Genomic DNA, 72,089 nt, shown 5'->3' on the forward strand with positions numbered 1-72,089 from the left:
ATCTATATGCAATATAGTTGTGAATGCATATTCCTGTCTGACATTGTGGTTCCAAACTAGAATTTAGACTCATTATCATCTCAAAACAGACCCTACACAATGCCAATCTAATAAGACAAGTTCAAAATACGGAAAGGAAGAAGCACCACATCATCTTTTTATTTCTGTGCTCCCTGTTGAGAGCACACTGTTTGTGTGCCTGTTCAGAGTGACCTGTTCCTTTCCGAGCATGAATGTATTGCACAATGGCTTTGCTTTGTCTCTGGTCCGGAGTTTGTGGGTTAAAAGCAAACTATGGGAAAGAAATTGGTGAATATCTGGCGACAGGCCTCAAAACCAGCCATGAAGTGGCCTTCGTCTTCTGCCTGTTGTCCCACACTATTTGCCTCCTCTTCCCCCTCTTCCTCCTCCTCCTCCTCAGCTACCTCTGGACCACCCAGCCCAGCCCCTGCTCATACTGCAACACTGTGTAACGTGGCTGTTGCAAACAACAATACTGGACTCTGCTGCTGTAAACTACAGGGTCGCCCCGTGATGTGTTCTGCTGCACCTCTACAGTACATCACTAAATGATGCGCTGACGGTCACCTCTCACCCCTGGACACAGTGGAGAGGGGCAGCTTATTGCACCTTTACATCACAGCAAGTGTGACCGTCGCCATCCCAACGCTCTAATCAGCCACTTTCTATTTTTCAGGGTGATTTTGATACGTCATAATAGAAAACAGCTGTCTGGTCAGTGTATCTCCACTGAATTGATGGGTGATCGTGTTGCCAGTAGTGTGTAATAAAGCGATTAACAGGATTCCACCGCCTCATTCGACTGTCGCATCGCCAGTCGTGTGTGCCAGTATATTTTACTGTAGCAGACAGAAAAAATGCTGAAAATATTTGCATTTCACCCTTACTTGTAGTGCTACTCAATGTGCAGGTTTTTTTTTAACAAAGCTATAGCTGCTTCCAGTTTTGGAAGCATCAGAAGTGGCCTGTTCTCTTACTGTGTGTGTGTGTGTATGTGTATATGTGTGTGTATTTGAGTCGTCTCATAAACATTAAATTAAGAGGAAGGAAATGTGTGATTGAGACATGTTCAGGGCAGATACAGAACATGTCCATACTCATCATGCAACTGTAAAGAATGCGTCACATCGAAACATGATACCAACGTCATGCTGTCAAACAGGTTCTGGTCTTCTGTACTGGAACACACACAGAGTGCACTGCAGACAGAAGCAGGCTACTATGGTGTATGTGAGACACTTCTTTGGATTTCGGAACTCTGCGGAATGAAGGATACAGTGAAGGTAAGATATTTTCTATATAGACATGGTGTGAAGGCTACACTATATCACTGACATGCACATTATTTTAGAATGAGAGTCAATGGAAGAGATAAAAGAAACAAAAACAGTAAAAAAAACATCAATGTGCTAATACACATAAGTATAAGTAAGTATACTCTTTTGATCCCGTGAGGGAAATTTATATACTCTTTTGATTTGGTCTCTGCATTTATCCCAATCCGTGAATTAGTGAAACACACACAGCACACAGCGTACACACAGTGAGGTGAAGCACACACTCATCCCGGCGCAGTGAGCTGCCCGCATCAACAGCGGCGCTCAGGGAGCAGTGAAGGGTTAGGTGCCTTGCTCAAGAGCACTTCAGCCGTGCCTACTGGTCGGGGTTCGAACCGGCAACCCTCCAGTTACAGGTCCAAAGTGCTAACCAGTAGGCCACGGCTGCCCGCACATCACAGTGCTAATACAAATCTGAACCACTAGCAATCAACAGCCATTCATTCAAACAGGAAGACACACAAAAGATAATGCCTTCAATCAGGAAACACACAGATACTCTTTTGGATATGGTCAAAAAACATTCCATGGTTCTAAACTAGATGTACCGTAGAGCGGTACAAAATATGACCGCCGCCCAGTCCAGCACATTTTTTCCACAAAAAAAGTCACGCTGAAAGGCATATATGATTAACCCTATAAGAGGAACCCTCATATATGATTAACCCTATAAGAGGAACCCTCAGCAACCCCACCCCCATCTTGCCTGTTCATAATTCTGATAAATTCTTGAATTGTGTGCATGTGTGCGTGTACATGTTTATGTTTATGTGGGTGTGTGTGTGTGTGTGTTTTGTGTGTGCATGCATGTGCTTGTGTGTGTGCCTGTGTATGTGCCTGTGTGTGTGCATGTGCATGCATGCGTACATATGTCTACTGTGTGAGTATGTGTCATACGTATAATTACTGTGAATGTATGTGTGTGCGTGTTATGTGTGCATATGGAATGGATTAACATGACCCCTGGAGGCAAACATATGCAAAAAATTGGTCATCCTAGGCCCTACGGCCCTATTCACAGAAAACTCTGTTGGTGTACAGTCACTAAATGTACTCATAAATTAATTTATTGTATGGCCCGCCATGAACGAAAGTCCACGAAACGTAGCATGCATTCGGAGGTTGTCATAATGATCCTACACTTTCAATTTCGTGCAGTTTTGACCATGTCAGCCAGAGATATTGTGATTACAACACCTCATTTTTTGCTTTTTAATTTTTAACTAGGTGGTGCTATACATGAAATAAGTGGCAATGGGATGGATCTGGTCATGGTCCCTTAAGACCAACATACAAAAAAAAGGTGGTCCTCCTAGGCCCTACGGTTCTCGAGATATTCACAGAAAACTGTGTCCGGCCACCTACAGGCCAGTTGGTGTACAGTAACATAAATTAATTTATTGTGTGGCCCCCCATGAACGGAATTCCACGAAACTTGGCGTGCATTCAGAGGGTGTCATAATGATCCTACACTTCCAACATAGTAATATAGTATTTTGTATTACAGTTTTTGTCAGCAGTCTACACATATTTTCAAAACTCTGTCTACACAAAACTACGGAAGCGTATTGCTGCCACACTAAAATAAATAATAAGGCTCAGTATTATGTAATTACATGAAGTTTCTTGTTATAACAATATATTTTTCACGTTTTAACAAGATGTGTATCACGATATTACATGAAATGATCACATTATTTCATGATAACAAAACTAAACGAAACAAGGCCACGAGAGCTCATGGCTGGCCTAAATTATAACTAGTCGTGTATGAACTTGCACCCTGACTGCTATTAGGCCTACACAGTGCTGCTTGATGAGTGTTTGTTTTTGTGCATGTGTGTATGTGTGTGTAGGCTACGTGTGTGTGGTCAATTCCCAGCTGACTGAGGAGCAGCGAAGAGGGATGTGTGTGTATCGGCAGTGAGCCGCTGAAAAGGAGGCCGATAGAGAGGTTCTGTGCAGGATAGCCTGATAGTTCTGCTTTATCTTCTTATCAACACAATAAATAAAACTTTCGCTAACTTGACGCAAGAGGGAGAAAGGGCTTTGATAAATATGCAAATCTTCACGCAATGTGGGTGAATGTATAGAGCGCTCTGGCTCGGTAGCTCGCAGTCATTTCTAAGGCTGTGGGGAAGGGACGCGGGGAGTGAGAAGTGAAGCGCAGCAAATTAAATATTCAAACAGCAATAGCATGCGCTTTTTGATCACACTGTAATCAGCCCTCTCTCCCGATTGCCACTCCGCTAGCCTACTGCACAGAGGTGCAGAATATTCTGGACAATGCTTGGGTGTTCGCATAGGCTATAGGCCTATAACAATAATACATACAATATAATATAAATATACTATATAAATGAAATGTAAAAAATCTTGAGGGTGATCAAGCATGAGACACTTGTAGTGACAGGGCCTGTAGTTCTGTGTGCATGGTGAGGTGCTCAAGAGAGTGAGTGTCATGGTGAAGGTGCAAAAGTAGTCCAACAGTAGTCCTGTAGTTCTGTGTGTATGGTAAGGTGCTCAAGAGAGTGAGTGTCATGGTGAAGGTGCAAAAAGTAGTCCAACAGTAGTCCTTTAGTTATGTGTGCATGGTAAGGTGCTCAAGAGAGTGAGTGTCATGGTGAAGGTGCAAAAAGTAGTCCAACATTAGTCCAACAGTGCAACAGTGCAATAATAAGGTCTAGAGACCAGCATAAATAATATGGACAAATAGGAGAGTAAAGTATAATGTAGACAAGGTAATATAAAAAACTATAAGAAACTATGTCAGTGCAAGAACAGGTTGAGGTAATAGGGTTACAGCCATTCAGTATTGTAGCAGAAGCTATTGATCATGTGTGCTAATATAGCATGAAAAATAGTGTAGCAGGAAAACAGTAGTAAAAACATTAGGCTGTGGACATTAGTAAAACAGTAGTAAAGCAGTAGTGGGCAGTCAGTACTCAAACATGTCAGTGCAAGAGCAGGTTGAGGTAATAGGGTTACAGCCATTCAGTATTGTAGCAGAAGCTATTGATCATGTGTGCTAATATAGCATGAAAAATAGTGTAGCAGGAAAACAGTAGTAAAAACATTAGGCTGTGGACATTAGTAAAACAGTAGTAAAGCAGTAGTGGGCAGTCAGTACTCAAACATGGAGAGGGTGGAGAGGCAGACAGACTAAGCAGAGAAGTCAATCTCTCCTCTTCCCTTTAGTGAAGCATTGAACAGTTCAATGGCCCTGGGGACAAATGACTTCCTCAGCCTTTCAGTTGTGCATGGCAGTGAGCGAAGTCTCCAGCTGATCAAGCTCTTTTGCTTTTTAATAGTGCTGTAGAATTGATGGCATTCATTGTCCAAGATGTTGATCAGTTTGTTCAGGGTCCTTTTGTCAGATATTGAAGTGATGCACTCCACTTCAGCTCCCACTACAGAGCCAGCCTTCCTTACCAGCCTGTCAAGTCGCCCAGCATCCTTCTTCTTTGTGCTTCCTCCCCAGCATACCACTGCATAGAAGAGGACGCTGGCCACAACAGACTGGTAGAACATCCTGAGGAGCTTGCTGCACACATTGAAGGACCGCAGCCTCCTCAGGAAGTACAGCCTGCTCTGCCCTTTCTTGTAGAGTGCGTCAGTGTTGGCTGACCAGTCCAGTTTATTGTCCAGGTAGAGACCCAGATACTTGTATATACACTATTGTATATACACAGATACACTATTCAATATGAAGAAAATCAGACCGCTTCTGCTGGTACAGACCATGGTTATTTCTCGCCTTGACTACTGCCTTCATCATGACTTGTGTGGTGAAACTGCTACAGTTGGTCCCCACCATCTGGTTTTCACTCAACCAAAAAGGGCACAGTTTACTCCACTGTTTTTTCAACTTGCATCAAAATCAAGTCACTAATGTTTGCTTACATAGTGATGGCTGTGAATAGTGTTTTCCCACCGACTTAAACGGTTTCTTGTGTTACACCTCATCCGCTGCTCTCCTCCAAGGAACGTTGTTTCGGATTACCACCCCTACACACACACAGCAATCCAGACTATTGTAATTTGTGGTCCCTCTATGTTGGAATAACCACCTCTACTTCCTTCTTCTTCTACCACTGTTTCCTTCTACCGCTCTTTGATAAGTAATTATAACGTGTAATTAAGTAATTATGCACTCTCATCCTCTAGTAATAGTAATCATTGCTGCCATATTAATTCCTACCTAAGGTCTCCTCTACACTGTAGCTTCATTGTTACTACTCATTTGTGTAAGTCTGCTAAATTAATAAGTGTAAAATATTTAGTGCAACCTGTCTGCAGCTATGAGGGAGGGCAGAATGGGGTGGGAGTCCATTAAACACCATCATGCTGCCATGTTGTTCATTAAACACCATCATGCTGCCATGTTGTTCATTAAACACCATTATGCTGCCATGTTGTTCATTAAACACCATTATGCTGCCATGTTGTCCATTCAACACCATCATGCTGCCATGTTGTCCTCTTTCAGTGTGAATGCGGTCAGGACATCTGAGTAATCTGAGTAAAACTGAAGAGATGGCTGCAGGGGGATCATCTACTGGTGAGTCCATCACTCTGATACGCTAATGGAACATGTCCATCACTCTGATACCCTAATGGAAAATTGTATATGTATTTATTTTCAAGTTATTTTCCCTATCATGACTAATTGATACGGCAGTGAATCTATTATTGTTTCATTACTATTTTACAAATATGTCAGGTGTTTTCTGAAAACTTGAAAGTGTGTGTTGTCTCCCTGTGTTGACCAGGTGATATCTCCAATCTCTCAGACTTGAGGATTGTGCTGCTGGGGAACAGAGAAGCTGGGAAGAGTTCAGCAGGAAACACCATCCTGGGCAGAGAGGAGTTTGACCTGAAGAGAAGAACAGCTCAGTGTGTGAAGAGACAGGGAGAAGTAGCAGGCAGACAGCTCACTGTAGTCGAGGCTCCAGGATGGATGAAATATAATGAATATTTTTATAAGGACTCTCCTAACCTCCTCAAACAGGAGATTGTTCTCAGTGTGACTCTGTGTCCTCCAGGACCTCATGTTTTTATGTTGGTCATCCATGAGAACATGACTTTCACAGAGACAGAGAGAAACGCCACATCAAACCACCTGCGTCTTCTGGGCCATGAAGCCTGGAAACACTCTCTAGTTCTGTTCATTCAGGAGACTCCTGCGGAAGAAAAACACTTTGAGGTTAAAGGGGGAATGCTCCAGCAGCTTGTAGAGAGATGTGAGAACAGATATCATGTCCTCAACATCAAGAGTAAGGATGATGCACAAATCACAGAGCTGTTGGAGAAGATAGAAGAGATGGTGGCAGGAAACAGTGGCCGTCACTATGAAATAAACAGAGAAATATTACAGAAGGTTGAAGAGAAGAGGACAGAAGAAGAGAGGAGAGCAGAGGAGAGAAGAAAGAAAGTCCAGAGACTGAGTGAGTTAAATTATGTAATCATTCATTTGTAGTAATGAGTCTGTGCTGCTAAACTCAATAGTCAAAGGAAAGATTCAGATTGTCCAAAGAATGTACATCATAACTTTTCCAAATTGTTAGATTTTTGTGTGACTAGATCATTCAAGATTATATTGTGTTGTCTGAACAGACCTATTTAGATGAAGTGTACAGTAAAAACATACTGGTTAGCGCTTCAGACTTGTAACCGGAGGGTTGGCGGTTCGAACCCAGTAGGCACGGCTGAAGTGCCCTTGAGCAAGGCACCTAACCCCTCACTGCTCCCCGAGCGCCGCTGTTGTTGCAGGCTGCTCACTGCGCTGGGATTAGTGTGTTCTTCACCTCACTGTGTGTTCACTGTGTGCTGAGTGTGTTTCACTAATTCACGGATTGGGATAAATGCAGAGACCAAATTTCCCTCACGGGATCAAAAGAGTATATACTTATACACACACACAGACACACAACACACACACACACACTGAATTTCTTCATTTACTCCTCCAGGAGGTGCACTGCTTCCAGATCTCAGAATTGTGCTGCTGGGATTTAAAGATGCTGGGAAGAGTTCATCAGGAAACACCATCCTGGGCAGAGAGGAGTTTCAGCCTGGACAGAGATCTGCTGTTTGTGTGATGAGACAGGGAGAAGTAGCAGGCAGACAGGTCACTGTGGTGGAGGCTCCAGGTTGGCACAGTCATTATCGGGTTGATAGTAGTATTGAAATGACCAAAAGAGCTATTCAGCTTAGTCCAGGTTTGTGTGACCAGGGACCCCATGTGTTCCTATTGGTCACACGAGCAGACATATCATTTACTGAAGCACAGAGAAGATCAACCCAGCAACACTTGGACCTTATTAGTGAGAAAGTCTGGAGGCACACCATTGTGCTCTTCACCCATGGAGACTGGCTGGGAGACACAACCATTGAGCAGTACATTGAGAGTGAAGGAGAGAGCCTTCATTGGCTAGTTGAGAAATGTTGCAACAGATATCATGTTCTTAAAAATGAAAACAGGACTGATGTCAGTGAAATCACAGATCTCCTCGAGAAGATTGAGGAAATGGTTGCAGGTAACAATAGCTGCCACTATGAGATGGACAGCAAGCGGCTGGAGGAAATAAAAGAGAGGATGAGGAAAGAGGATGAGAGAGCAAAAGAGAGAGTGATGACTGTGGAAAAGAAAAGACGACACCTTCAGTCACTGAAACGTGAGTTGCCTTGTGCCTGATCTGCTTTGTAATGTAGGATAAAAAGTATGTAAATATTATATTGAATAGTGCAATAATTGAGTTAAAACTTGAAAAAAAAAAAACACAATTATAAGGTATTGTAAGTGCCCATGCCAACATCCACATGGTAACTTATGTGCCTTTGCTCATCAAGTCAAGGCTAAATTCAGCCAGGATAAGCAAAAATTCCCAGCTTTATCCGTTATCAGAGGTGTAAAAGTCCGGCTTTAGAAACTAAAAGGCCTACCATGTATTGCTTCTACCTGAACACTAAAACACATGATTTCACTAATTATCTGATCTGTTTTAAGGTTTTATGAAATACACCTCTATATCACTTACAGACCTTTAATACTGCAAATAAAACAACAAATGTGTTTTCTCTTTTGTGTTGTTCTACTGGTACTTGTGACAATATAATTGAATCTAATCCAATCTGATCTATTGTACATTACAGAAGAATCAACTCCCATGTCACAGTTCAGAGTTGTGCTGCTGGGATACAGAACAACTGGGAAGAGTTCATCAGGAAACACCATCCTGGGCAGAGAGGAGTTTGAACTGAAGAGAACAGCTCAGTGTGTGAAGAGACAGGGAGAAGTAGCAGGCAGACAGGTCACTGTAGTTGAGGCTCCAGGATGGTGGAGGAATCGGAACATCAAAAACACTCTTGAGCTCACTAAACAGGAGATTGTGCTCAGTGTGTCTCTGTGTCCTCCAGGACCACATGCTGTCCTACTTGTCATAGATATTGATGAATCTTTCACAATTGAAAAAAGGATAAATATTCAGGAACACCTGGAGTTGCTTGGTGGAGCTGTCTGGAGTCACACCATGGTGCTGTTTACCAATGGAGACTGGCTGGGAGACACAACCATTGAGCAGTACATTGAGAGTGAAGAGCCCCTGCAGTCTCTAGTAGAGAAATGTGGGAACAGATATCATGTCATCAATAATAAGAATAGGGCAGATGATCAGGTCACAGAGCTGCTGGAGAAGATAGAAGAGATGGTAGCAGGAAATAAAAACTGTCACTTTGAGATGGACAGAAAGAGACTGGAGGAAGTGAAGGAGAGGAGGAGGAATGATGAACAGAGAGCAACAGAGAGACTGATGAAGGTGGAGAAGCAAAGACAACACCTGCAGTCACTGAAGCGTGAGTTGTATTGTATTTTCTGTGTTTTGTACTAAACAAACTGAGCTTATTAATAGAAAAAATAAATGTCCAACAATCTTCATAATAATCTAGTTTATGAAACATTGAATCAAATATATCATAATATTAATTCTTATGGCCATGAAAGACATTAGTAAAATAGTAAAGTTAGTGAAAACACTTGATTGGCTAGTTTTTATCTGCGTGTTATTTTCGGTTTTCTCTTCAAATTCATTTTGATATCATGTGCATCACATGTAAACACATGTGCCGTTCCCACTAACCATCCTGGATGTGCACTATAGTTCTGTGTTTCGGGGCGTAAGTCTCCGTGAAAATGAAAGAAAAGTTTACACATCAGTCCATTGTCAGCTGTATCTCCAAACATTTGGGCAGCCATGGCCTACTGGTTAGCACTTCAGACCTTTAACCGGAGGGTTGCCGGTTCGAGCTGAAGTGTCCTTGAGCAAGGCACCTAACCCCTCACTGCTCCCCGAGCGCCGCTGTTGATGCAGGCAGCTCACTGCGCCGGGATTAGTGTGTGCTTCACCTCACTGAGTGCTGTGTGTGTTTCACTAATTCATGGATTGGGATAAATGCAGAGACCAAATTTCCCTCACAGGATCAAAAGAGTATATATACTTAATACTTACTTATTTTAGCAGTGCCAGGGGGGCTGTAAGTGGTGTTTACAAGGTGTACATGCACTTTAGGTGGTCAGCTCACTAGATTTTAACCAAAACTCCTTACTGCTGCTCAAAGTCCACAAAGCTCTTAAGATAACATGGTCATATAATGCCAAATATATTCATGTATTCATTTCAGCAGGAAATGTATCACCACAGTCAGAGTTCAGAGTTGTGCTGCTGGGATACAGAACATCTGGGAAGAGTTCATCAGGAAACACCATCCTGGGCAGAGAGGAGTTTGACCTGAAGACAAGAACAGCTCAGTGTGTGAAGGGACAGGGAGAAGTAGCAGGCAGACAGCTCACTGTAGTCAAGGCTCCAGGATGGTGGATTAATTTCAACCTCATAGACACTCCTGAGCTCACTAAACAGGAGATTGTGCTCAGTGTGTCTCTGTGTCCTCCAGGACCACACATTGTCTTACTGTTTATACAAGTAGCTAATTCTATCACGCAGGATGTCATTAGAAACATCCAAGAACATCTGGAGATTCTCAGTGACAGAATTTGGAGTCACACCATGGTGCTGTTTACCTGTGGAGACTGGCTGGGAGACACAACCATTGAGCAGTACATTGAGAGTGAAGAACACCTCAGATATCTGGTAGAGAAATGTGGAAACAGATATCATGTTCTCAACAATGTGGACAAAAGTGACAGAACACAGATCACAGAGCTGATGGAGAAGATGGAGGAAATTATCTCTGGAAACCGAGGCTGTCACTTTGAGATGGACAGAAAGAGACTGGAGGAAGTGAAGGAGAGGAGGGAGAAAGAAGAAGAGAGAGCAACAGAGAGACTGATGAAGGTGGAGAGGCAAAGACAACACCTCCAGTCACTGAAACGTAAGTTCACCTGAGTCTCATGTGTTTGTAATAAAAAAGTATATTTTTTACATAACAAAGCTATTTTTCAAGTAAAATAATTAGGTTCCACAAACATTCCCCTAAGCTCACGAAACTAAATCAAATGTTTAAATACTGCTTAGAGGGTATTATACATGCATAGCCTTTATGAAAACTAATGTAAACAGTTTCTAAGAAAACAGTAGCATCTATTAAGTCTTATTTCATGTGTTCTATTTTGCAGAAAAATCACTCCCCCTCTCAGAATTCAGAGTTGTGCTGCTGGGATACAGAGGATCTGGGAAGAGTTCATCAGGAAACACCATCCTGGGCAGAGAGGAGTTTGACTTGAAGAGAAGAACAGCTCAGTGTGTGAAGAGACAGGGAGAAGTAGCAGGCAGACAGGTCACTGTAGTCGAGGCTCCAGGATGGTGGATGAATGTCAACCTCATAAACACTCCTGAGCTCACTAAACAGGAGATTGTGCTCAGTGTGTCTCTGTGTCCTCCAGGACCTCACATTATCTTACTGCTTATAGACGTAGCTAATTGTTACATGCAGGATAACATTAAAAACATCCAAGAACATATGACGTTGATTGGTGACCGAGTCTGGAGTCACACCATGGTGCTGTTCACCTGGGGAGACTGGCTGGGAGACACAACCATTGAGCAGTACATTGAGAGTGAAGAGGCCCTGCAGCCTCTAGTAGAGAAATGTGGGAACAGATATCATGTCCTCAACAATGACAATAGGGAAGATGACAAGCAGGTCACACAGCTGCTGGAAAAGATTGAGGAGATGGTAGCAGGAAATGGTGGACGTCACTTTGAGGTTAACAAAACTCTTCTACAGGAGGTGGAGAACAAGAGTAGACGTCTCACTACAAGAGCGGAGGACAGAGAGACAAGAGCTTACAAACAGGACGCTATGTTTAAATTTGCCATGGGTAAGTTGTTTTTTAGACAAATCAACAGACATAATTAGCTATTTGTTATTATTGAAATACTGTATGCATGACATTATGGGAAAGCAGGGATAAGTTCATGTGAAATTGGAGTATAGAGGAGTAAACGATAACACGAGTGAGTTCATAACACATTCATAGCAGCTGTCATAAACTGCACATAAAGCATTCATGACTGTTTCATGAGACATGACTCAACATTCATACCAAACCTTTCATGAATGTGGAAGACAGAATGACAACAACTTGTCAAAATAAAAGTCCAACATCGTATTTGTGTAACCTGGATACCATTAATTTAATCTCTCCAGCCTTTGTAAATATTTCATGAATATCTTATGAAGTCTACATCGAATGTCACTTTACTATACAAGTTGTGAAGTATTCGTAATCACTGAGTTTAACACTGGGAAGTAAACTAGCCTACATTTAGCTGACCCGTATTTGTGTAACCTGGAACGGTTGGACATTCCCAGTAGCAAAAGATGAAAAATCATCTACAAAGGTTACATCATAAAACAAATACATTTTTATGAAGCAAAAAATATTTGCTTGACCATGCTGTGTCTTTTTGGCACTGCAGCCCATTGTCTCAGATGTGACATGATCAGGTAAGAGGTTTGGCCCAAAAACGGCAATGCTGCTTTGCGACTTTGGACTATTATTTTGACAAGTTCTCGTCATTCTGTCTTCCAAATTCATGAAAGGTTTGGTATGAATGTTGAGTCATGTCTCATGAAACAGTCATGAATGCTTTATGTGCAGTTTATGACAGCTGCTATGAATGTGTTATGAACTCACCCGTCAAGTAAAGTGTTACCGAGTAAACAAATATTTGGTGATATTCGTGCCATGTCATCATCATATGTTAATACATCACACTGACAATGTCTCTATGTGTGTGTGTATCATTAACACTGTGTGTCGGCTGGTGTGTGCGTTAATAAATGAATCAATTGTTTTACAGGTGAACTACAACCTCTCTCTGCGCGGTATGTTGAGAAGTTCACTTCCAAACGAAACACAGACCGTGACAGAGGAGAGATGGCAGAAGGAGTAATGCTTCAGTGTGCGGAGGAAATCAAGGGAGGTCGAGAGATCACTATAGTTACGATGACACCAATTAAGAGAAGTCTAGAAGAGACTAAAGCAGAGTTGGTGTCCCTGTGTGATCCTGGTCCACATGCATTTATGCTGAGAGTCTACACTGAACTTCACTTCACTGAGAGAAGAAGGAGACAATTCCAGACACATCTGGGGCTTATTGGGGACAGAGTTTGGGATCACGCCATAGTGATGTTTGACTCCTCTCAACACCTGTTTGTAGATAGGAACATTGAGGAGTACATTGAGAGTGAAGGAGAGGCCCTGCAGTGGTTGGTGGAGAAATGTGGGAACAGGTATGTTCATTGGACAGGTGAGGAGAGCTGGCCAGATGTACTGAAGAAGATTGATGAGTTAGTGGTTCTCAATGGAGGAGGCCATTTCCAGTATGAGGAAGGGAGGACAAATGAGACCACAGCAGCAGACTGGAAGATGGAGGTGCAGCAGCTGGAGGACATGAATGAAGAGAATGAACTGGTGAAGAGCATCGAGCCTCCCCAAATGGGTCAGTTGTGGTTTTGGTTCATGAGGACAGTGAGTTTAACGTGACCAGTTACCAGATTGTCCTTGGCAACCACATTACAGTTTTTTCTCAGTTGCTTTGGTGCATTTTCCGAATCATTTTGCACATTTGCACAACAGCTAAGGGTAAGAAACAAACACATTGTCTCAAAACAATTAGTGCAAAATGCACTCAGAGGCGGACAGAGTACACAGCTTCATTACTTGAGTAAAAGTACAGATACCCTTTGCTAAATTTTACTCAAGTACAAGTAAAAGTTCAACAGTCAGATGTCTACTTAAGGCGAGACACGGCAGGTGAAAACATCGTTTTTTCATGCACTGGTCAATTTCGAGATTTTGAGCTAGTATGTTACCTTAGCATGTATTCTATCACACTACTACAACAAAAAAGTCCGATTTACACATTTAGGTGTTTATTTCATTATATTGTGTCTACTCGCGCCTGTATATTTCTCCTAAATTCAGCAAAAGTTAGCATTCTAACCTTGCATGCACTCCCGCGACCGTGGTCCAAAACATAACATGTGTACTACCGTTGGAAAGCTCTGTTTTTCCTGTATCACGCTATGTGATCCATATATGGACACTTCCTTTGTATCAGCAACCAATCGCGAAAGTTCAAAGGCGAGTCTAGGCTGAAAACGGAATCTCATTGGCTGTCTTTCAAGGCTGTTTTCTCAAAATGAGTTTCCGCTCACACTCTGAGCTCAAAAACTCCACTTCAGAAGCACGTACATAGACCAAACTTTCTAGACTTATGCCTAACTATATGTCGAAGATTTCTACAGAGGGGTTTGTTGATATATTATTCCTAGCCTGACTTACATGACATTTTATGCCTAAAAACATGGAAAAAAGCGATTTTTTAGGGCTAGTGACATAATTTTCTGATTTACAGGATAACAAAAGTAGATATTCATAAATCCCTCTGTAGATGTTTTCCCATCTAATATCTGAACACAATGAAAACATAATTTTGAACCTGGCTGTATCCAATGCTCAGGTTTCGTGCCTTAAAATGTATGCAAATTAGCGCATATTTAATTAGATAATGCCTAATTTGCATATGTAAACATTAAATTACAGCAAACTTGTAATACATTTTTTTCTCATATTAATGTAAGTAATCAACTGGGCAAGTTTCATAGTGATATCTGCTTGTTAAAAATTTTACCCTATTCACCTGTAGTGTCTCGCCTTAAGTAAAAGTACTGAAGTACTTGTTTTTAAAAGTACTTGAGTATCAAGAGTACAAGAGTACATTTTCTAAATATTGCATTTAGAAAATGGGACGATTCTGTACATAAATGTAAGCACTGTGGCAGTAGTAATGCACAGAGGCGGACAGAGTACACAGCTTCATTACTTGATTACTGTACATTGCTTCATTACTGCCACAGTGCTTACATTTATGTACAGAATCGTCCTACATGGAGTTATGAAAAATGTTAATGTTAATACACGGAGAATGTAAAAGGAATTGAAAGTAAAATCAAGTCATTTTCATCTTTTTACCATGTTGCCAGGGATGGGCAGTATTTCTAATACATGTATTTAAAATACGTATTTCAAATACAAAATACTATTTTGTAATTGAAACACTTGAAGTGAAAACTATCATTAACTTGTTCAGAAAATTGAAATAGTCTGGCGAGGTGGCGCCACGGGTTGGCACATTCCCGGGATGGACCTGCTGCATCTTCATCCATTGTTTCGTCCATGGTTTCGTCTCTTATCGAAATCTGACCATGGAGTTGACTTTAGCGGAAAGCTGAAGGTGATTGCTAATAGGCCAATCAGTGGCGCCTGCACAATCCATTCACGTTTGAGAGGGAAACAACAAATTGAGGGTTTCCGAGATTTTTCTTTTTTCCTTTTTTTTTTAGAAGAAGTAACGGGTACTCACGGTTATGGATAGAAATGTAGTGGAGTAAAGAGTACAATATTTGCCTCTCAAATGTACTTGAGTAAAGTCATGAGTACTCCCCAAAAATGATACTTGAGTAAAGTACAGATCCCTCAGAATTGTACTCAAGTACTGTACTCAAGTAAATGTACTCCGTTACTGTCCGGCTCTGAATGCACTGCATAGTGGATAATTTGCAAAAGTGCATATCTTGCTCAAAATGCTTAGTTTAAGTCATGATGCCATTGTATCAAGACAGTCCAACTGTTTTGTCTTGTCAATATGACATAAGGCCAATTTTGTTTTATGGGTAGGACTATTCAGCAGGGAACTAGTATAGTGCATTTTGACCAACATGGCATTAGCCATTGGAAAACAGCAGACATTTGTACAAAATCCTTTGCATGGATGTTGGAAAGCATTACTATTTGTTCAAAATGGGGTGAAACTGCTTCAATGATGTGCAGAAGTGCTAAGATGATATGAAGTTTTAACAAACAGTTTTGAGAATTACCATTCTGATCTGATAAATGTGCCAAAGCAACTGAGAATTTGGATAAAAAAAATAGAACAAGTACATACAGTAATTGGATGTTTATGTTATGTTTTGTTGAATGTGTGGTGTTAAATGGCAATGCAATGCTGAATTTATTTTTCTGAGAAAAAATGTGTTTTGTTTTCAGTGAAAGGAGATGACAAATCTGAAAAAACCTCTGGCTATGGCACAAGTGTTCTATTTTCAGTGGGTGGAGATGACCGGTCTGAAATAACCTCAGTAACATCAGCCTACCACACACACATCTCAGACACAGCATCTGAAGCCCCCTCAGATCAACACTCTCTGATGTCAGGAGCCACCAGCTCTGGGATTGGCTCTTTAACGTCTGGAAGACTGGAAAGAGGCAGAAAACGTAAAAGACCAGCGGTTGAGAAGGATCCAGTCAGCAGCTCAGAACAGGAGGAGACTCTGCAGAAGAGGCCAGTCAGCATTCTGCAGCTCAGAACAGGGGGAGATTCCAGGGAAGGAGCCAGTCTGCAGCTGGAAGAGAATGAGCTGACTATGAGCATCGTACCTCCCCTCACGGGTCAGTTGTGATTTTGGTTAATTTTATATGGACTTTCATGGCCTAATTACACCAAACTACTTTGACAAGATTTGGGAAAGATCATTGAAAGACTGGAGTTTTTAAACTAATGCCCCCAATTCAAGCTTTACTCAAAAAATTGGAATCTTTGGAAAATCTTTCCCAAATCTTGTCAAAGTTGTCTGGTGTAAAGAGGCCATTACAGAACTTAACATCAACAGTTACCAGCACATTGAGACTAGTGGCAACTCATCTGTGTAATGTGAGACAATTAAAAGAAATATCATTGATACAATGATGACCTTTTCCAGAAACATTAGTGTAACTTTAGGTTTCATAGTATGCTCTGTGCTAAATGATGTACAGTAGATATCTAAATGAGTATAGATATTGAGTTTGGAGGGCTTCCTTGATTTAGCATCTAAGTTGGATGCCACCATCTTTACAAATGTGGTCTGACATGCACTCACCTCCAGCCACATATTCACATCCAAGCCAATTAAGTGCCACATGACTGACAGACACAAACGTATGTTGTCTATGTGGTCACATACAGTACATCAGGGGTGCACATCATTACTCTATTTGTCCATCTCTCCTTCCTTCCTTCCTTATGTCCCTCCTTAATCTTGGGAAGGACACTAGTGAAGGCATGTAAGGAGAATGGAGGATGCAGCAGCATCACCTCTTAGAATAAACAGACCATTGTTATACAGCCTACAGAATGAATGACTGATCAATCATCAAAACATTATTGTGCTTAACAATCCACAATAGGTTACAACACCACTAGTCACAGCTGCTTGATGTACACATAGGCATAAGCCAGAGGTGGGCAAACTACGTGCCTCACCATTTATAAGCTCAGGTTGGTGTGAGGACTCTTTTGCATTGGCTGCACTCACTGTGATTTGTAACATGGCCAAAAATATAAAAATATAAAAATTCTACTTTCTAACTGAAGACTTGAATTGGTGAGTCTTCACTAATTAGGCTATACGCCTGTTAAAATTAATTCCACTCAGATAGCTAAGTGGCTTACCAGGCTCAAAATTCACTTTTAATTGCAAACAGAAATGTAATAATAATTTAATATTGTGATATCAATGTGGTGCAAAAAAACAAAGCTAGAGTTGGTAGAGCCTAAAAACAAGAATGGCTGCATTTGGGATAGATTAATAGATGTATAATATTTCAATGAAACAATGTTGTTTATTTTCACAGTTGATAAAGTATTTTATTCGGATGTTTGTGGGCCTAAAATCATTGGGGAAGATGCCTCAGAAAACACTTTTCTGGACCAACAGGATTTGGATTCTGTACACAATCCTGACTGGAGGAGAGACATGAGAGGACTATCTAAAGATATGGCTGAGTATGAAGATTTAGATTTACCTTCTCATACATTTATTATGACCGCCGCGCATATAGGTTTAGTCAGATTTTTTTTATTTTCTTTTTTGCATGGCCAAATTTCCGTCAAGGATTCCCGGGACACTGAAAGACCGGGGTACACGAAACTTGGTGGGCATGTAGCCCCACATGTATAGCATGGAACCATCGTTTTTCGTTTTGATCTGTAACCCCCCCGCTGGACTGGACCCCCCGAAAGGAGGGTAGGGCAGACACAGTTTTCTGTGAATATTTCGAGAACCGTAGGGTTTAGGAAGACCACCTTTTTTGTATGTTGATCTCAAGGGGCCATGTCAACCCATTCCATAACCACTCATTTCATGTATAGCGCCACCTAGTTAAACACAAAAAAGTAAAAATGAGGTGTTGTAATCACAATATCTCGGGCTGACATGGTCAAAACTGCACAAAATTGAAAGTGTACGATCATTATGACAACCTCCAAATGCATGCCAAGTTTCGTGGACTTTCGTTTATGGGGGGCCATTCAAATAACTTAATTTATGTGTACATTTATTGATCGTACACCAACAGAGTTTTCTGTGAATATCTTGAGAACCGTAGGGCTTAGGATGACCAATTTTTTGCGTATGTTTGCCTCCAGGGGCCATGTTAACCCATTCCATGTGCACACATGTGCATAAACAGATATTCACACACACACACATTCACAGTAATCATACGTATGACACATACACACACAGTGGAGATATGTACGCATGCATGCACATGCACAAACACAGGCACACCCACAAGCACATGCACGCACACACACACACACACACACACAAACATAAACACGTACACGCACACATGCACACAATTTAAGAATTTGACAAGAACAGGCAAGATGGGGGTGGGGTTGTATAAAATGTATTTTACATGTGAAATCTATGAACTAATCATGTTTTGGTACTTATTGTCTAGCAGATACCAGTGAGAATTGAGTGTGCATAATACAATTCAGTGAGACAGTTAGAATCCTATATGCCTTTCACCTTTTGTTTTAGATACAAAGTTAGATACCCTAACTTTGCTGAATTACTGAAGGCTTAGTTAGTACTTGGATAAGAAACCTCCTTGGAAGAGTAGGTTCCTGCTGGAAGCGGTGTTGGTGGCTGGCCAGTAGGTGGCACTCTTCCCTGTGGCCAAAAGCCACCAAACAAATATCACTCGAGATGTCCTATGGCAGTGACAGGGACACTGTACTGCAGGAGATGTTTTCCTTTGTATGAATATTAAATTGAGGTCCTGACTCACCATGGTTGTTAAAGATCCCATGGCACTTATCAGAGTAGGTGGTTCCCTGATTTGCTTTATTTATGTACACATACATAAAGACACACACACATGCGCGCACACACACACACACATACACACACACGAAAACACACACACACACTACACATGCACACACACATACATGCACACACACAACACGCACAAACACACACACAAACACATAAACACATACACACACACATGCACCCACACATACAAACACATTTTAATACACGAACACACGCACACAAACACACGCACACACACACACACACATTCACAGACAAAAAAACACACACAAAACACATTTACACAAAAACAACCACACACTCTGCACACACTCAATTACAAACACACAAAAAAGGAACAAAGTAGGAAATTAACACAATTTGACAAGCGTGACTTATTTTTCTGGAAAAAATGTGCTGAACTGGGCGGCGGACATATTTTGTACCGCTCTAGTTTAAAAAGGTTTTATAATCAAAATGAATACTTGTTTAAAGGCATTGAATTACTCCAATTCAACCATAGTTTGCTGGTGGTTGTGCTAATTTAATTTCTTTGAGGCCACCGTACTTTTTACTACAGTTTATTAAGTGTTTAGAGGCATTTAAGCATTTTCCTGCCCTCATGTCAGATTGGTGGCTGCTTGCTAACAGAGGATTATCTGAGGACAAAATCAAAAATTACAAAAATAAATGACAACTGAAATCTCGTGCGTATTACAGACCAACAAACTGCTGCAAATCATGTAAAGATGTTGAAGACACCTCACACTGGATCCTGATGGAACCCTCTGTTTCCATGGAGACAGGAGTCCCAGTGTATAAACACAGCTCTCCACCAGGAAGTTTTGAGTGCACAGTGTCTGGTTTGCGCTGGGTGTGTGCGGTTGAAGTCTCTCTACAGTATCACTTCAGTGACCCCCATGTATTCAGAGCAGAGCTTGCCATGTTGCAGTATGAGCCAATTGGTCCCTTGATGGACATCAAAGTGCTCTCAGGTGAACTGTTGGAGGCTCATCTGCCCCATTTTGCCTGTCTGGAAGGTTCAGACTCCTCTCTTAGAGAGGCTGTGAGAGTTCTGCATGGGGTCAACAGCAGTGTGACTGTAGAGAAATGTGAACTGACCCGCTTCCACGCAAAGCTCCTCAAGCCCTCCTTCTCACTGACAGAAGTCCTGGTGAAAATCGGAATCCCAATGAAAGCCCATCTGGATGTGTTAATCTACTGGACCAGAGTGACGCCCCTGGTTCTACTCACATACGTTGTGCCACGGGATGCTTCCATGATTCAGGCCGTTGAAAAGGATTTGGTGAGGACCCAAAATGCAAAGGAGATCATAACACATCGACCAGACATGCCCATTTGGATGCACACAAAGTTTAGCCTAAAGGCATCCCCCTGTGATACTAAAATCTCCCCATCGGAGATCACCCTAAAATACATCAGACCTCCTGACTTATTTCGGGTGGTCGTTGACAGTGCAGAGGACTCCTTTGATTTGGAGATACTCAGTGATGGCAAGTCCATATGGAAAGCAACATTGGAACGTTTTGAATATGGTGAGACTGGAGAAATGGCACACAGTCATGAAATGCCATCAGGAGCATCCAGACATTCCCGAGATGTGATACCCAGAGAAGCGGCTTATACAAGAAGATCTGCCAGGGCTGATGAGGAAGAAGGGAAAATGGCCTCCATGTCAAACAAAGGTACGTCACCCAGCACAACCTTTTTAACCACTGATTGTGTATTTATAAAAAATAAGTTTTTGTTTGTTTGTTTTACCTTATTTAATTGTGTTGAAGTTGAGTAGAGACACTGGCATCAAAAGAGGTTTTAAAACCTTGAGCCTCGATGATCTCTTCCTAGATCGACTGTCCTGTATTCGTCTTGATCTCATCGAGAGGACATCAGAAGGCGTACTGAAAGGTCTGCTGTTAAGACTTGAATCCCATCAGCCTCCTGTGTTGAACAGTATTGAAAAAGAAGTCATCCAGCAGAGGACCAGTGTGCTGCAGGACCAGGTGACCTCCCTCATCGACATGATTCTGAAAAAGGGGGACAAAGCATGTGGCATCATGCTCTCCCTCCTTAAAGAACTGGATAATTACCTTTATCAAGACCTTATCAAGAAAGCACAGAACCTCTCTAAAGACGTGTAGGAAGAGGACCCTCCCATACTGTCGGTGGAACATTTGTGTGGTGCATGTGGTGAGGACTGTGAATTTAGAAAAGAGTTGAATGGTCATGTCATCATCATTGTAAGGGAAGAGGACTGATGCACATCATGCATGTGTGAACCAATGTGATAGAGCCTTCCTTCCTTCATTCATTCTGCTGCTCTTCCAAACTTTTCCCTTCTATTGTCCCTTGTTGGTGGAATGCGCTACCAGTTCCTACCAGAGCAGGGGCTTCCCTCTCTATTATTCAAAAAACCTCCTGAAGACCCAATAGTGGGGTATGAATTGTCATGAAATAATGGTCCCGTAGGATTTTTTTGCAAAAATTGATTTTTTTGTTTTATCTGCTTTATTTGGGGTCCTACTGTTGAAAAATGATGGGGTGCAAATTTTCTGACCCCGTTTTGCCCCTCCTCTGGGGGGCGCTTTCTCACCTTATATCTCACATATCTATCTATCTATAAAGCAAGAAGCGTCTGTGTGTCTGTCTGTCTGTCTGTCTGTGGCACGCATATCTCGCTGACCGTTTGTCTGACTGATCTCAAACTTGGCAGGTGTCTTGCTATGGGCATGAGTAAGTGCAGTGCCAAATTCCAAATTTGATGTTGTTTGAATAAGAAATGCAAAAGATATCGTTAAATATATCAGTAAAAGAAGCATATTGGCTTTTGCCGCTAGCCACTCCCCCTCCCACACACCACTGTACTGTAAGCTACCAGTGAGGATAGAAGCAGGGCTTTGGCAAAGCTGGATCAATGTAGGCTTCACGGGTAAAAACTTAACAAGCCTGACCTCAACTATAAAGTGAACTTCGCGGATTTTGCAACAACACGCCAAGACACACAGGTATGCAGTGGCTCTTCAAAATGACGTAAAAAATGATGTGCAAGAAACGGACACTTCGAATAGCCCAGGCTACTTTGGACTGTCTTTAGACTTTGAATAAGCAAACGACAATTCCAACTGCAAGGTCCTAAATTGAAACGAGCGATAATGGTCCCGAATTAAAGAACGTCTCAGAATGCCACACATGCAAAGCATAACCAGCGACAAGCAACGAGTGGCAGACAGAGTGTGATGCTATATGAATAGCCCAGGCTACTTTGGACTGTCTTTAGACTTTGAATAAGCAAACGACAGTTCCAACTGCAAGGTCCTAAATTGAAACAAGCGATGATGGTCCCGAATTAAAGAACGTCTCAGAATAACCAGCGACAAGCAACGAGTGGCAGACAGAGTGTGATGTCACTTATAGGCCACCAGAGAGTTTTTGAGTCACACCGTTGCAAATTTCATATGATGCATCATTTCACAAAATGGTTTGTTTTCTCTATCATCAAGTTATTCAAAAGGCTAAGCCTATAGCCTTGACTCAAAAACAGCTGTTAGTATTATGTAGGCTAATTTTGATTTGTAAAAAATGTCACATGTAGCCATGCTTAAATTCTGCTCACTTCACATTTATTATATTATTATATTATCTGTAGGCCTATTCATTATTGAATGCTTACCTGGAATTATGTTTTTCCCTGTTCTATTTTCAAAGCTGGCCTACCTGCAGGCATGTAATTGGGCTACAGGAATAGCATGTTTGAACGGGCACTGCACTAGTATCTACTCAGTGTTGTAGTACTCGAGTCCGAGACTCGAACTTGAGTCCGAGTCATTAGCTAAATTTACAGACTCGTGACTTGACTTGGACTTGAGCACTGATGACTCGAACTTGGACTCGGACTCGTGCATTCGCACTCGCGATGACTCGTCGAGGACTCGACTTTTTTTGTAATATATCATAAGGCTATAATTGTAGTATGTCATTAGGCTATAATTTGCTATATGATTTTAATATCTAAATTATTCGTAATACTAATTTTAGTTCAAGGGAATGTTAGGCTACTGCTTCGTGTCGTAGGCTACATCGCAAGTCACATCATGTTCACATGCAGAGCAAACTAACGTTAACTTTAACACCAAAATGCCTGGAGATATGGCCGCCGCTATTTCAATGTAGTAGGCTATTTCCAGGCAATATTAGTTCTCATACATGACATAACATTACCTAAGATTACACTCAGCCTAGGCTAAACAACACACACTGCTGCTGGATAGCTGATCATCGTGACTTGGTGAACAGTGTTTTCCCTGACTGACGCGAGAAGCGAGGTTCCATTCATTCATTTTCATTCGGGGCGTGCCCTGCCGTGCTTCTGTCTGTTAATTTGCAGCAGGCTATTATCGGATGAAATAAAAATAAACTAAACGTTTTCCCGATCAAGATATAGCATACTTCTTAATTTTGGTGTCATAAAATATAGAAGCATAACATTAAATTGCCTAGTAGAGTGTCCATGTAGTGTCAATGTAGGCCTACATGTCTGCGCAAGTGAAACTGACAAACTGAACCTCTCGTGGGTAGGCCAGAAACAACTATTTAAAACCACGAATAAACTGGATTACTGTTACTGTTCAAACGAGCGATTTGATAGCCTAATCCACTGCATGAAAAAAAAAGGAAATAGCAACGTGTTCTATTTCTAACAGGTGAATATCGTAGCAAATAGTATGGCGATGGCAGCTTAAAAAAACATTTATTTCACTCATCTCGCTGAAATGAACGTGGCCTGTTGCACAAATAAATTAATTAGGCAGATGATCTACATCTTCGTTAACCTAAAGCTAGTTTTCATCTCTATTGTTGACGTGAAATATGTCTCCATAGTGTCAGTGAAGTGATAACATAATTATGCAGTTGCCGGTAGCCAGTGTTCACGTCACGGGAGTCAGAAAGAAGCTACCAAGACGGGCCCTGCTCTGTTTCTGTCCCTCCCAAACTGCGCTAAAATTGTGTAGGCTATTTAACAGCCAGAATTTAAAAAAATGCCCTTTGATGATCCACACTACCTCTAACAAAATAGGCCTACTCCAACGTTCATCTAGCTCTTGTGAACTATGAACTTCTACAACACTGCCTATACAATTGTCAGCAGTCAGTAACAGCATAATGTGACTTAATGGCCTGTGTGATTGGGATGTGGATTGCTCATTTATTATGAGTAGGCCTATAGGCTATGGTATAGCTATGGTATGGTATTCTCTCCGATATAATAAATACAACACATTGGGTTTGGCAAGAAATTTGGCAATACTACTTTCACACAAGTGATGGCACCCCTGCTTGGAGACAGAAGATTGTCCGTTTTGCTTTTAAGGATTTCATCTGCAATGGAAAAAAATGGAACGACATGTAGGCTATGCTTACTTTAGTGCTGGACTTGGACTCAACTTGATCAATAGGGACTCGACTCGGACTCGACGTGGATCAATAGTGACTCGACTCGGACTTGACTTGGAATTTTTTTTTAATGACTTGGACTTGACTCAGACTTGAACTCTGAGGACTCGAACCTGGACTCGGACTCGAGGCATAGTGACTTGACTACAACACTGGTATCTACTAATAATGATCACATTTTCACAATCTTGGTGTCAATTTAGGGGTTATTGAGGATGCTGAGTCCATTTATGACAGTTTCATTGTGATCAGAAGTTGTTATGTCTCATTTTTTGGTAGTGGTCTAGGCTTTTCTATGGTATTTTATCATATTTTTTGGTCAAATTGATTATATACACTCTAAGTTGTGTGCACTCAAGAAGTTAATACACAGTATAAACTTGAAGAGTAATTTAGATAATAATAATGATAATAATAATAATAATAATAATAATAACTTTGTTAGATATAGCACCTTTAGAAAGAGTTAGAGACTAAAGGCCTCAGTGAGCAGATATGTGTTTAGATACTTTGTTTTTTAACAATCTGGTGAACAATCTGATATTTCCCTTTACAATAGCTAATAAAGCAATCAATCATTTAACATCTTTGAAATAAAACTAATACAAAATGTACTGTAGCTCTACTGCAATGGCAGTGTACAATAACTAAGTACTGAACTAATTGATGAACTAATTGATAAATGAACTAATTATTAATGTAAAGTTGCATAAACATGAACTGGAAATAAAACACTTTAGAAATACACTTCTACATAAATTGATCATTCATCAGCAACATCCTCATTTGTAGTATGCTTGGTCGCATTTTCACAGTCACCAGCAAAGCATTTGCAAAGAGGAGTACAGGGAATTCCATGTCTGTGACAAGTGCACCTGAGTGTTTTGCACTGGGTTTTGCACACACATTTTGTCAACTCTATCACAGCTCTAGGGGCAGGGAGTGTAAGACATGTCACAGGAACATAAACTCCTTCTTGGAAAGTCCAACCATTTTCTTCAATCTGAGGAAGAACTGGACAGTTTGAAATGTAGGATTTATCACGCGTGGCAATGTAATTGGCACGAAGGATATGAGGCAAGAAGGCAGCTTGTGTCGGAGGTAACATTTCTCCCTCCAAGTTCCTGGTCCGAAATAGCTCCCACCTCAGTTTTGGTAGGGTTGTGTGACCAGTTGACCTATAGACACTGCAGACAAACTGCTCTAGACCTCTGACTTGTTGGGGAAGTTCACCATTGATGAGACTAGATGTACCACAGAGCGGTACAAAATATGACCGCTGCCCAGTCCAGCACATTTTTTCCACAAAAAGAAATCACGCTGAAAGGCCTATATGATTCTAACTGTCTCACTAAATTGCATTAGCCACACTCAATTCTCACTGGTATCTGCTAGACAACAAGTACCAAAACATGATTAGTTCATAGATTTCACATGTAAAATTCATTTTATACAACCCCACCCCCATCTTCCCTGTTCATAATTCTGAGAAATTCTTGAATTGTGTGCATGTGTGCGTGTACACGTTTATGTTTATGTGTGTGTGTGTGTGTGTGTGTGTGTGTGTGTGTGCGTGCTTGTGTGTTTGCCTGCGTATGTGTGTTTGTGCATGTGCATGCATGCGTACATATGTCTACTGTGTGAGTATGTGTCATACGTATGATTACTGTGAATGTATGTGTGTGCGTGTGTATCTGTTTATGACCCCTGGAGGCAAACATACGGAAAAAATTGGTCCTCCTAGGCCCTACGGTTCTCAAGATATTCACAGAAAACTGTGTCTGCCCTACCCTCCTTTCGGGGGGTCCAGTACAGCGGGGGGGCTACAGATCAAAACGAAAAACGATGGTTCCATGCTATCCATATGGGGTTACATGCCCACCAAGTTTCGTCTACCCCGGTCTTTCAGTGTCCCGGGACTCATTGACGGAAATTTGGACATGCGAAAAAGAAAAAAAAAAAAGAAAAAAAAAAAAAAATCTGACTAAACCTTCGCTGCGCGGCGGTCATAATTAGATGGCAATGGACCTTAACCAAGCTTCTTAAAGCAACTGATGACAGGATCATCATCATCAAGTTTAATGTAGGCATCAACCCAGGTCTTTTTGCTGACGCCCACAAATTTACCACCCCAGTCAGCACCAGAGAAATTGTGGAGACCGATAAGGCCTTGACATTTTTGATATCCTATAATCTGCACTCTTTCTACCACATCAATTTTTCTATATTTTGTGCCCTTACCAGTAAGAAACTTGAGATGAGTGTGAGGTCCAAGGTGCTTACCAGCAACAAGATCAAGCAGAAGGATTAGGACATCAGTATCTGGTGACCAAACTCTAACTTCACTCCAGCCAGTCTTAGCTGAACTGATTTTCATCGATTTTTATATACCGATTTTTAGCTGGCATCCATTACAAATGGCATCATTTGATAATTTTGTCTTCTTGTATCTTCTGTCTGTATCTTAGCAATGTGATTCTCAGCTTTGTGTCATTAGACAGAATTAAAACACATATATCTTGTGTTGAAATAGTTATCTTTGACAAAAATTGGCAAGCAGCAATGAGGGGGCCAAATAAAGTTGTGACTACTGATGATTTAGTTTCTCTTTAAGGAAAATCCAAAATGGCCAATTGTTTATAATGAGTGGGGAAAATTTGCAATGATCATCAATATGAGTATGCAGAGTATGACTAGCCATTGGAATTTTTTTGCTAACCCTACATCATCATGATATACTGTAACCCCTAAACGCAGGTTCGCTAATTGTAGCGCCCCAGTGGCCGAATTACACCAAATTTGTTGTGTACCCTTGGGAGGGGGTCAGTTGTCATGTGACCAAGTTTCGTTAACATAAAGTGTTCCCAATATATGAGCTCACTTACTGTTTGGCGACTTTGCCCCATTGGATTTGCCTTTATTACTGCAAAAAATGAGTCATAACAACTTCTGATCACAATGAAACTGTCATAAATGGACTCAGCATCCTCAATAACCCCTAAATTGACACCAAGATTGTGAAAATGTGATCATTATTAGTAGATGTCGTGTGTGGTCAGTATCCTGGCCAAGGTGAGAAAGCACCCCGGGTCAGAAAATTTGCACCCCGTCATTTTTCAACAGTAGGACCCCAAATAAAGCAAATAAAACAAAAAAATCCATTTTACGGAGATACAATTCGTACCCCACTACAACCCTTCCAAGAGTATCTCCTCTCTTGGCACTACTAACAGCTGAACATGCTTTATCTAGCTATAAGTGGCACTCTTGTCTTTGTAGGATAACCTATGCCACTAACGGAGCAGGCGATTGGCAGCTAGTGTGACTCGACCATAAATAAAACATTCAAACTCAAAAATCCTTTTCAACTGTTTACTTAAAATAAATGTGTCAGTATACAAAATGAAACATCAATGATGTCGTTCGAATAAACTAATTAGCTCTATCTCTTTTTCTCATCGTCAGTGTCGGTCAGAAAACTGTGTTGCCTTCTTAGCCTGACCGTCTCATGCAACCTAAGCACACGTATGCATCACATGACTTACGTAGCAAATCCCAGTGCACCTCTCCCCAGATAGATGAACTGACGAATATAATTAAAGCACTTAATAAAATAATAATTATACACAACTTAAATGAAGAATTTACAGTAGGTAAATACAATATTCTAATCAATAAAGAAATAATAATTTGCAACAAATAATAAACTCAAATTGGCTCTTACACTAGCTCTTACCATTACCTTGTCTTGACCAAGCCCGGAATGGCTAATTGGGACAGTTAACATTTTGGGCCGGTTTGAATATCGTGAGTTTAAGTATGTTGTTTCTGAAGTTCATTTTCTGCACCCTTGTGGCACTTCAGCAGCCTAGGCTGTGCGATTGCAGCCCCTTACTCACAGTTTTTTTATTTCCCAAATATTAACAAAGTGTCACTCACAAAAACTGTTCGGAAGTCACAACTATATTTGCAATGTCACTACATTTCTGGTGGCACAGCCCTGACGAACTCTCATGTGTACAGGGGAGACGTGTATAGGCTAATAATTATTCATTTTACTGTAAGGTAATAACCCCAGATCTCAAAAGCCTTTGAAAGTAAAATGTCGTTCAAATGTGTGTTTGGTCCTCCTCACATGGATCTACAGAAACTAGAGGAGCATTCAAATTCAGCGTCACACTGTGCAGTGGCCTAGAAGCTATCTTGCCTAGGGTAGGCTACACTATGTGCAGAAATAAAATGGCCTGGAATTGGTGAGTATTCAAGTCATATCTTTTAATGAAATTATTCCACTCTGATGCATAGGTAGCTACCAGTCTGCCAAAGTTTTCGTGCAAGAACAATACAAAAGTCAAACTAGTAAATTATCATTACATGATTCCATTTCCAGCAACAGGGTTATTATTAATATACCATTTTTTTTATCTCAGGGGAGGCTATTCATATATTAACTCCTATCCTGTAAAGATGCATCCCATCACCCCACTTACCTGTCTCTCTTACAGATAGTGCAGAGGGCTTGTCACTGTTGTGTGGTAGCCTAGAAGCTATCTTGCCTAGGGTAGACTAGGTTATTCTACAGATAGTGTAGAAGTAGGCATGTGATTTACTTAAATGACCCCCACCCCCAAGGGCTGCTGGAACTTGTAGTTTCCCAGTAAAATTGAGTGTCCCACTCCGGCCCTGATATTGACTATCCCTCTTCTCCATCCCTTGACTTCGCTTGAACTGTTATTCTATTCTATACAGTAGTACTTAATGCTGCACTAACAATATCCTACAGTAGTATCACTGTACCTTTTGTACATGAAAGCTGGCGGAATGTAACGAGGGAAAAGTCCTTTAACTTCCACAATGTTGCATGGCATGGTATTTGGTCTGCATGGATATCTACGCATCAGAATGATCTACTTTTGAGATGTCTTCAACATTACATTTTGCGTGTCCTCTTACTGCAGATCAGACAACCCGCCAATAATTCAGTCGCAGTGGTGGTGAAGGCAATCATTCGTACAAGCATTTAATTCATTATTTAATTGATCTGTTTTACTCCACAACTTTTTTGGGAGTTTGACACCATCGCTTGCTTGTCCACTCAAGCCACAGCAGAGCCAGAGTTCAAGGGATGTAAGGATGTGACATAACCTATGGTGCTTTCAAATAAACATGTTTTTTTTAAACATTTTACACGCCATAGGCTACAGGCTACATATTTTCACAAGTTAATAACGGAAGGATGTATTAACACTGTTGTAAACATATTTTAATCTTATAATATTCATTTTTTTTATTTATTTTTTATTTTATTAATATTTAATTGATTTCTATTTTTAAACAAAGCCAGGGAGCCAACAGAGAGTGGCTAAAGGGCCTCATGCGGGCCGCAGGTTGCCGATGCCGACCCTTGTCCTGGTGGCACTCTACCTTTTGTACCTTTTGTATCTTTTGTACTTGAACTGTAACTGTATTGTAGCTTTACTGTAGCTTGATTGTTGTAAGTCGCTTTGATTAAAAATGCAGCTAAGTGACTAAATGTTATAAACAATGTGACCATGCCTTTCTGGTAGTGTTTTGTCTGTGGTGAAAACATTGGTTTTTCTCATGACTGCCCTTCAGTTTGTTGTAAAGGCGCCCCCTGCAGGTGAGCGAGGAGGCTGCATCATATTATGACTTCACTGTACAGATGTACAGTATACATTACAATATGACAGCTCAGAGAAGATCAAAAAAAGGATGTACATTTAATGTAGTAGTAGGCTATTGATGTAAATATAATAAATGCAGATAAGTAACCTATTGTGGAGTTGTGATTATTTGATACAGAAGTGCCATTGAGTGTGGTTTATTCGTTTTTGACAGTAAACAGACACATATGTTTAAATACATACGAATTTGGAGCGTAGCACAGGTAGTGAGTGTTTCTTGTAGGCACAGACACACTCAAACACAGAAGTCCCACACACACACACACACACACACTGAAGTCCTGCACACACTCACACACTGAAGTCTCATATAGGGTCAGTTTGAGGTCACCAAGATTCTGAAGTTCAATGGAAAATCCAGCATATTTCAACCTGGGCCCCGGACGTGTTGATCTACGAGATTATGTCAAAGAGCATAGATGCCAAAAATGCCATCTTTGACATTGTAGCCATAGCTGGTATAAAGTATGCTACTTAACTGAATTATTAGAATCTATACGCAATGTAGTTGTAAATGCATATTCCTGTCTGACATTGTGGTCCCAAACTAGAATTTAGACATACTGTATCATCTCAAAACAGACCCTAGGTTGAAGAATGCCAATCTAATAAAGTTCAATACGGAAAGGAAGAAGCACCCCAACATCTTTTTATTTCTGTCTGAGGAGCCCTGTTGAGAGCACACTCTTTGTGTGCCTGTTCAAAGTGATCTGTTCCTTTCCGAGCATGAATGTATTGCACAATGGATTTGCTTTGTCTCTGGTCCGGAGTTTGTGGGTTAAAAGCAAACTATGGGAAAGAAATTGGTGAATATCTGGCGACAGGCCTCAAAACCAGCCATGAAGTGGCCTTCGTCTTCTGCCTGTTGTCCCACACTATTTGCCTCCTCTTCCCCCTCTTCCTCCTCCTCCTCCTCAGCTACCTCTGGACCACCCAGCCCAGCCCCTGCTCATACTGCAACACTGTGTAACGTGGCTGTTGCAAACAACAATACTGGACTCTGCTGCTGTAAACTACAGGGTCGCCCCGTGATGTGTTCTGCTGCACCTCTACAGTACATCACTAAATGATGCGCTGACGGTCACCTCTCACCCCTGGACACAGTGGAGAGGGGCAGCTTATTGCACCTTTACATCACAGCAAGTGTGACCGTCGCCATCCCAACGCTCTAATCAGCCACTTTCTATTTTTCAGGGTGATTTTGATACGTCATAATAGAAAACAGCTGTCTGGTCAGTGTATCTCCACTGAATTGATGGGTGATCGATCGTGTTGCCAGTAGTGTGTAATAAAGCGATTAACAGGATTCCACCGCCTCATTCGACTGTCGCATCGCCAGTCGTGTGTGCCAGACTTCAGTTTGAAGTGGAACAAATTTTACTCCATACCATCGGTAAGGAAATGCTTTGCTGTCTTTATATTTTACTGTAGCAGACAGAAAAAATGCTGAAAATATTTGCATTTCACCCTTACTTGTAGTGCAACTCAATGTGCAGGTTTTTTTTTAACAAAGCTATAGCTGCTTCCAGTTTTGAAGCATCAGAAGTGGCCTGTTCTCTTACTGTGTGTGTGTGTGTGTATGTGTATATGTGTGTGTATTTGAGTCGTCTCATAAACATTAAATTAAGAGGAAGGAAATGTGTGATTGAGACATGTTCAGGGCAGATACAGAACATGTCCATACTCATCATGCAACTGTAAAGAATGCGTCCAATCAAAACATGATACCAGCGTCATGCTGTCAAACAGGTTCTGGTCTTCTGTACTGGAACACACACACAGAGTGCACTGCAGACAGAAGCAGCTACTATGGTGTATGTGAGACACTTCTTTGGATTTCGGAACTTTGCGGAATGAAGGATACAGTGAAGGTAAGATATTTTCTATATAGACATGGTGTGAAGGCTACACTATATCACTGACATGCACATTATTTTAGAATGAGAGTCAATGGAAGAGATAAAAGAAACAAAAACAGTAAAAAAAACATCAACGTGCTAATACACATAAGTATAAGTAAGTATACACTTTTGATCCCGTGAGGGAAATATACTCTTTTGATTTGGTCTCTGCATTTATCCCAATCCGTGAATTAGTGAAACACACACAGCACACAGTGTACACACAGTGAGGTGAAGCACACACTCATCCCGGCGCAGTGAGCTGCCCGCATCAACAGCGGCGCTCAGGGAGCAGTGAAGGGTTAGGTGCCTTGCTCAAGGGCACTTCAGCCGTGCCTACTGGTCGGGGTTCGAACCGGCAACCCTCCAGTTACAGGTCCAAAGTGCTAACCAGTAGGCCACGGCTGCCCGCACATCACAGTGCTAATACAAATCTGAACCACTAGCAATCAACAGCCATTCATTCAAACAGGAAGACACACAAAAGATAATGCCTTCAATCAGGAAACACACAGATACTCTTTTGGATATGGTCAAAAACCATTCCATGGTTCTAAACTAGATGTACCGCAGAGCGGTACAAAATATGACCGCCGCCCAGTCCAGCACATTTTTTTCACAAAAAAAGTCACGCTGAAAGGCATATATGATTAACCCTATAAGAGGAACCCTCATATATGATTAACCCTATAAGAGGAACCCTCAGCAACCCCACCCCCATCTTGCCTGTTCATAATTCTGAGAAATTCTTGAATTGTGTGCATGTGTGCGTGTACATGTTTATGTTTATGTGTGTGTGTGTGTGTGTGTGTTTTGTGTGTGCATGCATGTGCTTGTGTGTGTGCCTGTGTATGTGCCTGTGTGTGTGCATGTGCATGCATGCGTACATATGTCTACTGTGTGAGTATGTGTCATACGTATAATTACTGTGAATGTATGTGTGTGCGTGTTATGTGTGCATATGGAATGGATTAACATGACCCCTGGAGGCAAACATATGCAAAAAATTGGTCATCCTAGGCCCTACGGCCCTATTCACAGAAAACTCTGTTGGTGTACAGTCACTAAATGTACTCATAAATTAATTTATTGTATGGCCCGCCATGAACGAAAGTCCACGAAACGTAGCATGCATTCGGAGGTTGTCATAATGATCCTACACTTTCAATTTCGTGCAGTTTTGACCATGTCAGCCAGAGATATTGTGATTACAACACCTCATTTTTTGCTTTTTAATTTTTAACTAGGTGGTGCTATACATGAAATGGTATGGGATGGATCTGGTCATGGTCCCTTAAGACCAACATACAAAAAAAAGGTGGTCCTCCTAGGCCCTACGGTTCTCGAGATATTCACAGAAAACTGTGTCCGGCCACCTACAGGCCAGTTGGTGTACAGTAACATAAATTAATTTATTGTGTGGCCCCCCATGAACGGAATTCCACGAAACTTGGCGTGCATTCAGAGGGTGTCATAATGATCCTACACTTCCAACATAGTAACATAGTATTTTGTATTACAGTTTTTGTCAGCAGTCTACACACATTTTCAAAACTCTGTCTACACAAAACTACGGAAGCGTATTGCTGCCACACTAAAATAAATAAAAAGGCTCAGTATTATGTAATTACATGAAGTTTCTTGTTATAACAATATATTTTTCACGTTTTAACAAGATGTGTATCACGATATTACATGAAATGATCACATTATTTCATGATAACAAAACTAAACGAAACAAGGCCACGAGAGCTCATGGCTGGCCTAAATTATAACTAGTCGTGTATGAACTTGCACCCTGACTGCTATTAGGCCTACACAGTGCTGCTTGATGAGTGTTTGTTTTTGTGCATGTGTGTATGTGTGTGTAGGCTACGTGTGTGTGGTCAATTCCCAGCTGACTGAGGAGCAGCGAAGAGGGATGTGTGTGTATCGGCAGTGAGCCGCTGAAAAGGAGGCCGATAGAGAGGTTCTGTGCAGGATAGCCTGCTCACACAGCCTGATAGTTCTGCTTTATCTTCTTATCAACACAATAAATAAAACTTTCGCTAACTTGACGCAAGAGGGAGAAAGGGCTTTGATAAATATGCAAATCTTCACGCAATGTGGGTGAATGTATAGAGCGCTCTGGCTCGGTAGCTCGCAGTCATTTCTAAGGCTGTGGGGAAGGGACGCGGGGAGTGAGAAGTGAAGCGCAGCAAATTAAATATTCAAACAGCAATAGCATGCGCTTTTTGATCACACTGTAATCAGCCCGGCCCCACCAGGAATCCTCCCGACTCTCCCGATTGCCACTCCGCTAGCCTACTGCACAGAGGTGCAGAATATTCTGGACAATGCTTGGGTGTTCGCATAGGCTATAGGCCTATAACAATAATACATACAATATAATATAAATATACTATATAAATGAAATGTAAAAAATCTTGAGGGTGATCAAGCATGAGACACTTGTAGTGACAGGGCCTGTAGTTCTGTGTGCATGGTGAGGTGCTCAAGAGAGTGAGTGTCATGGTGAAGGTGCAAAAGTAGTCCAACAGTAGTCCTGTAGTTCTGTGTGTATGGTAAGGTGCTCAAGAGAGTGAGTGTCATGGTGAAGGTGCAAAAAGTAGTCCAACAGTAGTCCTTTAGTTATGTGTGCATGGTAAGGTGCTCAAGAGAGTGAGTGTCATGGTGAAGGTGCAAAAAGTAGTCCAACATTAGTCCAACAGTGCAACAGTGCAATAATAAGGTCTAGAGACCAGCATAAATAATATGGACAAATAGGAGAGTAAAGTATAATGTAGACAAGGTAATATAAAAAACTATAAGAAACTATGTCAGTGCAAGAGCAGGTTGAGGTAATAGGGTTACAGCCATTCAGTATTGTAGCAGAAGCTATTGATCATGTGTGCTAATATAGCATGAAAAATAGTGTAGCAGGAAAACAGTAGTAAAAACATTAGGCTGTGGACATTAGTAAAACAGTAGTAAAGCAGTAGTGGGCAGTCAGTACTCAAACATGGAGAGGGTGGAGAGGCAGACAGACTAAGCAGAGAAGTCAATCTCTCCTCTTCCCTTTAGTGAAGCATTGAACAGTTCAATGGCCCTGGGGACAAATGACTTCCTCAGCCTTTCAGTTGTGCATGGCAGTGAGCGAAGTCTCCAGCTGATCAAGCTCTTTTGCTTTTTAATAGTGCTGTAGAATTGATGGCATTCATTGTCCAAGATGTTGATCAGTTTGTTCAGGGTCCTTTTGTCAGATATTGAAGTGATGCACTCCACTTCAGCTCCCACTACAGAGCCAGCCTTCCTTACCAGCCTGTCAAGTCGCCCAGCATCCTTCTTCTTTGTGCTTCCTCCCCAGCATACCACTGCATAGAAGAGGACGCTGGCCACAACAGACTGGTAGAACATCCTGAGGAGCTTGCTGCACACATTGAAGGACCGCAGCCTCCTCAGGAAGTACAGCCTGCTCTGCCCTTTCTTGTAGAGTGCGTCAGTGTTGGCTGACCAGTCCAGTTTATTGTCCAGGTAGAGACCCAGATACTTGTATATACACTATTGTATATACACAGATACACTATTCAATATGAAGAAAATCAGACCGCTTCTGCTGGTACAGACCATGGTTATCTCTCGCCTTGACTACTGCCTTCATCATGACTTGTGTGGTGAAACTGCTACAGTTGGTCCCCACCATCTGGTTTTCACTCAACCAAAAAGGGCACAGTTTACTCCACTGTTTTTTCAACTTGCATCAAAATCAAGTCACTAATGTTTGCTTACATAGTGATGGCTGTTAATAGTGTTTTCCCACCGACTTAAACGGTTTCTTGTGTTACACCTCATCCGCTGCTCTCCTCCAAGGAACGTTGTTTGGGATTGCCGCCCCTACACACACACAGCAATCCAGACTATTGTAATTTGTCGTCCCTCTATGTTGGAATAACCACCTCTACTTCCTTCTTCTTCTACCACTGTTTCCTTCTACCGCTCTTTGATAAGTAATTATAACGTGTAATTAAGTAATTATGCACTCTCATCCTCTAGTAATAGTAATCATTGCTGCCATATTAATTCCTACCTAAGGTCTCCTCTACCCTGTAGCTTCAGTGTTACTACTCATTTGTGTAAGTCTGCTAAATTAATAAGTGTAAAATATTTAGTGCAACCTGTCTGCAGCTATGAGGGAGGGCAGAATGGGGTGGGAGTCCATTAAACACCATCATGCTGCCATGTTGTTCATTAAACACCATTATGCTGCCATGTTGTCCATTCAACACCATCATGCTGCCATGTTGTCCTCTTTCAGTGTGAATGCGGTCAGGACATCTGAGTAATCTGAGTAAAACTGAAGAGATGGCTGCAGGGGGATCATCTACTGGTGAGTCCATCACTCTGATACGCTAATGGAACATGTCCATCACTCTGATACCCTAATGGAAAATTGTATATGTATTTATTTTCAAGTTATTTTCCCTATCATGAGTAATTGATACGGCAGTGAATCTATTATTGTTTCATTACTATTTTACAAATATGTCAGGTGTTTTCTGAAAACTTGAAAGTGTGTGTTGTCTCCCTGTGTTGACCAGGTGATATCTCCAATCTCTCAGACTTGAGGATTGTGCTGCTGGGGAACAGAGAAGCTGGGAAGAGTTCAGCAGGAAACACCATCCTGGGCAGAGAGGAGTTTGACCCTGATGTGAGAACACTGCTGTGTGTGAAGAGACAGGGAGAAGTAGCAGGGAGACAGGTCACTGTGGTGGACACTCCAGGATGGATGAAATATAATGAATATTTTTATGAGGACTACTCTCCTAACCTCCTCAAACAGGAGATTGTTCTCAGTGTGACTCTGTGTCCTCCAGGACCTCATGTTTTTCTGCTGGTCATCCATGAGAACATGACCTTCACAGAGGCAGAGAGAGATGCCACATCAAACCACCTGAGTCTTCTGGGCCATGGAGCCTGGAAACACTCTCTAGTTCTGTTCATTCAGGAGACTCCTGCAGAAGAGAAAGCCTTTGAGGTTAAAGGGGGAATGCTCCAGTGGCTTGTAGAGAAATGTGGGAATAGATATCATGTCCTTAACATCAAGATCAAGGATGATACGCAAGTCACAGAGCTGCTGGAGAAGATAGAAGAAATGGTGGCAGGAAACAGTGGCCGTCACTATGAAATAAACAGAGGAATAATACAGAAGGTTGAAGAGAAGAGGACAGAAGAAGAGAGGAGAGCAGAGGAGAGAAGAAAGAAAGTCCAGAGACAGGGTGAGTTAGATTATGTAATAATTAATTTGTAGTAATGAGTCTTTGCTGCTAAACTCAATAGTCAAAGGAAAGATTCAGATTGTCCAAAGAATGTACATCATAACTTTTCCAAATTGTTAGATTTTTGTGTGACTAGATCATTCAAGATTATATTGTGTTGTCTGAACAGACCTATTTAGATGAAGTGTACAGTAAAAACATACTGGTTAGCGCTTCGGACTTGTAACCGGAGGGTTGCCGTTTCGAACCCCGACCAGTAGGCACGGCTGAAGTGCCCTTGAGCAAGGCACCTAACCCCTCACTGCTCCCCGAGCGCCGCTGTTGTTGCAGGCTGCTCACTGCGCTGGGATTAGTGTGTTCTTCACCTCACTGTGTGTTCACTGTGTGCTGAGTGTGTTTCACTAATTCACGGATTGGGATAAATGCAGAGACCAAATTTCCCTCACGGGATCAAAAGAGTATATACTTATACACACACACAGACACACAACACACACACACACACACACACACACACACACACACACTGAATTTCTTCATTTACTCCTCCAGGAGGTGCACTGCTTCCAGATCTCAGAATTGTGCTGCTGGGATTTCAAAATGCTGGGAAGAGTTCATCAGGAAACACCATCCTGGGCAGAGAGGAGTTTCAGCCTGGACAGAGATCTGCTGTTTGTGTAAAGAGACAGGGAGATGTAGCTGGCAGGCAGGTCACTGTGGTGGAGGCTCCAGGATGGCACAGTCATTATCAGGTTAAATGTAGTCCTGAAATGACCAAAAGAGCTATTCAGCTTAGTCCAGCTTTGTGCAACCAGGGCCCCCATGTGTTCCTGTTGGTCACACGAGCAGGCATATCATTTACTGATGCACAGAGAAGATCAGCCCAGCAACACTTGGACCTTCTTAGTGAGAAAGTCTGGAGTCACACCATCGTGCTGTTCACCCATGGAGACTGGCTGGGAGACACAACCATTGAGCAGTACATTGAGAGTGAAGGAGAGAGCCTTCATTGGCTAGTTGAGAAATGTTGCAACAGATATCATGTTCTTAAAAATGAAAACAGGACTGATGTCAGTCAAATCACAGATCTCCTCGAGAAAATTGAGGAAATGGTTGCAGGTAACAGTAGCTGCCACTATGAGATGGACAACAAGCGGCTGGAGGAAATAAAAGAGAGGATGAGGAAAGAGGAAGAGAGAGCAAAAGAGAGAATGATGACTGTGGAAAAGAAAAGACGACACCTTCAGTCACTGAAACGTGAGTTGCCTTGTGTCTGATCTGCTTTCTAATGGGAGAAGAAAAGTATGTAAATATTATATTGAATATTGCAATAATTAAGTTAAAGGAACTGTATGTAGGATTTTGGCCAAAACTGGTACTACAATCACTTTCAAAATACTGTAGAGCGGTGTACACCGCAGATGTGGTAACTAGAGCAGAGCTGGCAACCCAGATGCCGAAACACTACTGACTTTGTGATTACTAGATAGGTGGAGGGTGGCGGATCAGGCTAAAACACAAATATGTAAACATCAACATCAGTTGAGGGCTGCAACTTCACTTTTTTAAATGACGATATCCTGGCCGGACTACTTTTGTCAGTGATATAAGTATTTGAAATTAGCATGATTTCCTAATGTCTAGTGACAAATAAGGGCCATTTTATGATTAATTGAATTACATTTCTTACATACGGTTCCTTTAAAGCTTGAAAAAAAAAACACAATTATATGGCTATGGTCACACAATGACATTTTAAAGGTATTGTAGTGCAACTCATTACACATCACATCACATCACATCACATTGCTTTTGTGAAACCAAGTAAAGGCTAAATTCAGCCAGGATAAGCAAAAAATCCCAGCTTTATCCGTTATAAATGGTGTAAAAGTCCGGCTTTAGAAACTAAAAGGCCTACCACGTATTGCTTCTACCTGAACACTAAAACACATGTGATTTCACTAATTATCTGATCTACCTGGGTTTGGAGTTTTGCTATGTGGCAGGACTTTTACTTTCTGAAGATGGACTTTTACACCTCTGTCCGTTCTGAAGGATGTGTTAATTATTAAGGTTGTGTGAAATACACCTCTGCATCTCTTACAGCCCTTTTAATACTGCAAATAAATCAACAAATTTTTTCTATGTTGAATCTAATCCAATCTATTGTACATTACAGAAGAATCAACTCCCATGTCACAGTTCAGAGTTGTTCTGCTGGGATACAGATATTCTGGGAAGAGTTCATCAGGAAACACCATCCTGGGAAGAGAGAAGTTTGAACTGAAGAGAACAGCTCAGTGTGTGAAGAGACAGGGAGAATTAGCAGGCAGACAGGTCACTGTAGTCGAGGCTCCGGGATGGTTCAGGAATGTGAACCTCATAAACACTCCTGAGCTCACTAAACAGGATATAGTGCTCAGTGTATCTCCAGGACCACATGCTGCCCTACTTGTCATAGATATTGATCATTCTTTCACAATTGAAAAAAGAATAAATATTCAACAACACCTGGAGCTTCTCGGTGGTATTGTCTGGAGTCACACCATGGTGCTGTTTACCTGTGGAGACTGGCTGGGAGACACAACTATTGAGCAGTATATTGAGAGTGAAGAGGCACTGCAGCCTCTAGTACAGAAATGTGGGAACAGATATCATGTCATCAACAATAAGAATAGGACAGATGATCAGGTCACAGAGCTTCTGGAGAAGATAGAAGAGATGGTAGCAGGAAACAAAAACTGTCACTTTGAGATGGACGGAAAGAGACTGGAGGAAGTGAAGGAGAGGAGGAGGAATGAAGAACAGAGAGCAACAGAGAGACTGATGAAGGTGGAGAAGCAAAGACAACGCCTCCAGTCACTGAAGCGTGAGTATTTAACAATCTTCATCTCTAGCTTATGAAATATTGAATCAAATATATCATAATATTAATTCTTATGGCCATGGAAGAAATTAGTAAAATAGTAAAGTTAGTAAAATTAAAGCAACACTGCATTGGCTTGTTATTTTTGGTTTTATCTTCAAATTCATTTTGATATCATGTGCATCACATGTAAACACATGTGCCGTTCCCACTAACCATCCAGAATGTGCACTATTGTTCTGTGTTCCGGGGCGTAAGTCCCCGTGAAAATGAAAGAAAAGTTTACACATCACGCCATTGTCAGCTGTATCACCAAAGACGCACCAACATTTAGCAGTGCCATTAGGGCTGTAAGTGGTGTGTACAAGGTGTACATGCACTTTAGGTGGTCAGTTCACTAGATTTAAACCAAAACTCCTTACTGCTGCTCAAAGTCCACAAAGTTCTTAAGATAACATGGTCATATAATGTCAAAAATGTTTATATATTCTTTTCAGCAGGACATTTATCACCACGGTCAGAGCTGAGAGTTGTGCTGTTGGGATACAGAACATCTGGGAAGAGTTCATCAGGAAACACCATCCTGGGCAGAGAGGAGTTTGAACTGAAGAGAAGAACAGCTCAGTGTGTGAAGAGACAGGGAGAAGTAGCAGGCAGACAGGTCACTGTAGTCGAGGCTCCAGGATGGTGGAAGAAGGTCAAGCTGAAAGACACTCATGAGCTCGCTAAACAAGAGATTGTGCTCAGTGTGTCTCTGTGTCCTCCAGGACCTCACATTCTCTTACTGCTGGTAAAAGTAGCTCATTCTATCACGCAGGATGTCATTAGAAACATCCAAGAACATCTGGAGATTCTCAGTGACAGAATGTGGAGTCACACCATGGTGCTGTTTACCCGTGGAGACTGGCTGGGAGACACAACCATTGAGCAGTACATTGAGAGTGAAGAACACCTCAGATATCTGGTAGAGAAATGTGGGAACAGATATCATGTTCTCAACAATAAAGACAAAAGTGACAAAACACAGATCACAGAGCTGATGGAGAAGATGGAGGAAATCATCTCTGGAAAAAGTGGATGTCACTTTGAGATGGACAGAAAGAGATTGGAGGAAGTAAAGGAGAGGAGGAAGAGAGCAACAGAGAGACTGATGAAGGTAGAGAAGCAAAGACAACACCTCCAGTCACTGAAGTGTGAGTTGTGTTGTATTTTCTGTGTTTTGTACTTAACAAACTGAGCTTTTTCATAGCAAAAATAAATGTTCAACGCTCTTCATAATTATCTAGCGTATTAAACATTGAATCAAATATGTCTTAATATTAATTCTAATGGCCATGGAAGAAATGAGTAAAATAGTATATTTTGTGAAATTGAAACAACACTGTGCACTTGCTTTACACTTCATATGCTAGTTTTCATCTGCCTGTTATTTTTGTTTATGTTTCATCTTCAAATTCATTTTGATATCATGTGCATCACATGAAAACACATGTGCCTTTCCCACTAACCATCCAGGATGTGCACTACAGTTTTTCGTTCCGAGGCCTTAGTCCCCGTGAAAATGAAAGAAAAGTTTATACATCAGGCCATTGTCAGCTGTATCTCCAAAGACGCACCAACATTTAGCAGTGCCAGTGGGGCTGTAAGTGATGTGTACAAGGTGTACATGCACTGTAGGTGGTCAGCTCACTAGATTTAAACCAAAACTCCTTACTGCTGCTCAAAGTCCACAAAGCTCTTAAGATAAAATGGTCATATAATGTCAAATTTATTTATATTCTTTTCCTCAGTTAATTTATCACCACAGTCAGAGTTCAGAGTTGTGCTGCTGGGATACAGAACATCTGGCAAGAGTTCATCAGGAAACACCATCCTGGGCAGAGAGGAGTTTGACCTGAAGAGAAGAACAGCTCAGTGTGTAAAGAGACAGGGAGAAGTAGCAGGCAGACAGGTCACTGTAGTCGAGGCTCCAGGATGGTGGAGTGATATCAACCTCAAAGACACTCCTGAGCTCACTAAACAGGAGATTGTACTCAGTGTGTCTCTGTGTCCTCCAGGACCTCACATTCTGTTACTGCTTGTGCAAGTTGCTGATTCCATCACACAGGATGTCATTAGAAACATCAAAGAACATCTGGAGCTTCTCAGTGACAGAGTCTGGAGTCACACCATGCTGCTGTTTACCTGTGGAGACTGGCTGGGAAATGCAACCATTGAGCAGTACATTGAGAGTGAAGAACACCTCAGATATCTGGTAGAGAAATGTGGGAACAGATATCATGTTCTCAACAATGAGGACATAGGTGACAGAACACAGATCACAGAGCTGATGGAGAAGATGGAGGAAATTATCGCTGGAAACGGAGGCCTTCACTTTGAGATGGACAGAAAGAGACTGGAGGAAGTAAAGGAGAGGAGGGAGAAAGAAGAAGAGAGAGCAACAGAGAGACTGATGAAGGTGGAGAGGCAAAGAAAACACTTCCAGTCACTGAAGCGTGAGTATTTAACAATCTTCATCTCTAGCTTATGAAACATTGAATCAAATATATCATAATATTAATTCTTATGTCCATGGAAGAAATTAGTGAAATAGTAAAGTAAAAATTGAAGCAACACTGCATTTGCTTTACAATTGATGGGCTAGTTTTTATCTGCCTTTTATTTTTGGTCTTCAAATTCATTTTGATATAATGTGCATCACATGTAAACACATGTGTCGTTCCCACTAACCATACAGGATGTGCACTATAGTTCTGTGTTCCGGGGCGTAAGTCCCTGTGAAAATGAAAGAAAAGTTTACACATCAGGCCATTGTCAGCTGTATCGCCAAACATGCACCAACATTTAGCAGTGCCAGTGGGGCTGTAAGTGGTGTGTACAAGGTGTACATGCACTTTAGGTGGTCAGTTCACTAGATTTAAACCACAACTCATTACTGCTGCTTAAAGTCCACAAAGTTCTTAAGATAAAATGGTCATTTAATGTCAAATATATTCATGTATTCTTTTCAGCAGGAAATGTATCCCACCAGTCAGAGTTCAGAGTTGTGCTGCTGGGATACAGAATATCTGGGAAGAGTTCATCAGGAAACACCATCCTGGGCAGAGAGGAGTTTGACCTGAAGAGAAGAACAGCTCAGTGTGTGAAGAGACAGGGAGAAGTAGCAGGCAGACAGGTCACTGTAGTCGAGGCTCCAGGATGGTGGCCTAATATCAACCTCAAAGACACTCCTGAGCTCACTAAACAGGAGATTGTGCTCAGTGTGTGTCCTCCAGGACCTCACATTATCTTACTGATTGTACGATTAGCTGATTCCATCACGCAGGATGTCATTAGAAACATCCAAGAACATCTGGAGCTTCTCAGTGACAGAGTCTGGAGTAACACTATGGTGCTGTTTACCTGTGGAGACTGGCTGGGAGACACAACCATTGAGCAGTGCATTGAGAGTGAAGAACACCTCAGATATCTGGTAGAGAAATGTGGGAACAGATATCATGTTCTCAACAATCAGGACAAACGTGACAGAACACAGATCACAGAGCTGATGGAGAAGATGGAGGAAATTATCTCTGGAAACGAGTGCCGTCATTATGAGGTGGACAGAAAGAGACTGGAGGAAGTAAAGGAGAGGAGGAAGAGAGCAACAGAGAGACTGATGAAGGTGGAGAGGCAAAGACAACACCTCCAGTCACTAAACGGTGAGGATTTAACAATCTTAATCTCCTGCCTATGAAACATCGAATCAAATATATCATAACATTAATTCTTATGGCCATAGAAGAAATTAGTAAAATACAGTAGTAAATTTAGTGAAATTGAAGCAATACTGTGCATTTGCTTTACATTTGATAGGCTAGTTTTTATCTGCCTACACATGTGCCGTTCCCATTAACCATCCAGGATATGCACTATAGTTCTGTGTTCCGGGGCGTAAGTCCTTGTGAAAATGAAAGAAAAGTTTACACATCAGGCCATTGTCAGCTGTATCGCCAAACATGCACCAACATTTAGCATTGCCAGTGGGGCTGTAAGTGGTGTGTACAAGGTGTACATGCACTTTAGGTGGTTAGCTCACTAGATTTAAACCACAACTCCTTACTGTTGCTTAAAGTCCACAAAGTTCTTAAGATAAAATGGTCATTTAATGTCAAATATATTTATGTATTCTTTTTAGCAGGGAATTCATCCCCGCGGTCAGAGTTCAGAGTTGTGCTGCTGGGATACAGAACATCTGGCAAGAGTTCATCAGGAAACACCATCCTGGGCAGAGAGGAGTTTGACCTGAAGAGAAGAACAGCTCAGTGTGTGAAGAGACAGGGAGAAGTAGCAGGCAGACAGCTCACTGTAGTCGAGGCTCCAGGATGGTGGGTGGATTTCAGCCTCAAAGACACTCCTGAACTCACTAAACAGGAGATTGTGCTCAGTGTGTCTTTGTGTCCTCCAGGACCTCACATTCTCTTACTGCTTATAAAAGTAGCTAATTCTTACACACAGGATGACATTAGAAACATCCAAGAACATCTGACATTTGTTGGTAACCAAGTCTGGGGTCACACCATGGTGCTGTTTACCCATGGAGACTGGCTGGGAGACACAACCATTGAGCAGTACATTGAGAGTGAAGAGGCCCTGCAGTCTCTAGTAGAGAAATGTAGGAACAGATATCATGTCCTCAACAATCAGAACAGAGATGACAAGCAGGTCACACAGCTGCTGGAGAAGATTGAGGAGATGGTAGCAGGAAATGGTGGACGTCACTTTGAGGTTGAGAAAACTCTTCTACAGGAGGTGGAGAACAAGAGGAGACGTCTCACTACAAGAGCGGAGGACAGAGAGACAAGAGCTTACAAACAGGACGCTATGTTTAAATTTGTCATGGGTAAGTTGTTTTTTTAGGCAAATCAACAGACATAATTAGCTATTTGTTATAATTGAAATACTGTATGCATGACATTATGAGAAAGCAGGGATAAGTTCATGTGAAATTGGAGTATAGAGGAGTAAACACATATTTGGTGATATTCCCATGTCATCATCATATGTTAATACACACACTGACAATGACTGTATGTGTGTGTGTATTATCATCATATGTTAACACTGTGTGTCGGCGGTTGTGTGCGTGTGTGCACGCATGTGTGTATATTAATACAATCAATTCGCTTAACTCCCAGAAGAAGGCATGTAGTCGAAACGCGTTGATGACAAAGGCTTTTTAACTTTTTCAATAGAGAGTGCCTTGGAGTTTCTTGATTCTTGACATTAATCAATTGTTTTACAGGTGAACTACAGCCTCTTTGTGGGATTAAGGTGATGCTCCTGCGGTATGTTGAGAAGTTCACTTCCGAACAAGACACAGACCGTGACAGAGGAAAGATGGCAGGAGTCACGCTTCACTGTGAGGAGAAGATCAGGGGAGATCAAGAGATCACTATAGTTAGGATGACACCAAGTAAGAAAACTCTAGAAGATACTAAAGCAGAGTTGGTGTCTCTGTGTGATCCTGGTCCACATGCATTTGTACTGAGAGTCGACACTGATCTTCACTTCACTGAGAGAAGAAGGAAACAATTCCAGACACATCTGGGGCTTCTGGGGGACAGAGTTTGGGATTACGCCATAGTGATGTTTGACTCCTCTGATGACCTGTCTGTAGACAGGAGCATTGAGGAGTACATTGAGAGTGAAGGAGAGGCCCTGCAGTGGCTGGTGGAGAAATGTGGGAACAGGTATGTTCACTGGACAGGTGAGGAGAGCTGGCCAGGTGTACTGAAGAAGATTGATGAGTTAGTGGTTCTCAATGGAGGAAGCCATTTCCAGTATGAGGAAGGGAGGACAAATGAGACCACAGCAGCAGACTGGAAGATGGAGGTGCAGCATCTGGAAGATCTAAATGAGGAGAATGACCTGGCGAAGAGCATCAAGCCTCCCCTCATGGGTCAGTTGTGATTTTTGTTAATTTTATGAGGACAGTGAGCTTAACATGAACAGTTACCAGGTTTCCCTTGGCAACCACATTAAGACTAGTGGCAACTTCCCTGTGCATTTTGAGATTATTCTTTTTTATGGTATCAAGTAACAGTAGAGTAACCTTCAGGTCTAAATATTGTCTCTTTGTTAAATTTAAATAGACATCTAAATGAGCTAGATAACAAGGTTATTATCATCTCACATTACTGCTGGACACAAGAGTATGTTGTCTATGCGGACTGGCAGTTTTTTAACGGAGGGTCATTTAATCCACATGGGCTGCATCAATAATTGCATCAATAATAATCAGTTTATTTACAAAAACTAATAGATGAGTTCTAAGAACTAATGTTAAAACATTCTCAGCTGCTGACATAACTTTAGGACTAACATGGCGGGCCTCAAATTGCATTGCCCTGTTTGAAACCACTCTAATTTGAATGAAACTATAACAAATACATACTTAGAAAGTGTTTATTGTTGTTTTGTTATTGTTTATTGTTGAAATTGTGGTGTTAAATGACAATGCAATGCTGCATTTTGTTTCTGGATAAAACGTGTGTTTTGTTTTCAGATAAAACAGATGTCATATCTGAGAAAACCTCTGGCTACGGGACATTCATCTCAGACACAGCATCTGAAGCCCCATCAGATCAACACTCTCTGATGTCAGGAGCTACCAGCTCTGGGATTGGCTCTTTAACATCTGGAAGACTGGGAGGTCACAAAAAGTGTGAGGATCTTAACAATTTAAAATTCATATATTTAAATGAATACACTTCAACAAAAATACGTTTTTAACTAAGGACACTAAAAAGATGTGGGACTGCGTAAAGGACATGACTAACTTGAACAGGGGGAAAAGTGAACTCAATGTGTGTAATGAACAAGAGAGGGCAAATGAGCTGAATATGTTTTATAAAAGGTTTGACACTGAGGATGGCAGGGACATATCAGTAAATACATTATGTGATCCTAAAAAAGATAGAATAGTGATTGATACTGTTGTAAAGACTTTTAGGGCTTTGCACACAAGGAAGGCCAGTGGGCCAGGCGGGATCTCCCCCTTAATCTTTGCTCATGAACTGGCACCAGCCTGGCGCCCATTATTTCAGCTCTCGGTAGACACGCATAGTTTACCAACACAATGGAAGAAAGCTATCATAATCCCTGTGCCAAAGAAATCATGTCCATGAGAGACCAGTCGTGCTAACATCAGCCGTAATTTGAACGCATTATGCTAGAAGAGCTACGCACACAGGTCCAACATCTCCTTGATCCTTACCAGTTTCCTTATAGAGATAAGAGAGGCTGCTGATGTGTTAAGCACTACATCCCATCTCATACTAAAGCACTTGGAAAACACTAAGGCATTCGCCAGACTACTTTTTATGGATTTTAGCTCTGCTTTTGGTACCAAGTGTTACCAAATGGTACCAAGTGTTTCTCTCTGATAGAACACAGCAAGTTAAAATCAATTTTGCACTTTCTGATACACTGATCATCAACACTGGAGTGCCCCAAGTCGGTGTTAGTTCTCCCCAGTTATTCACATTGTATACAAGTATAAGTATCACTGCTCTTTTGATCCCGTGAGGGAAATTTGGTCTCTGCATTTATCCCAATCTGTGAATTAGTGAAACACACTCAACACTCAGTAAACACACAGTGAGGTGAAGCACACACTAATCCCGGCGCAGTGAGCTGCCTGCAACAACAGCGGCGCTCGGGGAGCAGTGAGGGGTTAGGTGCCTTGCTCAAGGGCACTTCAGCCGTACCTACTGGTCTGGGTTCAAACCGGCAACCCTCCAGTAACAAGTCCGAAGCGCTAACCAGTAGGCCATGGCTGACCCAAATGAATACAAATGAATGCAGAAATCATCACACAAATAATTACATAATCAAGTTCTCAGATGATACAGCCATCCTTAGTGTGAGGATCTTAACAATTAAAAAATCATGTATTTACACACACACACACACACACACACACACACACACACACACACACACACACACACACACACTTTTCTAGAAATGGTCAGACTGTGGGTTAGGTTGATACATTTTTAATATCTCAATGTAATTCAGTCACAAAAAGGAAACCATGTCTTTTGTATTATTTTCACAGTTGACAAAGTCCCAGAGCCATCAAATGTACGTGGGCCTAAAGTCATTAAGGAAAACACTTTTGTGGACCAAGATGATTTGGATTCTGTAGACAATCCTGACTGGAGGAGAGACATGAGAGAACTGTCTGATAATATGGCTGAGTATGAAGATTTAGATTTACATTTAAATTGATTTTATGATCTTAATGAATCCATGCTTGTTTACAGGCCCTGAATTACTCTGATTCAGCCATAGTTTTTTTGGTTGTGTTAATTTAATTTCTTTGTGGCCCCAATACCTTAAGATTTTTTCAGCCAGTATGTCAGTTTGGCTGTTTACTGATGATTATCTGGGGACAAAATACCTAATTAAAATCTCCGCTCTTAAAGGTTGGACATTTCATCTGGCAACATTCTGTGTCAGTATTTCAAACAAACAAACTGCTGCAAATCATGTGAAGATGTTGAAGACACCTCACACTGGATCCTGATGGAACCCTCTGTTTCCATGGAGACAGGAGTCCCAGTGTATAAACACAGCTCTCCACCAGGAAGTTTTGAGTGCACAGTGTCTGGTTTGCGCTGGGTGTGTGCGGTTGAAGTCTCTCTACAGTATCACTTTAGTGACCCCCATGTATTCAGAGCAGAGCTTGCCATGTTGCAGTATGAGCCAATTGGTCCCTTGATGGACATCAAAGTGCTCTCAGGTGAACTGTTGGAGGCTCATCTGCCCCATTTTGCCTGTCTGGAAGGTTCAGACTCCTCTCTTAGAGAGGCTGTGAGAGTTCTGCATGGGGTCAACAGCAGTGTGACTCTAGAGAAATGTGAGCTGACCCGCTTCCACGCAAAGCTCCTCAAGCCCTCCTTCTCACTGACAGAAGTCCTGGTGAAAATCGGAATCCCAATGAAAGCCCATCTGGATGTGTTAATCTACCGCACCAGAGTGACGCCCCTGGTTCTACTCACATATATCGTGCCACGGGATGCTTCCATGATTCAGGCCGTTGAGGAGGATTTACGAGAGACACAAGATGCTAAGAAGATCAAAACACATCGACCGGATATGTCCATTTGGATGCACACAAAGTTTAGCCTGAAGTCATCTGCCAGCCATGCTAGAAGTTCCCCACCAGAGATCACCCTAAAATACATCAGACCTCCTGACCTATTCCGGATGGTCATTGATAAAGCAGATGACTGTTTTGATTTGGAGCTGATTAGTGAAGGGCAATCCATATGGAAAGCTACACTGGAAAGCTTTGAATTTGGTGAGACTGGAGAAATGGCACCCAGTCATGAAATGCCCTCAGCAGTATCCAGACGTTGCCAAGTCATGACCCACAGAGAGGTGGCTTACACAAGCAGAGCTGCCAGGACTGATGAGGAAGAAGGGAAAATGGCCTCCATGTCACACAAAGGTATATAATCCAATGCTGACCTTTAAGAAAAACAATTATGTAAAGAATAAAACATTTGAAAGATATTTAAACCTAGAAGTTTGTTCTTGTTTTGCATTGAGCATGATTTGGATTCAGGTAACTACAAAATCTTACTTAGGTAGAGCATAGCAACAGTAGCAGCTAATGTCAAAAGTCAAAATCTTATGTTAATGATCTCGTTCTAGATCGACTGTTCATGATTCGGCCTGATCTCATCAAGAAAACATCGGGAGCTCTACTCCGAGATCTGTTGGATGAACTTCAAGCTCCGCCTCGTGTGATGAGCAGCAGGGAGGCAGAAGAGGTCCTGCAGAGGACCAGCGTGCTGCAGGACCAGGTGACCTCCCTCATCGACATGGTGCTTAAAAAGGGGGACAGAGCATGTAGCATCATGCTCTCCCTCCTAAAACAACTGGACAGCTACCTTTATCAAGACCTCGGCCTGTAAAAACAAACCTGTGGCATCATGCTCTCCCTCCTAAAAGAACTGGACAGCTACCTTTATCAAGACCTCGGCCTGTAAAAACAAACCTGTGGCATCATGCTCTCCCTCCTAAAAGAACTGGACAGCTACCTTTATCAAGACCTCGCCCTGTAAAAACAAAGTGTGTAGCATGCATGGTTTCCCTGCAGGTGAGAAAGGAGGCTGCATCATATCATGACTTCACTGTACAGACAATATGACAACTCGGAAAGAGATGAAAAGATGGATATACGTTAAATGTATGACCAATATGTTCATCAACATAACTCTGATACTTTATGATAAATTGTTATTGAAAAGACATTTTCTGCTTTCCACTTGTCACTGTTTTATTTTTAGAACCTATTAGAGCTTCTACCAGCTCTTGGATTATATGCATTTTTACCTAGTATTTTGAACAATATTTACGTGTATTCTATAATCTATGTCTATAATTTATGGTTATATATGTAATCTATATAATCTAGCTAATGTTTTTTTTTCCCTCAGTTAATGCTGTTTAGGTTATTTCACAATTTTATGTATATGTTAATTGATGGATTATAATGTATCTAACCACCAAAAAAAATTATAAAATTGGGGGCTTGAGAACCTGTGTTCTCTTTGAAGGATGGGTCTGGGTCATAAGTATAAGTATATACTCTTAATCCCATGAGGGAAATTTGGTCTCTGCATTTATCCCAATCCGAGAATTAGTGAAACACACTCAGCACACAGTGAACACACAGTGAGGTGAAGCACACACTAATCCCAGCTCAGTGAGCTGCCTGCTACAACAGCAGCGCTCGGGGAGCAGTGAGGAGTTAGGTGCCTTGCTCAAGGGCACTTCAGCCGTTCCTACTGGTCGGGGTTTGAATCAGCAACCCTCCAGTAACAAGTCCGAGGTGCTAACCAGTAGGCCACGGCTGCCCATCGACTGACCTGCACCGGTTTGGTCCAAATGCTCCTCAGACCAAGCCTCACAAAAAAAAAAATTGAAAGCCTGTATGTGGCAACCACTCAAAATCAGCAAACATGTGAACAATGCTTTTGGAAGTAATGATAAATGTCAGCTATTCTTTAGTTGTCATGGAGCTTGATGTGAGTGTTTACAGTCACACCCATAGATAACATCAAGCTGGCGACTAGGCTGTGCCCTGGCGCCGGTCTCATTGGACCCCTCATTATTGCTTGGCGTTGTAGATCTTTCCTGATTTGAGTCCCAAAGTATTTCCGTTTGATACATTTGTGAGAGCATTTTGTCTGTGTGATGCATAAAGCAACCAGCCTCCTCCTACTGGACACGACTACGCTGGTTTGTCTCTCTCTACTGGTGCTGAAAGATTATCGCAGCCACTGCTGGTCAGCTGATCCGAGCGAGTACCGAGAGGTTGAGTTACACCAGTGGTTCTCAAAGTGTGGGGCAGGACATCCGTGGCTGGAATAAACATGTATAGCTCTTAGTTTTATGCAGGCGGAGAGGGTGAATGAAAGCTACTGTAGCCATATTATGAATGTTATTTACATTCGCAAGGCGCAGACGCACAGTCGCATTCCTGGGTAACGATGCACACAGACACTTGCATCGCATGCAGTGCAGCGCGCATCTCGTTCACTTTACATGGGCTTAAGTGAATTGTGGTTATGATGTGTTGTTTTTCTCCCGTTGCCGTTTTCAACTTTTTGCTGCACCAATGGACAGCAACGCAAGGCACCAGCCAATCAAACACAAATGTGAATCTAGGGTCAGTCGCACATCTTTTGGGCATGGATAATCCTGTGTCATATGGTCCCATTGAACCATTTCAAATAGGTTGCATGATGTGTCTTTGGCAGAATGATAATAAACATCCATTTTTTTCAATGAAGATGCATGCATGTATATTATATCACCATAATCTAATATTGATAAGAAAGTACTGTGGACCAATATTTTCCTTGCAGTGAAAAGGAAACATTTCTTTAGACGAAAATAAAATCTTAATTTAGGTCTCAGGAGTCATGTGTCTTGATCATTAAGTCTTCAATAATTAAGTCATTAAACTCAATCAGTTAATTTTGAGTCCCAGCACTAGATGGCAGTAGTGATTCGCTGCACTGGCTGGTGTGGGCAGTGGTGTGTGTAGAGTAGAGGGAGTTGGAGTTCAGCCCAACTGATAAGGAGAGATGACTGTGGAAGTGCACACACTGCAGATCTGAGATCAGTGTTGTTGTGTGTCTGCTGGAGTCAGTCAGACGATGCCAGATGGTGGGAGACCAGATCAGCATGGTGCTGAGGATCTGACACTTCACCTGCTACATGGCTCAACAGTGAGAGAGCAACATCGTGTGTGTGTGTGTGTGTGTGTATGTGTGTGTGTGTGTGTGTGTGTGTGTTTCTGGGGTTACTGCAGTCACTGTGAGAAAGTGTATCAAAGAAATTCCTGAATCATGTCATGTGTTTATTTATTCCATTCCATGTTCATGTCCATTTACATTCATTAATTTAGCCGATACAGAGACCAAGACATAAGACACACAGTGCAATTCAAACACACACACACTACACACCACAAACAACACACACACACCACACACACCAGTCAATTAAAACACAGAACATAGAGTAAGATACAGAACCCTACGTTTTTGTCCAAAGTGACTTACAAAAGAATGGAGAACAATGAAGGTGCAGTTAGAATCAGAGCCTAATAGTGTAATAATGAGTGTTACCTGCATAAGAAGTAGAATGACTTCAGAGTCCAGTTAAGTCCAGTGACACAGATGAAAGAGAGAGAAAAGAATGTCATGGTAGGGCCAGGTTAATGGCGTTGGGTTGTTAGTGGTGGTACAGGAGGAGGATGTCTTGGTAAGGCCAGGTTCATGCGTTGGGTTGTTAGTGGTGGTACAGGAGGAGGATCTCTTGGAAGAGCTGGGTCTTTAAGAGGTTTTTGAGAGGTTTTTGTTCTCAGTAGGATGGTAGGAACATCACAGACACACTAACGCCCATAATGATGCTGATGTCCTTTAGTTCACGTGGTCAGTCTCAGTCTCCATGGGACACCATGAGCTATTGTATGGGGCGGTTACAAAATGGAGGACGGATGCAAGAGGAACAGTGAGACTGCTCGTCAAAGCAAAGTCGGCCTTCCGCCCTTGGAGTGGCGCCTACACTGAGGTCAAAGGTCATTCAGTAGAAACTGGTCACACCAGACACGCATTTTACAAAACATTCGTTTTCTACTTTTTGTCTTTTATAAAACTAGTGCAGTGCCCGTTCAAACATGCTATTCCTGTAGCCCAATTACATGCCTGCAGGTAGGCCTGCTTTGAAAATAGAATAGGGAAAAACATAATTCCAGGTAAGCATTCAATAATGAATAGGCCTACAGGTAATATAATAAATGTGAAGTGAGCAGAATTTAAGCATGGCTACATGTGACATTTTTTATAAATCAAAATGACATAATCCTAACAGCTGCTTTGAGTCAAGGCTATATGCTTAGCCTATTGAATAACTTGATGATAGAGAAAACAAACCATTTTGTGGAATGATGCATCATATGGAATTTGCAACGGTGTGACTCAAAAACAGTCTCTGGTGGCCTATAAGTGACATCACACTCTTTCTGCCACTCGTTGCTTATCGCTGGTTATGCTTTGCATGTGTGGCATTCTGAGACGTTCTTTAATCGGGACCATCATCGCTCGTTTCAATTTAGGACCTTGCAGTTGGAACTGTCGTTTGCTTATTCAAAGTCTAAAGAAAGTCCAAAGTAGCCTGGGCTATTCATATAGCATCACACTCTGTCTGCCACTCGTTGCTTGTCGCTGGTTATGCTTTGCATGTGTGGCATTCTGAGACGTTCTTTAATTCGGGACCATTATCGCTCGTTTCAATTTAGGACCTTGCAGTTGGAATTGTCGTTTGCTTATTCAAAGTCTAAAGACAGTCCAAAGTAGCCTGGGCTATTCGAAGTGCACATCATTTTGTCATTTTGAAGAATGAAGAGCCACTGCATACCTGTGTGTCTTGGCGTGTTGCAAATCCGTGGAGTTCACTTTATTGTTTAGGTCAGACATGTTACGTTTTTACCCGTATAACTTATACTGATCCAGCTTAGCCAAAGCCCTGCTTCTATCCTCACTGGTAGCTTACAGTACAGTGGTGTGTGGGAGGGGGAGTGGCTAGCGGTGAAAGCCAATGTGCTTCTTTTACCGATATATTTAACGATATCTTTTGCATTTCTTATTCAAACAACGTCAAATTTGGCACTGCACTTACTCATGCCCATAGCAAGACACCTGCCAAGTTTGAAATCAGTCTGACAAACGGTCAGCGGGATATGCGTGCCACAGACAGACAGACAGACAGACAGACAGACACACAGACGCTTCTTGCTTTATAGATAGATATTCTGATATTACTGAATACCGGCAAAATCGAAAATCTATTGACATGAATGGAGCAACGCACACAGCAAGTGCGGGGGTCAGCCCTATGTTCCCACAGCCCTATGTTTCCACATTTCTAAGGTTAGGGTCAGGCCCGGTGTGGGTAATCGGGAGAATTCCCGATGGGCCGCTTCACTTAGATTAGGACTAGGGTTGGGGTTGGGGTTAGGGTCGGGGTTGGGGATAGGCCTGAGGTGTGGGTAGGTGGGTTAGGGTTAGGGAACATGTCTGTGGGAACTCAGAGCTGTGGGAACATAGGCAAGCTCCCCAAGTGCGGCCATCGCCGTCCCATTGCTCTAATCTGCCACTTTCTGTTTTTTTTTTCAGGGCGATTCGTCATAATAGAAAACAGCTGTCTGGTCATTGTATCTCCACTGAATCGATGGGTGATCGTGTGTAATAAAATGTGTGTGTAGTAGTGATTAATCAGGGCTCTCAAGTGTCACAAACTGTATTTCTCACGCAGGAAGCATATGTATGATATATTTAATATGCTACAGAGCCCAAAATTTCTATGGCTGCACCACTCTCATTATGGAACCGACCGGAATGAAGTGCGTCTCCCTGGAGTTCTCAGACAATTCTGTCATTTATCAGCCAATCAAAAAAAGAAAGGGGCTACACAATAGCCAATCAGAAAACAGCACTACTGTATCTGGGTCAGATTTTAACACAACAACCAATGGAAAAAAAGCAGGCATCCTGGAATTGTTCAAGCATGATTCTGCTACCGAAAGTTTCTTTCACCCTCAGAGGAAACCACTGGAGCTTCGAGCATCACTTTGAGCACAGAGTATCTTCTTTTAATGTTACAACAAATTCACAACTTGTTTGACACAAACAATGACAACTTCACTGCTGTTAGAGAATGTTTCCCAGATAATGAGCATCAGTTGTTCATGAGTGTCTGAACTTAGCCAATAGTTACAGCCTGTTCACCGACACCACCTGCTCAGAACAGTCTAGGCCTAGTCATATATTTTCGTTATCACATGACAGACATATTGTCACATTATCAGGCTTAAAGTGTTCAGGCACCTTGCCTAAATTCAGGCATGAGCTGGTAGCCTATGCTTAAGATTTGAAAATAGGCAATGAGACAACAGTATACGTCCTCATATTGTAAATGTCTGATAACTTCAGGCACAGACATTTTTATTGCTTTAAGTCCTGCTTAATGCAGGACTTAAACATCTCTCTCTCTCTCTCTCTCTCTCCAAATAGGCTTAATCATTTTATTAGCACTAAATAAATACAAGTAAATAAATACTAGGCTAAATAAATGAAAGTGTATTGCATAGTCGATGTTATAGGTCACTTTTAAAATCTTGTCATACTTTATAATTATTACCTGGCCATGAATGCATTACTCATTGCATCTGTCTTTCAAAAATGTCAGGTAAAAAGCAATTAAGCATCCTCTCATTTGTCTTGAGGGGAAGGTTAGAGGATGCTTGGCCAGAGAAGGTGGTGAAAAAGGCAGGCCCATTATTGAATTGTCAGTGCCATGTGTCAGATCTTTTCTTCTGCAAGTCTGAGCAATTATAAATTATACTTACTGGTATGTCCCATTTTGATTTTTTCTGCCCAATATTGCACATCGTCTACTTAGAAGGGCATTGCTCCCACATACGTTGGCCTATAATAAAATGCCTGACCTCCTTGGAAAGCTGAGACACTGTAGTTTTTTGGAAAACAATCTGAATAACTGTGTGTGATGTACTGACAGAGTTACAGAGGCTAGAATATTGTTTTTGTCTTTCTGCTGGATAACAAGCATCTCTGAACTGACCACATTTCAGATCACTAGGTCACTTGATATGACTTAGAAACAGAACTGAGACCTAGAATCAGGTCTTGTAAAGCTGTGTGCAAAAGTAGATCAATATGAGTTTAGACCATTATGCCAAGGTATGTGTTTTGTAAAATGCCCTATATGGAAACTCCCCATAGGACCTTTGGTTATCCAAAATGCTTACTGACAATCAAATGTTTATTGCATATGAACCCCTTAGAAGCATAATCTTGGCCTCAAATGCAATCTTATGTATAAATATGATTTACAATATTGGAGGGGGGGGGGGTTAACCGACAAGGGGCTGGAACATCTGAAGGCATATTAATAACAGCAACAAAAACATTAATAATAATATTAGTAATGCACACCCCCATTCCCGCAATCGGTCCCCCTTTGAAGGACTCCTCAAAACTTTGACTGTCCTCAAAACTTGAGAGCCCTGCGTTTTCCACCGTCACATTCGTCTGTCGCATCGCAGGCCGCGTATGCCAGCCTTCCGTTGGAAGTATTAAGTTCAATAAGTTTTACTTATTTGGTAAGGGGGTCCGTGTAGCTTATCATTCGTTATTTGTTTGTTTGTATCACATTCATAAACAAATAATGAAATAACAAGTCATTTTTTCACTTTTGATTCTCAATTGAATATCAAATGAACGAATGATACATGGACTGTAAGGAAATGCTTTGCTGTCTATATTTTAGCAGGCGAAAAAAAAAACTGAAAATATTTGCATTTCACCCTTACCTTTACATGTAATGATAGCCTACTCAATATGCACATTTTTTTCTTTTTAAAACAAAGCTAGGCTTAGGCAATTTTGCAGCATTGGAATTGGCCTGTGTGTGTGCGTGTGTATTTGAATGTATTTGAGGAAGAAATGTGTGATTGAGACATGTGGGGGTTCAGGGCAGATACAGAACATGTCCATACTCATCATGATGTGACTGTAAAGAATGCGTCCAATCAAAACATGAAACCAGCATCATGCTGTCAAACAGGTTTTGGTCCTCTTTACTGGAACAGAGGAACAGAGTGCACTGCAGACAGAAGTAGGCTACTCTGGTGTATGTGAGACTTTTTTTAACGCTTCTTTGGAATTAGAAACTCTGAGGAATGAATGATAAAGTGAAGGTAAGGTCAGATATTTTATATAGGCTATGTTGTGAAGGCTGCACTATATCACTGACAAGTACATTAGGCTATTTTAGAATTAGAGTTCTTACGGTTAGGCTACCAAAGGTTGGAAGGATGAGTCAATAGTTTTTAAAAAAAAATGACAGTTAAAAAAAACATCAACGTGCTTATAGGCTACCATAGACAGTAAAACGTCACAGTGCTAGTACAAACATGAAGCAATATAAGCATAAGCAATCGACGGCTATTCATTCAAGCAGGAAGACATACAAAAGTTGTATGTCAATCAGGAAACACCACTAGTAGTTCTACTGGTAGTTCTTAATAAAGGTACAATAATATTAGAATGACGATATGATCATTTCAATTCATAGTACAATTAACATTTTGTATTGCAGTTTTTGTACATGTTCCCCCTTCAACTCCATCTTTAAGAAATACAATTTGCGGTGTCACTGTTATGCAGATGACACTCAATTGTACCTTCGATCTACCTCTGATCGTGTGTTATGTCACCTGTTTGATCTGGGTGGCATTGAATTTGCAACAACTAAATGGAAATAAAACTGAAATAATTATTTTAGGGCCTTCTAGCTCTGTTTCAGACTTATAGCAATACACTTGTTGTAGATACAAATATTGGTGTTTCCATGGATTTATCTTTGATATTTAATAAATAAGTTAGTTGTGTGGTTAAGGCAAAAACAAAGAATAATTGTAAACAAATAATAAACAACAGTCTAAAAGGTCAATACTTTAAAAAGCAGTTTAAATATTAATATTTTGATTTTGAAAACTATGTTTTATTTCACAGGTTACCAGGGCAGTTTAGACAAACAGAAACTAATGCCTCTTTGTTCTGATTAGATTAGTAGTCTGGCAGATGCATTTTAACTTGTTGTAGTCTTGCTACAGTGGAGTGGCTCAAAACAAATAGGACAGCACTCCAGCCTTGACTTGATGAGTGTCTTCAGGTCATTATACAACCCCAAATCAGAAAAAGTTGGGACGTTGTGTAAAATGTGAATGAAAATAGAATGTAATAATCTGCAAAACTCATATTTAGTTGCAAACAAGACAGACAATATACTGTATCAAATGCTGAATATGACAAATTTGACTGTTTCATGGAAATATATATGTTAATTTTGAATTTGATACCAGCAACAATGTTGGGGCGGGGTAACAAAATGCTGGAAAGTTGTGTAATGATAAAGAAAACAAAAGGAGGAATGTTACACAACTAATTTAGGGTAACTGGCAACATGATTGGGTATGAAAAAGAGCATCCCAGAGAGGCAGAGTCTCTTAGAAGTTAACTCATTGAATGCCAAGCTGTTTTCGGGAGCTTTGTCCTAGAGTGCCAGCAATCTAGACCATTGTTGATGATTTTTGTACAGCCACAGCATATTCTGTGTTATATGAACACGTAGATTAAAAGGTGAGACTTTAAGCTCTCGGTGGGTGCAAACCGTGTATTTCTACACACCTCTGTTCCTGAGAAATCCCAAGCTAAACAGTGGCTAGTTTTCATCAAAATCGCTGTTTTTTTCTAGAAATGGAGATATAACGTCTTTCATGAAATATGAAGTGTTGCCTGTTACTTACTTGTGTAAACATTCAGGAAGTGATCAGCGAGACCTGGTGAGCAGTGTTCGAATTACCATAGGGCCCGGTAGTGCCCCGCCCCCTTAGTTCTGGCCAGGGCACTACTAGTTCTGCTCGAAATCACTGTCAGAGGGGGCCCACTCATTCATTGTCAAGTTGCCAACCCGTAACTATGATAATCTACATTTTCCCCGTTGGTGGCAATGTGTATTTCGCCCACAGACTGCAGGGGCACTGCTCTGCATAATAGCCCCCTGTCCTGTCCGATTTCACCCTCCTCTGAATCGAGTTGTTATTAATTTTGCTAGAGCGTTGTTAGCGATTGAGCAATTAGCAGCAGTGGAAAAAGTTAAAAGGAATGTATGTCGAGGAGTATCGGGACTTTAAAATGCAAGGGGCAAGGGAAGGGTCCTGCCTGAAGAAACTCGTCATCGCAGGCAACACGTTTTTACCTAGCCTACTTCAGCAGAATGCGAGAGAGGATTCTCTGCGCTTAATGACATTGATGACAAAGCCAGAAATCGTTTAAGGGAGCGCAGCTTAAATGCGCTTCTTTTTCTGAGCATCAATGCGCCTCCCCTGGTCCAGTTCAACCCTAGCCATTCGTGAAATCATGGCTCAAGGCTGGACATCGTCCATCAACTGCGTGGAAAACGGGAAAAAAAGCCCAGAAAGAGACCAATAGGACACTTTGGGACTATCTCCAGTAGGCTTAGCCGAGATGTGATAAAGACAGCTGACAGTGTTAACTTTCAGTTTTTTCAGTTGTGCGATGTTCAGTTGTGCACGTAAAATATTTGACAATTAGCTCTGCTCAGATTCATTTTTGGCAATAGCCTTTGTTATTAGGCTAAATTTCATAATGTCATATATTTCATTTTAATAAACGGGCTACCCTGCTTATTATAATCTATTGGATGTTGAATCGACAGTAGCCTTTGTTATGTTCTATTTTGTTCTATTTTGTCATAGATTTCATCCAAAGTGGGCCCCCCCGGAAACGACGGGGTAATTCGAACACTGCTGGCGAGACTGCCACCTAGATAGACCCACGAAAATGGCCTGCCCATACAAAAATGTGATATATGGCAATATATGTAAATCACATATATTATGTATATGTCAATGTATGCCTCACACATACATGTCAAATATATTTCAAAATATAGCAAAATTGGCCGTTTGTATATATGTCACATATATTTTTACAGATATACAAATATATTACAAATATATGTCAGTTGCATATATGTTAATATATGATAAGTTATGTATTTGTACGCATACTAGGGATACCAATATATTGCAAATATATGTCTATGGACATATATTTGCACTCATATAAGGTAAATATATTGCAAAATATATGTAATGTTCTGCTATGTCACATTTATAGAAATATGTCACAATATATGTATCAGAAATATAACATTGTTGATGTTCCAAAGAAAACACACAAAATATTTGTTTAACCTTTTATTAAAGTTTAGTTTTTCCACACAAACAGTGAGTACACTCTCCAGGTAGAAAGACCATCACTGAAGCACTATACCTTCACATGCATCTTTAATAAACACACGCCTTGGCACAAGTAAGCTTAAATAAGGGCTATGAGATGAAGAACATGCAGCCTAATGATCCATACATCAGAATACTTTGACAAGATTTGGGTTTCTTTGGGAGTCTTTTAACTAATGCCCCCCATTCAAGTTTTACTCAAAAGACTTTCAAGAATCATCCCCAAATCTTGTGAAAGTCTTCTGATGTAAGGATGGCTTAACACTACCCTTCACAAACTAAAGATCCATTTAAGCCTACTAATGTTCACGTTAGCCTGCATGGTTATTAGCAGCCACTTTAAATGTAACCTAAGTTATATCGTAACACCCCCAATTATCACCACTTTTGTTCAGAAATTCTAAAACAACGATGTTTTTTAACACTTCAAAATAACATTTACTAAATGAACCTTACATTTTTCAGTAGCCATAGGTGTGTAGATTTGAACAAAATCTGGTTTGGTTCTTAACGGGAGCATTTACTGCCTGAAATATCCGATTTTGTTTACCACGCTCGGAGTTATAGTGCTGGCCTGATGGGTCGCCTATTTACACCGTTTCAACGGCACATGGACGGTTAGACCGAGAATTCTCGTCGTGAAATTAAAATTCCACTGGAGCTCCAAGCGGTTGTGTACACGCAGCCTTTCAACAATGTTTACAGCTCTTCGAGTCACGGTAAAATGTCATTTTTGGTACATAGCTAATTTAGATACACCTATGGTGTGGGTAGTTGCGTTTCTATAGGAGTCCGCTGTCTTGGTTTGTATAGAAATGGATATTAAGTGACACATACACACAAGACGGTGGAAATACGGGACCGGTGGAAATAGGGGGAGTTACGATAGCTAGTTTAGCTAACTTACTTACACCTGATATTTCATTCAAACTAAAACTTATATTCATAACGACATCTCAGACAGGCTTGTTGTTGGATATGATGTTAACTATCATTCTAGATATTCCACATAATGGTAAAGTTAGTTAATGGAAAAGTTAACATTAATAGCTAACATCGCTAACGTTAGCAATATTAGCTCGCTAACGTTATGATAGCTAATTGATAACATTAACGTTAGCTAATTCTAACATGATGGTTAGACTGTTAACAAACGGATTTGGTTAACATTACATTATAAAAACAATATTTTTCTAACCAATTCCCGTTTACTAAAGGCCTTCTTACCTTGGATATGATGACAGCAGAGTTTGTACAGCTTACAAAGTCAGATGCATGACAGGACAGAAAAGTGACGGTTGAAGTCACCGTGGTTGGTGTTCAAAAGTCAGTCAAGGGTGGGGGATGGGTATTACTGTGTGCGCATGCGCATATCAAGATACAATAAGCATCCGTTATGTTTAAAGTAGCTTTGGCCTCACACATTTTTGTATGCACATGGTGCAACCCAAACGCTCCACACAAAACATTGACACATAAGGCAAAAGATGCTGAGAAGCATAGTCGACACCATACCTGTGACGCCAAGACATAAACAAATATATTCACACTAAGTTCTCCATTTGGAAAATAAGTAGGCTAATGGAATCTAGTGTATGGATATGTAGGCTATGCCACCATATATGGAGACTACAAATATGTCTGTCACATATTCACACATAAACTTCTCCATATATTTGGAAAACAAATAATTGGATCTAGTATATGAAGATATATAGCATCTTATATGGGAAATTAAAATATTTTGTATGCATGTATGGACATATAGCTTTGAATATGTTTGACATAAATATTTGAATCGCATATTTGTCCATATAAGTAAAATTATAAGTCCCTGTTTTTTGACATATATGTTCATATATTGCCATATATCACATTTTTGTATGGGTGGTTTTGACCTGACGTGCAACCGAGTTATGATAAAATGTCCAGATAAAATGTCCAGATTGTGCGTTTTCATGAGTTTCACGATCGTCATATATTTCATTTCCATTCATCACAGAGTTCCCAAAATCACATATAAGGTGTATTAGAGTGTCTAGTTTCGTAATTTTTTAAAAAAAGCTAAAAACGTAATATTACGTTTTTGGCACTCAACGCATGGGAAGGAAAAACGTAATATTACGTTTTTGGCACTCAATGAGTTAAGATATATGGGTATTCATCACTCTGTGTAAACCTGTGTGCACAAATGATGAAACAATGTAATTTACAGTATAATGGTTTTTAACATGTAATTGTGAAGTAAAATAAAATAAAATGTTATTGAGACATGATACAGAAAATACCACTGTCTTATCTGGGCCTAAATTGGACGGATGTAACATGGAAAAAAGTCCTGTGGTTCAGGGCCGGAGTGGGGCCACTTTTCAGCCCGGGAGTTTCAGGCCCAAGACTGGCCCACTTTTTTAGTGGCGTTGGAAATTTGATAAATACAGCTCTTACTATCCTGTATAGTTTTTATTATAGGCTACCAATATTTCACTATTCCACAAGGATAGGTTGATATACGTTAACAAAAAACAGGAAAGAAGAAATAAAGCATTTGAAATGTATCCCACAATTCCACTAAGAGGCATATTTAACTACTGTATTGTTTACATCTTTTTTTTCTGCATGGGTCAGCTATCATGTTGTTGTTTGGTGATTTTCTCCTTTACTACAACCACTTCTGAGCAAACAAGGTATATAATAATAATAATAATAATAATAATAAGCTTTATTTGTATAGCACCTTTCATACACAGAATGCAGCTCAAAGTGCTTTACATTTGAAGCATGTAACAAAATAATAGTCAGTCAGTCATTATCAATCACATTTCTTCATTGCTGGGGCCGTTTATGATCCACTCAGCAACATATCAAAAATATAGAAAATGACATGTCATAAGACTGGCAGCCTTAACCCTCTTACCCCCCACAAGCACGCCATATGGCAACTGTGGCAAGGAAAAACTCCCATATTCCAGGAAGAAACCTTGAGCAGAACCTGACTTAATAGGGGGAGCCCATCTGCTTCTGGCTGGCTGCGCCCTCCAATAGCAGCAGATGTAGAATAATCTGAAAAAGTAGTCTACAGGATAAGACGAGTTAACTAAAAGCTTTCCTGTACAGGTATGTTTTCAGATCTTTTTTAAAAATATTTACTGAACTCGCCTGCTTGATGTACAGAGGCAGGGTGTTCCATAGTTTGGGGGCATAATGGATAAAAGCAGCTTCTCCACTTTGTTTGTGGAGCACTTTGGGTACGATTAAAAGATTAGAATTGGATGATCTAAGTTTCCTTTGTGGTTGATAAGATATTAAAAGCTCAGAGATATATGAAGGTGCTGTGCCATTCAGAGCTTTGTAAGTAATTAACATAACCTTAAAATCAATTCTATAGGAAATAGGGAGCCAGTGCAGTTCAGCCAACACAGGGGTGATGTGTTCTCTCTTCTTAGTCTTAGTTAAAAGTCTAGCCGCAGAGTTCTGTATGAGTGCCAATTTCTTTAGATGTTTTTTGGGAAGACCAGTGAAAAGTGCATTGCAGTAGTCTAACCTGCTAGTGATAAAGGCGTGAATTAGTTTTTCTGCATCTTGTTGAGTTAAAAAGGGCCGCACTTTGGCAATGTTTCTCAAGTGGAAATAGGCTGTTTGAGTAACTTTACTGATATGGGGCTTAAAACTTAACTCTGCATCTAAGATGACACCGAGGCTTGTTACTTTTGGTTTGACCTGGTGTGCCAAGTTCCCCAGATTACTAAGAACAATATCTCGCTTTAGTTTTGGTCCCACCAAAAGTACCTCTGTTTTGTCATCATTTAGTTTCAGAAAATTTTTGCTCATCCACTGATTAATGGAGGTTAGGCATGCAGTGAGGGAGCAAAGGCCATCTGGGTTAGTTGGCTCCACAGAAATATACAATTGGGTATCATCTGCGTAGCTATGGAAGTTTACATTATGCTGACTTATGACATTTCCCAATGGAAGCATATATAGGGAAAATAGCAGGGGACCAAGGCAGCTCCCCTGGGCCACACCAAAAGGCAAGTCATGTTTTTCAGATACATGATCTCCTAGACTGATATAAAAATCTCTGCCAGTAATGTAGGTTTGAAACCAGTTTAGAGCATTATCAGAGAGACCCACCCACTTCGCAAGGCGGTGAATTAGGATGCTATGATCAATGGTGTCAAATGCCGCACTCAAATCCAGAAGAATAAGGATTGAGACTTTGTTTGAGTCAGTAGCCAGTCTGAGATCATTGACTATTTTTACTAGAGCCGTTTCTGTGCTGTGATTTGATCTAAAACCTGATTGGAATTTTTCAAGGATACTGTTTTCGTTGAGGAAGGTATTTAACTGATTACAAACAACTTTTTCAAGTACTTTGCTCAGGAACGGTAGATTTGATATAGGCCTGTAGTTGCTCAGATTGGTATGGTCAAGATTTGACTTTTTAAGTAAAGGTTTCACAACAGCGGTTTTAAAAGCAGTTGGAAATATACCTGTTTCTAATGAGGTATTTATTACCTTGAGAATAAAGGGAGCTAAGCTATCATATAGTTTTTTGAGGAATCTAGTAGGGATTGGATCTAAAACACATGTTGAGGAGCCGGTTTGAGTTATAATTTTACCAAGCTCAGATTGAGTAATAGTGCTAAAGGACCTTAATTTTGGGGGGCTGTTTTTGGGTGTACTATCAAACATATTACTTGTATTACCAATAGCCTCCCTTATAGAAATTACTTTGTTTTCGAAGAAGTCTGCAAATTCTTCGCATCTTAGAGAGGATGCCTGACTGAGTGTATCAAAAGGTGTTTGATGCAATAGCCTATCAATGGTAGAGAACAACACCCTAGAGTTTCCACTGTTTTCAGCAATTACCTTAGAGAAGTGGTTCCTTCTCTCATTCCGAATAGCTCTATTATAATTTGCTATAGGTATATAGGTTGATCTGTCATAGCCTACTGTTCTTTCTTACATAAAATAACTTTAAATCATATGGTTAACTCTAATAACCTTTCTACTTGTCCCTGTAGTCATAGCTAATTTCGGGCTCATCATTTTCAGCTGGGGACTGCTGATCTGCTGCTTAGAGGCTACTTTTGTTTTCGGTCTAGGCTACTGCATGCACTGATCAAGCTTGAGTTTTGTTATCAATATTTGCATAATATTTGCAAAGTCTATGAATCGCCATATTGGATGATACAAAAAGGCTAATATTTTAATTAATTTAATATGTTGTTTGCGAATAGGTTGACAACGCTACAACGTCCAGTATTAGCCCAATAATTACGCCGCTATAATCATGAAAAATCTGGAAGCTTGGCATATTTGGCAGCATTTTCCTTCAATACTTGGTGAAAAAAAAAGAAATACTTATTTACCTGGCCTTTTCAGTCCCTCATGGCCTCTTTCTACCATCCATCCTCCCTGACGCGTATCACTATAGGGCCGGCCCGGCTGGTATCTGAGAAAACCTTTTAGAAAAGACGGGCTATATGGACCCAACCAATTAACTCTTCTTGGGAGGGGAGAACAACCCATGCAGAGGCTGCGGTGTTAGGCATAGAATGCGAACATGTGTAGCCAATTTTAAGAGAAGATAGATTAACGTGGCAAATGTCAATATTTTTCCCTCGACCGGCCCAGAAGTGAAGCGGCACACCGGGAATTCACCCGATTACCCACTCCGGGCCTGCTGTGGTTAGACCAATCAAAATTTGCCATTATTTTTCATTTTTCATTTTTTTTCATTTTTCATTTATCATGGACTCATGTAGGCTAAAGAGAAAAGGGCCTATCCAATCCAACCTATCTAACTTGTTTTACTGCTCAGTTCAAAACCCAACATTTATGACGGTGTGGAGGGCATGTTGCACATTTGGCAAACACAATCAATTCTGAATGATGGATACAGGTTGTGAGCAACATATACTATCCAGGGATGACCATCCAGGCAATGTCTTTTCCAGGGACGACCTTGACTGTTTCAAGAAAACAATGGCAAAATGAATTCTGCACATATTTAAACAGTATTTATCCAGGTGCTAAAGTGAGTCCAGGTACTAAAGTGGCCTGTCTGCAGTCCAGATTTGTCAAATTAGCTGCATAATAGAATGAAAAACATGACTAAGAATACCCCATATTGTTGAGCAACTGAAATCCCATATCGGGGAGTACTGGGACAACATTTCATTCTTAAAACTCTAGCAACTGGTCTCCTCAGTTCCTAAACGTTTACAGAATTAAATGAGGTATATCAATAATAGATGACGCAGCACAGTGGTAAACATTCCTTGTCCCAACTTTTTTTGAAACATGTTGCTGGCATCAGTATAGTATAAGTATACAGTATATACTCTTTTGATCCCGTGAGGGAAATTTGGTCTCTGCATTTATCCCAATCCGTGAATTAGTGAAACACACTCAGCACACAGTGAACACACAGTGAGGTGAAGCACACACTAATCCCGGCGCAGTGAGCTGCCTGCAACAACAGCGGCGCTCGGGGAGCAGTGAGGGGTTAGGTGCCTTGCTCAAGGGCACTTCAGCCGTGCCTACTGGTCGGGGTTTGAACCGGCAACCCTCCGGTCACAAGTCCGAAGCGCTAACCAGGCCACGGCTGCCCCCAAATTGAAAATGAACATATATTCTGCATGAAATAGTTCACATTTTCATCACATTCTGTTTTTATTTGCGTCCCAACTTTTTCTGATTTGGGGTTGTAAAATATGAACACTGCAAAAACTGCTTATCTAACCAAATGTCATTAATCATATATGAAGATAAAAACAATCTAGTTGGTATTGTTGTTAGTACTACAAAGAGACTTACCTATGTGCTTTTCTCGTAAACCCACCATTTCTAGGAATATTAGAAAGTATGCTTTCTGTAGTTGGCTGATACTTCCTTCTTCTACCACTGTTTCCTACTACTCTTTGATAAGTAATTATAACGTCTGCACTCTCATCCTCTAGTAATGGTAATCAATGATGCAGTATTAATTCGGTAACACTTTACTTGACAGTGTCGACATAAGAGTGAGAGAACACTGTCATGAACGTGTCATAAACAATGTTGTCAATGTTAACCCTCATTTTGTAAGTATGCTAAATGAATAAGTGTAAAATATTTACTGCAACCTGTCTGCAGCTATGAGGGAGGGTAGTAGGGGGTATGGGAGGCACCACTTTTGAATTTGCCATTTTAAAACTTGTGACAAACGGTACCCATAACTATAAAACACCATTACACACCATGTTGTCCTCTTTCAGTGTGAATGCGGTCAAGACATCTGAGTGATCTGAGTAAAACTGAAGAGATGGCTGCAGGGGGATCATCTACTGGTGAGTCCATCACTCTGATACCCTAATGGAACATGTCCATCACATTGATACCCTAATGGAACATGTCCATCACTCTGATGCCCTAATGCAGGGATTCCCACACTGTGGTACGCGTACCCCCGGTGGTACGCGAGCTGCTTCTAGGGGGTACGCGAGATGAAAAGGGCTATGGCGGACAGGTGTAAAATGAAAATGTTAAATCTTTTGTAATTAATTAATGAAAAAATACATAATTTCGAATCAGGTCATAATGATATGGAAACATGAAATTAAAGGATATAATTTATAAACTCTGTATGTGCTCATCAAAAAAAGGGCAGCTTATTCAACATGACACCTGGAATAGCTATAGAATGCGTTACTTTTGAATGCGTTGGATGGTAGCATTAAGCTAGGCTTTACATTTAACAAACTAAAGGTAGCCTAAGTTTAGCCTTAGGCTGTATAGCCTAATGTTGTCGAAACGAATACATCCTACATGGGGGGTACGCGAGCCGAGTCGGAATGTAGGCGGTGGTACGCAGGGGGAAAAGTTTGGGAACCGATGCCCTAATGGAACATGTCCATCACTCTGATACCCTAATGGAACATATTGGGTCCAGTCATGTTTAGAACATGAATCTGATACCCTAATGGAACATGTCCATCACTCTGATACCCTAATGGAACATGTCCATCACTCTCATGCCCTAATGGAACATGTCCATCACTCTGATACCCTGATGGAACATGTCCATCACTCTGATACCCTAATGGAACATGTTCATCACTCTGATACCCTAATGGTCAGTGTGTATTAATGCTGGTAGTAATGATTGCTTTCATTTTCATGAGTCCAGTCATGTTTAGAACATGAATCAATTGCTATGTTTCTGGTAGAGTGGAATATTGATGCTGATGTAGAAAGTCCAATGAAACTCAAGTAAGCAAGATGGCAGCTGAAGGACTACAGCCCTCCAGAGGTGAGTATATCAACCTCTCTTTTTTCTCTCATTTTTAATACAATATATCATTACATTATAATACACTATATAACATGAATGTATAATGATTAGGAGGGTAACGCTTTAGAATAACGTGCTTATTAGGTATTAACAGTGCATAATAAGCAGTTAACAATTAATTACTAACAGTTAGTTAACTGTTGTTAACCTTTAATAACATTAACTAACGGTTAACCAGTGTTGGGCAAGTTACTGAAAATTAGTAATTAGTTACAGTTACTAGTTACTTCTTTCAAAAGTAATTAAATTATGTTACCAATTACTGTATATCAAAAGTAATTAGTTACTAGAGAAAGTAACTTTTGAGTTACTTTTAAGTCTGCTTTTAAAATGTCAATATGAACAGTACTGAACAGTCACACACACAATAAACCTAATTTTTGGACCTATTTATTGTAGTTTCAACGGGCCTTCAAATCAATAGCCTTGTGCATGAGTTCTCAAACTTTTTCCGACCACAAAACATTCTACAATGCATGAAGGCCTCCCTGACCTTGTTTTGCGCCACCCTTACCATCTAGGTGGTTTGATAGATATGTACAGTACACTGCCTACTGCTTGCCTTCTACTAGTATGCATGGTGGTGCACTGACACTGAATTCTGCAATATAGTAATAAGTTATTATTATCATTATTATTGCAATCCTTCTGTAGGCTACATGGAATTCGTTCAATGGGATGTAATGTGAAACAATGTTAAATGGCCTATTTTCAAAGCAGTTATTGTCTGCTCACACACACATAACCTTAGGTTATCCTCATCCTGCTTTGAACACAGTTGTATTATATAGCATTTTAAGCACCACCAGTTTGGGAAAAGCCTGCGCTGCACAAGTGCTGACCTACCGAAATAAGTTCTAATGCATCCGAGAGTTTGGGATTGTCGCGCACTATGCAGAAGGTTACTCTTCAGCTGATAAGGTGTTCCAGAGAGAAGTTGCATGCTCCGTCGCAGACAAATTAATCCATAACACCATGGACGTCAATTCCGATGTAAACATAGCCTACTGTGCAAATAACTCAAGTCGCTGTTACGTACAGTAGGCTATTTGGAGGTTTCTTTATCTGGTAAGTGAAATCTGCATTTTCCTCTCGAGTTAAACGTGTGCTTGCTTGTGCCAAGGCTATATATAGGCTACCGTAGCCTATTGGTGTTGTGGCGTGGCTATGTTGTAAGAATGAGAAATTGATATAACGAGGCTTTTGCGCAATAGGCGAAAAAGAGCAGAGATAAACAACAATGCGCTTTTACTGTAGTGGAGCTTACGAGATGGAAACGTAAGGGAAAAGGCTTTTAAGATGCCCATTTAAATTGTAGCGTAATGCACTCTTGTGTGTTTTAGCATAAATCCGAAATAAGGAGGAATGTGAGGAGGCTCCTATTAACTGTAAAGAATGCATCTGCAATCTAAACATGAAACACAATCGCTGGAAACACAGCTAAGGTCGGGAGACAAAGCAGCAAATGTGCATCTTGTCTGCAGTCGTTCATTCAAGATCAACAGAGTAACGCAAGTAACTAACTCGTTGAAATTTCAGTAATTGTAATTGCATTACTGGATTTACAAAAATACTTCGTTACATGCTCGTTACCACTAAAAGTAGCCTAGTGGAATTACAGTAACGCGTTACTTTGTAACGCATTACTCCCAACACTGCGGTTAACATGCCGCTTGTAAGTGTTAATAAGCAGCCTTTTAAGTTACTTACAAGCATATTTGTTAACAGTTAACATGCAGCTTGTAAATGTTAACAAGCAGCTTGTTAATAGTGTATAAGACAAAGAGGTGGATAAGTAGTATGGAGTTACATTTGTTCCACTTTTATGAGCGAGCAGTAGCACAATTTGAGCGCAGAAAAATATTTTGAGCGGGCACACAAATTATATTTTGAGGAAAAATGAAACTTGAGCACAAAACAACTTGTAGTTGAGCAAACAGGAATCTATGTTGTGCTCCACAAATGTCTTTGCCTGTTTGCTAATATCAATATGTATGTGCAACATCAGCCCCCTTTCTTTCAGTTTCACTGTACGTGCTCACATAAACTGTTCCTCTGCTCACTCAGGAGATCTCTGTGGCGCTCGCTCAACTTCATCTGTGTGCTTGTTCAAAACTGTCGACAGCCAGAGGCTCCTTGTCTTTAACCCTCGGTTGCTAGGTAACTATATACACTATCAGAGCCATATAAAGGTATATACAAAGCTCTGTTCTAGAATCTTTGATACAAAGCTGGCATAATATCTTTAGACTGCTGACAAACTGACTGTTTTATGCGTTCACTGAACAAAGATTATGGAAATTAAACACCACTTTTCCATCAGAAACATTGTAAAAGGCATAACTGGTATGAACATTAACAGAATATAGGATCAACATGAACACATTTATTAATGTCATAGACAGGAATGTAGCTCAGTATGTAACAGTGCACTCTTTGACGCAGGAGTCCGCGGTTCAAATCCTGCTCGCAGCAGCAATTTTGAAGGTGCATTTCTCACAGCTTAACCGAGCTAGATAGATAGTTTCAGTACATATATAGAGATAGAAGGTTTGGCTTAGAACTATAGGCTACATGGTCCTCGCTTTAGATTGGGGGGCTGCAAAATTTACTGCAAATATTTCAATTCAATTTATTGTGCTTATAGAGCGCCAAAACATTACACATGTATCATGGCGCTTTACAGAGTGTAGACAATCAGAGAAAAAAGAAAAGAAAAGAAAGGAAGAAAAGAAAAGAAGGCCCATGGGTAACAGGGGCGAGGAAAAACTCCCTAGAATTGGAGATACATATAGGAAGAAACCTCGAGCAGATCCACGACTCAAGGGCCTGACCCATCTGCCTAGGGTCAAATACAGGACAGTAAGGTCTGTATACATGACAAATGCATATAGGTAAGAAAGGTCTTATAAGTGTATTACTTATCCACCTCTTTGTCTTATACACCATTAACAAGCATTAACAAGCTGCTTGTTAACACTTACAAGCTGCATGTTAACTGTTAACAAATATGCTTGAACGCTGCTTATTAACACTTACAAG

General features: G+C 41.0%; 4 protein-coding genes across 7 annotated transcripts in view; all 4 read left to right on the top strand.

Moving 5' to 3' along the window:
• The first annotated feature begins 1,218 nt into the window (after positions 1-1,218).
• LOC143103428 (GTPase IMAP family member 2-like) lies at positions 1,219-6,442 on the top strand. Its single transcript, XM_076267209.1, has 4 exons — positions 1,219-1,304; positions 5,848-5,919; positions 6,131-6,392; positions 6,436-6,442. The coding sequence occupies exons 2-4, from the start codon at positions 5,853-5,855 to the stop codon at positions 6,440-6,442; spliced, it is 336 nt and encodes a 111-aa protein (XP_076123324.1). The 5' UTR covers positions 1,219-1,304; positions 5,848-5,852.
• A 12-nt stretch (positions 6,443-6,454) lies between these two features.
• LOC143103429 (GTPase IMAP family member 8-like) lies at positions 6,455-13,365 on the top strand. Its single transcript, XM_076267210.1, has 6 exons — positions 6,455-6,805; positions 7,331-8,035; positions 8,514-9,212; positions 10,038-10,745; positions 10,990-11,694; positions 13,040-13,365. Exons 1-6 carry the CDS (start codon positions 6,577-6,579, stop codon positions 13,363-13,365), a joined length of 3,372 nt encoding a protein of 1,123 aa, XP_076123325.1. The 5' UTR covers positions 6,455-6,576.
• Positions 13,366-36,915: 23,550 nt separating this feature from the next.
• LOC143103436 (uncharacterized) lies at positions 36,916-52,208 on the top strand. Of its 3 annotated transcripts, none has more exons than XM_076267216.1 (12): positions 36,916-37,364; positions 37,917-38,621; positions 39,544-40,233; positions 40,731-41,423; positions 42,021-42,725; positions 43,242-43,931; positions 44,408-45,112; positions 45,515-46,171; positions 46,778-46,936; positions 48,335-48,476; positions 48,705-49,732; positions 49,939-52,208. In XM_076267216.1, exons 1-12 carry the CDS (start codon positions 36,998-37,000, stop codon positions 50,199-50,201), a joined length of 6,804 nt encoding a protein of 2,267 aa, XP_076123331.1. In that variant the 5' UTR covers positions 36,916-36,997; the 3' UTR covers positions 50,202-52,208. The 3 variants fall into 3 exon arrangements, with proteins under 3 accessions (XP_076123331.1, XP_076123333.1, XP_076123332.1); XM_076267218.1 differs by having other exon boundaries at positions 44,411-45,112; XM_076267217.1 differs by having other exon boundaries at positions 43,245-43,931.
• A 5,276-nt stretch (positions 52,209-57,484) lies between these two features.
• The window catches only part of LOC143103440 (uncharacterized), a 74,770-nt gene continuing 60,165 nt past the window's right edge, over positions 57,485-72,089 (top strand). For both annotated transcript variants that reach the window (XM_076267219.1, XM_076267220.1), the window contains exons 1-3: positions 57,485-57,580; positions 67,972-68,043; positions 68,923-69,005. In XM_076267219.1, coding sequence (XP_076123334.1) covers positions 68,975-69,005 — 31 coding nt within the window. In that variant the 5' untranslated portion in view covers positions 57,485-57,580; positions 67,972-68,043; positions 68,923-68,974. The remainder of the gene's footprint in view (positions 57,581-67,971; positions 68,044-68,922; positions 69,006-72,089) is intronic.

This window comes from Alosa pseudoharengus, unplaced genomic scaffold (genome assembly GCF_046254945.1).
Source record: "Alosa pseudoharengus isolate Yale_2024_CS ecotype anadromous, Long Island Sound unplaced genomic scaffold, YU_APseudo_1.1 YU_APseudo_1.1_scf_40, whole genome shotgun sequence".
Taxonomy (NCBI): Eukaryota; Metazoa; Chordata; class Actinopteri; order Clupeiformes; family Clupeidae; genus Alosa; species Alosa pseudoharengus.

What these genes read in the sequence shown, in the direction of transcription:
- LOC143103428 (XM_076267209.1), top strand. Translation starts at nt 5,853, where the DNA reads ATGCGGTCAGGACATCTGAGTAATCTGAGTAAAACTGAAGAGATGGCT. An exon ending in TGCAGGGGGATCATCTACTG is followed by an intron (nt 5,920 to 6,130) that starts GTGAGTCCATCA and finishes TGTGTTGACCAG; the next exon opens with GTGATATCTCCAATCTCTCA.
- LOC143103429 (XM_076267210.1), top strand. Translation starts at nt 6,577, where the DNA reads ATGCTCCAGCAGCTTGTAGAGAGATGTGAGAACAGATATCATGTCCTC. An exon ending in AAAGAAAGTCCAGAGACTGA is followed by an intron (nt 6,806 to 7,330) that starts GTGAGTTAAATT and finishes TTACTCCTCCAG; the next exon opens with GAGGTGCACTGCTTCCAGAT. An exon ending in ACACCTGCAGTCACTGAAGC is followed by an intron (nt 9,213 to 10,037) that starts GTGAGTTGTATT and finishes TATTCATTTCAG; the next exon opens with CAGGAAATGTATCACCACAG.
- LOC143103436 (XM_076267216.1), top strand. Translation starts at nt 36,998, where the DNA reads ATGACCTTCACAGAGGCAGAGAGAGATGCCACATCAAACCACCTGAGT. An exon ending in ACACTTCCAGTCACTGAAGC is followed by an intron (nt 42,726 to 43,241) that starts GTGAGTATTTAA and finishes TATTCTTTTCAG; the next exon opens with CAGGAAATGTATCCCACCAG. An exon ending in ACTGGGAGGTCACAAAAAGT is followed by an intron (nt 46,937 to 48,334) that starts GTGAGGATCTTA and finishes TTATTTTCACAG; the next exon opens with TTGACAAAGTCCCAGAGCCA.